General features: G+C 39.0%; 2 protein-coding genes across 2 annotated transcripts; one reads left to right on the forward strand and one right to left on the reverse strand.

Annotated features, from left to right (window-relative positions):
- Positions 1–10,773: 10,773 nt before the first annotated feature.
- RELL1 (RELT like 1) lies at positions 10,774–27,868 on the forward strand (the record flags this gene model as incomplete). The annotated part of the gene is made up of 6 exons (XM_081998913.1): positions 10,774–10,931; positions 20,863–21,105; positions 22,922–22,993; positions 24,237–24,294; positions 26,845–27,084; positions 27,724–27,868. The coding sequence occupies exons 1-6, from the start codon at positions 10,865–10,867 to the stop codon at positions 27,866–27,868; spliced, it is 825 nt and encodes a 274-aa protein (XP_081855039.1). The 5' UTR covers positions 10,774–10,864.
- A 13,899-nt stretch (positions 27,869–41,767) lies between these two features.
- Positions 41,768–43,976, reverse strand: PGCKA1 (PDCD10 and GCKIII kinases associated 1). The gene is made up of 2 exons (XM_081999501.1): positions 43,930–43,976; positions 41,768–42,801 (listed from the first exon to the last, which is right to left on the reverse strand). Exons 1-2 carry the CDS (start codon positions 43,959–43,961, stop codon positions 41,847–41,849), a joined length of 987 nt encoding a protein of 328 aa, XP_081855627.1. The 5' UTR covers positions 43,962–43,976; the 3' UTR covers positions 41,768–41,846.
- Positions 43,977–72,089: the final 28,113 nt, after the last annotated feature.

The raw sequence follows: 72,089 nt of genomic DNA on the forward strand, positions 1-72,089 counted from the left end.
ATCCTGTAAAAGACATTTATCTCAAATCCGGTGGCAAGGGTACGTGATACAGCAGAGTAGCCAGGACAAGTAACAAGACCATGTCCACTGCAGAAAACATGGGAGATGAGCAGCTCCTTTATCTACTACCGTTGGAGAACACAACCTACTTGTTTCTTTTAAACAAAAGCACGCTGCCTTCTGCTAACAAAATTACTGTTTAAGTGGAATTTGTAATGAAGTTAACCACTAGAGTTTTGGAAGTACGACACTAAAGATCGCTGAGCTCTACAATGGTCTTAATTTAAGCATGCCCAGGTTTGTGACATCCAGTGGAAGGCACCAGGATCTTTCTTAACGCCACAAGATCCTCTTCAAAAAACAGAGCACCAGAGTCCATTTTGCTTGCCGAGCCTTCTCCTTTTCCCCAGAGTGACTCAGCCCTCCTGCTGCCCTTTGGCAGGAGTTGTTTTCTGAGTTGTTGTGGTTTAACCCAGCAGGTAGCTAAAACAACCACACAGCCGTTCACTCACCCCCCACCCCCCGAAGGGATGGGGGAGAGAATTGGAAAAAAAACAAACGGTAGAACTCGTGGGTTGAGATAAAGACAGTTTAATAGGACAGGGGGAAAAAAACCCCACAAAACACCACCACCACCACCAACAATAACAACAACAATAATAACAATAAAAGACTGTACAAAACAAGTGATGAACAGCGCAATTCTCACCACCCACTGACTGATGCCCAGTTAGTTCCCGAGCTGTGGCACCTCCCCGGCCAACTCCCCCATCTATATACTGGGTGTGACGTCGTATGGTATGGAATATCTCTTTGGCCAGTCTGGGTCAGCTGTCCCGGCTGTGTCCCCTCCCAGCTCCCCGTGCACCCCCAGCCTGCTTGCTGGCAGGCCAGCACGAGCTGGACCGTCCTTGACGGCTTAGCAACAACTGAAAACATCAGCATGTTATCAACATTATTCTCATCCCAAATCCAAAACAAAGCACTATACCAGCTATTAGGAAAAAAATAACTCTATCCCAGCCAAAACTAGGACGTGATTATAGTTTTTTCTATCCCCAGTGAAAATTCTAATTAATTTAAAGCAAACAAAATAGAAGAATAGACTCTAGGTAATGCTATTTTTGGGGGAAAAAAATGGACTTCTCAGCATTACATATTTTACCTTTTTAAAGCTCTCACAAACACTGACTGTTCATGAGTTGTTAAGCCAAAAAATACTCTGATTGAATCATGGTTCAGACCTCAGCTTTGTCCTGATATGAAAGAGAAAAATCTGTCAAAACCTTGTAAGTCCTCACAGTCAGGGGCCATTACTTCCTGACCAGCTGCAGGAAGCTGCTCCTTCCATTGAGTTCTCCCTGGACTCTCTCTGCTTCTCCTACCCCCATGCATCCCTTGATTCCCGCTCAGTCTTCAAAACTGAATCAACTCCTGAATCAACTGTGCTTCAGATCCACGTTCCCAGGTAGTTGATCCAACAAGGTCTTCTCAGCACAATGAAAACTTTGTGCATCAGAGATGAGCTAGGATTTCACTAGCCCTTCCCGATTTGCTCCTTGACAATGCACTATTCTGCCTCCTCCAGAGAAAAAGTATTTCTTAGTTGCATAACTATGTCTTCCACTATATAAAAAGTACTTACAGAGGAGATGGAGGTACTCTCTTCACAAGGATGCATGGTGACACGACAAGAGGCAACAAGCACAAGTTACTTCAGGGAAAATCCATCTGGATATAAGGGGAAGATTCTTCACCCTGAAAACCATCGAACACTGGAAACAGGTTGTTCAGAGAAGTGATGGATTCAGCCTCACTGGAAAGAGTCACGCCTCAGCTTGACCAGCCCCAGATAGCCTCATCTCAGGCCTGGCTTTCAGCAGAAGGTTGGGCCATATGATCTCCAGAGGTCTCTTTCAACTCAGACTCTTCTGTGGTTCTGCGATACAGGCTGAGCATTACTTGCACACCTCCTTGTAAAAGAGCATCGGTCTCGTTCCTTTTCCTTAGGAACCGTGTTCTTTCATATTCTCCTACTGCACGTTCCTGACCTACCTTCAGAGACTTCCCCTTCAAGCTCCAATTACCAGCTATTTAAGTATCCGGTCAAAGACCTGTGCTTGCTTTTGACACTCCCCGTGGAGTGGCAGCAAAGCAGTATAGCAGTTACTGCAAGATGGTACCTTGGTCTGAAGATTACTGCACAGCTGAGCTTAGAGAAGGCAACATAAGGAGCTGCAGAAACCACCAATATGCCTATTATTTTAGGAAATCCCAAACGTTTTCTGCCAGAACAGAACCAAAACAATACTTAACACGTTACATTTAATAAGCATCCATACAACCACATCCACTATATAGCTTACTGTATTCCAGCTTTTATATTTTTCTAACCTTATTTGTGTACCTCCGCTTTTAAGTGTTCTCTGGCTCTAAATGACTGGTGACCTACCAGGGATTATACATATAAATAGAAATACTGTTGTGAATACAATGGACTGGAATTCAAATCAAATCTTTTCTCTCTCCCTACAGCTTTTCAGTCTGTGTGTGGCTTCTTATCTGAAGAGTTTCATATAAAAAGCAGTGGAAATAAACAGGTCTAACAAGATTTGAAGTTTGTCTTGCCAGATCTGTTCTTGACTGAGTTTTAAACAGAATTCCTTGCATGCAAACTTGCCAAGTCATATTTGCATAAAGCAGAGCGTACTTCTGAAATCTTGGAGGAAATAAAGGCTGTCCTCTACATGCTAAGACTTTAAGTTGTAATTTAGTGATTAGTTACTTGGCTCTGGGCTTTTACCCACATTATATATTCATGCTTAAGGAGATTAAATGTGGTAGCTAATAGCTTGGTCAACCAACATGAGAAGTCCAACCACATCAGGCTAACAGATCACTTTCCAGATTTTCATCCTATGAAAATGTATGAGGAGCTGCCACCCCAGTAGCGTGACCTACATTTTTCTTCAATAGTTCCAGCCTCAGTACTATTTTGAAGGAATGTGCTATTCCATCTACACAGACAGCATGCTCAAAGCAGGACTTTTTATGAGGAAGTGAGCCTCTAAACTAATAATTGAAGCACTTAAGACCTTTGCTAGAGGTTTCTTGGAGGTCTACATCCTTTTTCTTCCAGGAAATTAAATTCATAATTCCTAGAATTAGAGTTTAAATTTTCTGGCAAATATTGCTTATGAGTGACTATGAGCTGAGAAAGCAGCTGCTGAGCTGAGGATTGAGAAATCATCAAATGTGGCTCGGCAGCATAGAGCTAAGCATAAATGTTGCTGACAGGCCAGGACCGTAAATCTCGAGATGTGAATGCCAATCAGATATATTTATGCTGTATCTCCTCACTAGTTTACTGGCATTGTATTCTCATAGCCTGGTTTTTGTTATGAATACAATCTTCAGCAGGTTATTTTATTGTGTTCCACAATAAAGCTGAACGTGGCATAATCTGTACAAATTACTGCTGTTTGGCTACCCTTTTTACTCTTATGTCACATCAGTAGGGGAAAAAAAATCAAAACACAATTGGTTTCACATTAGCTTTTTATACATTTCACAAAGAGAAAACAAAATAAAACTTTCATGAAATCAAAAGAGAGCAAATGCATTACAAAGCTACTTTTTGAAGAGTCCATGGTAACATATTTGCCATTACTAATCTCTTCCTATAGGGATTTAACTACTCTCTCTCATATGGCTCTGGAGACAGGGGACTGCTTTAGTAAAATTTTACATTGGTCTGTAAAAAAGCCAGAAAATGGGAAGAGCCAAGCAGTCCATTTCTACTGAAGAGCAAATATCTTTGTCGCATTTGGGCAAAGTCACTCCTGAATTATCTATTATATGGAAACTTGATTAATATTTATACTTTACAAAATACTTTGTTACTCTCCTTTTCAAATAAATTTAGTACTATCATATTACAGGACAGGCAGTTTGTTATTGATTGAAAATTTATTGATCAAATCTCAGAAGCTAGGGAGACTTACCTCAAATCTTATCTGAAATTTTCAACATTAAAAATCATTTCACTTGAAAGAAATCCAGCTTTCAGTTATTTGTTTTCGTAATAGGAATAGGGATAGAAAAGATGAGGATAACAAATATCCTTGAGCTGGCTGGATAAAATAAATCAATGGAATTTGGTTAATTAGAAAATCCAGGCTTTTCAATTTGTACTGATTTTCTTACTAGCTCTGGGAATTGGAAATCATCTGTGATGCAACTCACACTGCAAGTCTGCCCTAGGCAGAAGAAGAGGAGGGACTGCGCTCAGAAGTACTTTCTACCCCCTCTACGCAGCCAGCCGAAGTCACTGCAGAACCGAGAAGTGATTCCAGGTTTCCAGGCACACGTATCCGTGCATCCTTCCTGCTTCCCCGCTTCCTGAAATGCAAAAGTGATCTTCCTCTGTCACTTTGCTACATTCATTTATGGATGCTGCCAAAATGATTAGAAACGAATCAAAATATTAATAGAACATTTATACTTCTAAATGTCCTTTGTATGTACATATGCAGCTTTGCCCATGCGGAGTTGTGAATGTGCTATTTGTAATAAGGCCACTAACGAAGCCGATTCTTTCATGCTTAGTGACTTCACACAATACTACTGGCCTTTCTTAGCTTTCCACCCACCAGTACTATCGCTGAATTGCCCAATGAGTACCTGCCCAGCTGTGACAAACTAAAACTCCATCAGATTAATTCATAATAATGTATGAATGGTGAATGGGAACCAGTGGATTGTGGTCTCATTACTGTAGACCTTTGCTTCACTTTAAATTTACTTAAAATAAGCATCGCAATATAAAACCTTAATACAGTATTTACATGCTGATCTTTACTTACTAATTATTGTGTGAAAAAGTCCTTAACAACCGTGCCAGCATAAAACCCAGGAACAAGCAGCCACCTGTAGGGACTTGGTCTACTTTGTGCTACTTCAGTTTCTGCCTCTACTGCACACCAAGCACACCACCCTATACATTGTATATTCATCATATGGTTCTCCACAACATTCAAAGCCGTTAGTCTTCTTTCACAACTCCTTTCAGCATAGGATGGACTTTGTTTTTTTCCTCTAGTCCTCTTGGTTTTTGGTACTTGCTCAAGATCCTCTCTTTTCCCTATGTTCCAAGAAGCTGATCTAATAACATGCAACTCCTTATATTCCACAGAAGCCTAAAGCTGTTGATCAACTTAGGAGGCACAGGAGCTTCTTAAGAGCCATAGCGTAGCCTTTAAAGTTTCCCAGGCATTAAAGGCACATCTGTTGTGATGCTAGGACATAGCTAATACCAAATCATGCCTAAACCCGATCAGAATCCAGAACATCAACATTCCTCTCCTTCTGTCCCCTGAGGAGAGCTCTATCTACTAGGCATTCTCAGGGAACACCTATGAGTATCAACAGGATCTGGCGTCTCAGGAAATGTAATGGCAACCACAACAGTTTTAAGAATTAAAGCTAATTGCACCACTTCCCTCTTTATTCCCTACCACGATTGCTCTAATGTTAAGGGCTGGCATCCTGGTGGGACGTGCTAGGCTCCGATTCTCGTTTTCAGTAGTTGTTTTTTCAATCCACATGCAGATGACTGTAAAGTATTGGCTCTGTCCTTGGGACAGCATCTATAACCTTACTCTCTTCTTCTCAGGCAAGTAGCACAACTGTGCGGTCCCAGATTCAAGTCCTTTTTTTTTTTTATTTTCTCTGGTCCAAAGAAACAGGCTTTATCCTCATCAGTGTGACCTGTCACAAACAAAGGGTCAGTCCTGACCAAACCAAAAATGTAGTGGTTAAGCTCTTTCCTTGAAAGGTGACAGCCACAACCCTGACCTTACATGGGTACAAATAAAACTGAAACTGAATTCCTGCTTACAGAGAAAGCCCTTTAACCTAACTGATTATTGCATTAGAGGGACAGTATCATGAAAGAGACAGGGAGAGAAAGAGAGGGAGAAGGAGAGAGAGATTGTATCTAGAAGAACACTACCCTTATAGCTTTGTTTCTTTACTGATATTTTCTCAACCTGACCGGCTGAAATATTGTAAAAATGGCAATTTTTCAGGTATAAAGTTTACAATTTTAGAGCAGAACTATTTTTTCTTTACAGCTCTGTTAGGCTTTAGAGATTTCTTTTTCCAAGTACAGCAATACCATTCAGAAATACATTTACTTTCGTCAGCAGAAACAGCTGCATACTAGGCAAAGAGGAAAGTAATAATTAGGAGTATAACTTTTAAAAAGGTTGCTGGGACTGTTCCTTACAACTTTTTCTTGACTAAGGGTTTGATTAATATGGCTGCTTTGAGTTAGAGGTTATTGTTTCCAAGTGCTGTGGTTTAACTCCAGCAGGCAGCTAAGCCCCCACAGCCAAAACCAGTACACCAGAGTAGGTTATACTGTCTGGGTCCATGTATTTTTTTTTTTTTTAATAATTTGCCATAATCAAATACACAAGAATTCCTAGCCTTCAGGTTGTAGATACACATACTAAGAAGTGATCTCAGTCCTACAGAGATTTGTAATAGCTGTTTTATGAGTGAGGAATTGAGCTTATGAATATATAGATATAAAAAGTCTGTCAGAAAACAAATAATTAAACTTGAGTTTTATAAGTACCTAATATCTTACTCATCAAGTTAATATTTTTTAACACTTCTCTATTGTTATTTTGCTCATTCTGATCTGTAAAGTAAACCACTATCAGGTGAGTTACTGCTGCCAAAGAGTGCTGCTTTGATGTATAGGAGTGTTTTAAATACTGCTGGTATTTGGACGCAGCTTTAAAATCTTTTGTAAGTATTCTTGCCTTGAATGTATAGATAAAACATACAAAGAACGCTTTTAGAAAGAACCCTTAGAAAACAGAGACAAAGAAGCTTGTGTCTTAACTGTGATTCCAGTTATAAATAAAACCGAGTGATTAAATGATAAGGGAATATGTGCCATTTGAATTTCAGAGGGAATTTCATGCGTTCAAGCTTTACTAGCACTAGTGAGTTAGAGGTCAGCTTTACACTGAGGTATTTGTGCATACATGTAATAGAGGTTTTTTTATATATATATATGTAAAAAATCGATTGTGGAATTAGTATCCTGCTCAATGATTTTCAAGTTCAGTATAAAGTACCTCATTAAATCATATAAAAGGGCTTGATGATGTGACATTTTCAGTGTCACTTACTTTGTTTTGAGGTTTAAGACCCTGTTGCTTAAGATATGAAAGCAATGGGTTCTCTCTCTTCTACTTACTGCTGCTGGTGTTTTTTCTTTCTGTAACTTACACAAATGAGGATGGCTAACTGTCTGGCCTGTTCAGACATTCCTACCAATAAAAATGAAAGTAAAAAAAATTTCTTCCAATACAGAAAGTCAACAATGAAAAAATAAAGGAAAAATTAGGTAAATTAATTAATAGGACATCCTGTGAATAATAGGTAAGTTAATGTGTGATTGAAATTAAAATAACAGAGAAATACCAAGCAAAACTGACTTGCCTCTTAGTTATAAAGGTCAAGAAAAGGCATATATATTCTCCAGTTTCCAGTAATAGTAGCGAGGACTTCCAAGGGAAATGCAGAAATATCTAATAATACACGTGAAAAGAGGCAAAACCTAAACTCTTCAAAGTGCATGCACAAACTAAGTGCAAAATAAGATAATTAAATCTGGATTTGAGATGAAGTGTCAAGAATAATTAGTGGGTAAAGCCAAAGATTACTTAAAGAATTCCTTCACTGGTTTGCATTAGAAAAACTGCTTACGTGTTTCCCGACTCATTGCGCTCTCTAGGAATAGGAACAAACTGAAGATACATTTTAGAAAACTTGAGGGAACAACTGACATAGATTGGGTGGTGAATTAAACCTTATCGCAACTTAGTTTTCAGTCTGTTAAGGAAATTTTATAGTTCATAGTGTTTTGAGTGAGGCTTGTTATTCCCCATAAAAGCTGGCAGGCAGTTTCACAAGTCTTCTAGTGCCAAAGCTGGTTTAAAAGTTCTGCTGTGCCCAGGGGTGGTCGTTCCAGTGGGTGAAGAAGGCAGGAAGTTACTGCCTCAGCAACTGCGTTGGTTCACTGCTTGTAGGCTGTGTTGTAGACGCAGACTAGTTCTCTAATCAGTTTAAAAAAAATAAAAATTACAATCTTTCTGAACTCAGAGGGAGACTCTGAGGTAAAGCCTACCTCTGGAGAGCTTGTTCCATGGAGTCAGATTGGGTTCAGAAATCCCGCTGAATTTTGCAGTTACCTGTGGGTTGGGAACCGCAACGCTACCCTTAACCAAAGAGGAAAGGAGGATTCCCCCTTCTCCCTGAGTCTGTCTCCTTTATGACACTGAGTGCAGTTGACACAGAAACCACACCCTCAAAAAAAGAATAAATCAAAATTTAAGAGGCAGAGCAGAGGCAGCTTGGGTGAGCAGCAGTACGTTCTGTAGGAAACCCAAGAGGAAGACTTGTTTTTATAAGTGCAAAGAACCCTGTCTCCTGCTGCTTGCCTTCCTCTTCCGTCGAAAAGGACAATTCTGCTCATTCCTTGTTAGTTTTCTTTGTTAATAAATATGTAAGTCTCCCACTAACTCTTCAAATAAGACGACATCTGAGATTTTATGTTCTTGGTTACCTAATTGACTGAGAAGAGACATTTCCAGTTATAAATATTATGTTCATTAAATTCATGAACTTCTTCAGGCCGAACATTTGATTTGATACACAAGTTAAACTTGCCCCCCTCCCCAATCAGCAATCCCTACTTATTCTGCTTATGTACTGTGTTCTACAGCTTTAGGGGGGTTTTAATTCGGCTTTAACATTTTATTTTTATTATCTATGTCATAACTGTTTCTGATGGCTTACATCAGCTAGTCTCAGGACTGCTGTAATTGCCTTTTCTATTTGGATGCTGCCACTGAGCAAATAGCAGTGAAACTCAGCTAAAGCGTTTCAGAATTTGCTTCTATCAATCAGGGCTCAACTTTGAACTGTGAAAGGAATTGTAAAATCACGGTACTAATAGATGCTAAAAATGGAACCGTAAACAACTACCTAAACAATCAATGCTGCTCTGTCACTAGACTCAGAAAAAGCTTATCCTCTAGAAAGGCCTTTTTCCCTTGTGCCCAAAAGGATAAAAGAGAACTTTTTAACTTTCTGCTTGTCAACATGTTTACCTCAGATACTAAATCATCCTGACCTTTTCCTACATGTATCTCTGAAAAAAAAAATATTTATAAAAATTAGTGGCTACACTTTGTACCATGAATAGAGCTGTCAGTCAAGCACAGAGGAAAAGGGTTAAAACTTCGGTTATTTCCAGAGCTGCAGTTTCCAGAACACTTTATCTTTTCCAAGTGCACAAATGGTACTGATGTACCATTTTTAAGAACATAATTTTCTACATATTTTCTTCACCAGGAAAGAAGGTGGGGGGAGAAGTCAGAGGAGCTGATTGTCCCAAACAAGAAGGTGGCCACCTGGTATACCGAATCTGGCTGCGGATAACTGTAATCAGTGGCTGATAAGGGTATTTCTGCATGCGCTGTTGGTACTAGATGAAAAAAATAATTGAAGAATGTATCAATCTGCCTTTATACCCATTGCAATATTGTTTCTTAAATGAATGGTGTTTTTTGCTTAAGTATTTAAAATGAGTAAAAGCAAGTAAATAAATTATTTAGATTGGAATAATTGAGAGTAATATATTTGGAACTACAGGGAAGCTGTGATTGCCTCTGCCTTGATACAAGAATATGACTTAGTTTTGTGCCACGGCAGTAGAAAAGTCCAGTTGCAGATGCTGAAATCCAGCGTGGGCTGAGATCTAAGCACGGGAGTTAATTTACCGGAGCGTAAATCTAAGCTGGAGTTTAGCTGTGAAGAATTAAGGAATAAAGCATAAATTTTGAGGCCTCATGGACAGGAAGAAGTAACAGGGTGAGTGGGAGCAACGTCCCCACACGCTAAGGGACAGCTAATGCAGTGTCATCGGGAGGTTTCTGAACAATTGTGGGTCCCAGTGTGACTGCTGCAGTGGTGGTGGCAACTTAGAATCATTAAGGTTGGAAAGGACCTTTGTGGTGAGGTGGGTGTTGGTCTCTTCTCCCAAGTAACCAGCGATAGGACGAGAGGAAATGGCCTCAAGTTGCGCTGGGGGAGGTTTAGATTGGGTATTAGCAAAAATTTCTTTACCAAAAGCATGGTCAAGCATCGGAACAGGCTGCCCAGGGAGGTGGCGGAATCACCATCACTGGAGGCGTTCAAAAAACATGCAGGCGTGGCACTTCAGGACATGGTTTAGTGGGCATGGTGGTGCCAGGTTGGTGGTTGGAACTGATGATCACAGAACCACACACAGAATCATTAAGGTTGGAAAAGACCTTTAAGATCATCAAGGCTCCACCACGTTCCTGGGCAGCCCGTTCCAATGCTTGGGCAAAGCGGTGGCGGTGCGAGGAGCCAGCTCGGCCTGCCCCAGGTCCTTCAGGACACGATGCGCCATCTCCATCCCGCCTCCCCGCGGCGCCTCAGCGGTGCGGGGGCCGGCTGGGCTCAGGGAACCGTGTCTGGGAGCTGCGGTATTAACCTGCTTCTGGAGGAGGGCAGCCCCGGAAACGCCCTCCCCCGTCTTCAAAGCCGGGCCGGCGCATGCCGCGCGTAGCTCTTTCTCCCGGCGCAGCCTCCGCGTGGCCCGGCGCGCAGCCGCCGCGGCCTCGCGGAGGGCGGGACGCCAGCGCAAGCATCGCCCGGGGCCGGCGGCCCCACGCAGGCGCCGTGCGGGCAGGGCGCGCCCCGCCGCCGGGAGGCCGGGCCGGGCGGCGGCAGCGCGGGTGAGGCGGCGAGTATGGCTCCGCCAGCGACGGGCGGGATCCCGCCGACGGCTGCCTGGCTGGGCAACCTCTCCGCTCTCGGTGGGTCGTCTGCGGCCGCGGTCCGTCGCTGCGGGTGGGAGCTCCGTCGGAGGGGAAGCTTCAAGCCGGGACCGCCTGGCTTCCCGCCGGCGGCCCCTGAGCCTCCCCGCGGGCTCCCGCCCCCGGCGGGGGGTGCGAGCCGCCGGGCCCCGCCGGCCTCTCCCGCCGCTCGGGTGCCTCGGCTGACTCCGCTGCTTCTCGCCCCTCCGAAGCGGGTAGCTCGGGGGTACCGAGGTTTGAGTCCCTGCGCCGCGGCCCGTGGGAGAGTATCAGGAGAGGGGCATGTCCCCCCTCCACCCTGTCCCCTGGGCAGCCCAGGCGAGCGGCGGAGCGCGCAGGGAGGCGGTCGAGGCCCCGGGGTCGCAGCGGCCGGAGTTTCTTCTGCCTGCCAGACCGGGCGGTGCGCGGCGGAGCGCGGCCGTCGGTGGCGGCGGCGCTGCGGGGGCGCTCGGGCGGGAGCGCGGGCTCCCGGGTCCCGCTCGGGCGGGCTGGGAGGAGCGGTGCTGTCTGCGTTCCTAGCCCTGCCAGCGCTCTCGGCTACAGAACAGTCCTTAATGTCGCGACAGCCCCCGCCCTGGACTGTTAATTTAATTATGTGTGGCCGTGAGTTGCGGGGAAAAAAGGAAGAAAAAACCCTAATGAACTCTGTAAGCTCGAGTCTGGTAACCAACTCCTTCGTAGTTGATTTGACTCTAAGCTGGAATCGGGTGGCTCCCAAGGTAGAAATGCATCAAAGAATTGCCTCCACCTCACTGTCTGTGGTGAGGCTAGACTTGGCTTAGCGTTTAGGTTTTGGACATTCAATTGACGGTTGTAATGCTTAAGATCTCTGGAGAACACTCACACACATACAAGTGCCAGAGGAAGTTAGTTTTAAGTGACATTTTCTTTGTTTATATCCAACCCCAAATGTTACGGTACTAATAATCTCAAAGTGAAAGAGATTTTGTGGCCTGTCTGCCTGAAGGGCTTTTCGTGTATTGTCCACACTTCTCAAACATTTGTGTTCGGGCTGATGCTCATTTTTACGTTGTGTGCGTTTCAACTTGACCAGTTTTATTACCTTTGGGTGGTGTGTAACTGGGAAGAGTTATCAGTTGTTAACTTTGTAACCAGCTTGTTTCAGAGTAAACTTATACTTAGTGGAAATGGTTAGCATGAACATATGTAGTATCATAAAATCAGGCACAAATTGTTTCTAATCTTTCTATACTTACTTTTGTACATCTGTAATTCTTACTTGGTGCAGGCCAACTTGATCAGAAAGGTTTGAGCTCTACACCTACTATTTGTTTTCTGAAAGCAAGAGGAATGGAAGTCTTGTCGTTCTGTCTATCCTTCTCTTCAGGAGAGCAGAATGAAATAAGTACCACTAGGCACAGCGGGGGACAGTAAAATGGTACTTAGGATACTAGCATTATCAGACTTTTTTTTTTTCTTTCCCCAGCTAATTGATTTCATGGAATGAGTTTAAGCATCTTGAATTTCAAATTTGTATTGACTGGTAGTTGATGTTCTCCAAGGCCCTAATTCTTATTCTTTCAGGGTTTGTATGCAGAGGTAAGAGAAGGACAGGAATTGTGGATTTTTCTTCTCTTCATGACAATGATAACTTTTTTTTCCTTTCTCATTTGCTTTAGTGTAAAATATTTTTTAGCAGATAAAAATTTAATTTGCTCTTTGCTTGTTACTTTTGCATATTACTACATGTTTCCACATGCCAAGATTACTATACAGTTTACCTGCTACTGGCATCTTGCAGGGAGTGTAAACAGATGTTTTAGTAAACCAAAGGATGTGTATGCACAGCCTTGTACTGCCTTTTTACAAATGTTCATATTCAGGATTGCCTCATATTGGGTGTGAAGGCAGTCATGCTGGAGGACTGTTAGTGTGCCATGTGCAGTGGTAGGATTTAACAACTTTAGCAGTAATTCAGTCTGGTATATCTAAATGAGTAGAACTCTAGTTATGAAAGCTGAAATTTAGCAAGTCTAGCAGGAAATGCAAAACCTGTGAAAGAATAGGACTCCTTTTTCTCCTTCCTCTGAGTTTGCCAAATGCTGCCAGTTTCTTTTGTATTGTCACACAGGAAAATATACTGGTTTTGGTTAAAAATGATTTTTGACTAATCTAAACTAGTGTGCATGTTAGTTTGCATAAATGTGTTGATATGATGTGTTTGGTAGGATTGATTTAATACTGCTTGCTAGGTGCTGCTTGTACTTGTAAAGTTACCCATGATATGGAATACTTTTAAGTAACTGGTGTGTTCAGGAGGGATTTTTTTATTATTTTATTTTAAACAGCCAAACTGCTGAAGTGTACTATATTAAATGCATGTGGTAGCTGCATGCAATGCATGTTTTATTTGAAAGCTGAAATTTGAGGAAAAAATTTTCCAGCAGAAATGCAAATGCAATGCATCAGTTCTGTGTATTTTTGCAACTAGTGACCAAAGCAATTACACTATAAGCACTGCAAATTTAACACTGGTAAACAGTGAAACATGAGCTTTTTGTCTCTAAGTTTCCACAGCATTATCAACTGCACGTTGTGTCACACAGGAAGGAATGGACAGAGTCTCTGTTACTGCCCTTTATATTGCCATCTTTCCCTTTCTCAACAGGACAAAACTGCTCTGGATATTCTTCTCTTCATTGTTTTTCTCATTGAATTCTTACTATTGTCACATGTCTTCAGGGTGTGATTGTTTGGACAGAAAAGATGATTTATTAGGTTTCATCTTCCTTTTTGGTTCCTAACAAACTCCATCTGGGAGTGTAGAAATTGCAATGGTTTAAAATTGTGAAGGGTTATATGCATTATACAGTAATGCTTTTTGCTATAGTTCATTTGCTGTTAATAGGGCCTGTCTTTCCATAGGAGGTATTTCTGCTCTGAATCCCCACCCCAAGGCTTTCAGGGAAGCCTGTCTGAAACTTACTGCAGACAACTTACTGAAAGTGTTGATAGGGCATGTAATTCAGAAATAAATAGGGATTATGAAAGAACTCATGAAGGTGGAGACTTCTCTCTCAGAGTAGAAAACTCTCTTTCCAGATCTACTGCAAAACTTGCCCATCAAAGTGAGCCCAAGACTCTGTAATTTAAGGTCTCATAGCAGGCTCCCGCTTGACGTACTATGAAAGACTCGCAGTTCTGTGGTTTTGAATATAACGTTGGGTCGTAAGGATGCTGTTAGGTGTTATGTTCAGGTAGGTCATCCCTGAGACTTGCTGCATGCGTCCTACTATTAGTGTTCTCAAAGCAGGTGCAGTTAGAATGAGCTTTAAAGAAACGTGGTTGATCCTTCTGCTCACTTCTTTGTCAAAAGCAGTACCTCAAATCTAATGAAGGTTTTGAGGTCTGTTCTTAGCAGACCTTAAATGACCTTGCTTAACCTCTAAGGCAATTGGCAGTACTGTTACTAGTTGTCAGTATGTTCCTTCATCATGTGGCTTCCTTTTTCTCATCAGACTTCCTGCTTATTTCACTTCTGGTTGTAGGTTCCGATTACTACAAGGAAGCTAAAAGTTAAGCGGAATTCAGGAACTTGTTGAATGTTCCTCTTCGATGATAGGTGTTTTTCCTTTGTTACTCAATTTATTTACATTCCCTAAAGTACAATTTTCTTGAACAATAGACAAGCAAATAGTAGGCAATAGGTTTCCTTCACTTAGGAGTTTTATCCTCTAGAAAATACACTTTTTTTTAACCTGTTCTTTGCAGCCTTTTCTAGTTTGCCTGGTCTCATCTGTACCTACCATTTTACTCCTAAGTTCCTAAATGTCTTTGTGTGTGTGTCTGTTTTGGGCTGTGATATATTTCAACTTGTGATTGAAACGGCTTGTTATGCATAGTTATGCAAAGGGAATTTGTCTGTAGTGTCCAGAATAGACAACTACTATTTAAATTGGATAACTCTTAAAAATATATAGTTCATTTGAATTCATGGCAAACTATTCTGATTACATTTACTGTCATTAAAGTAACTAAAAAACTGCATTAAATTCAGTGCATAACGACCATCGGAGTTCTAAATAAAGTTGCTGCTAAGCACTCGAATTAAGATCCAAAAAGTTAAACTAGATTTTGATAACAAACCTCTACTGCAGCTCTGGTGGAGCGCTGTATTTTATATCTGAATAAGTTGAATGTGCTGAAAGAAAGTAAATAGCTGATTTAAGCCTTGTTTCTTTTAAGAAAATATCCACCAGCTCTGAAATGCCGTGGGACAGAAGCTGGCCAGTTTTGCCATCTAATGAAGTCCACTAAAGCTCCACTACCTTAGTTAGATTTCTTGAATTCTTGAGAGTGATGTATTTAGGAAATTGAGCTAATAAACAAGATTTTTGGGGATTTTATGCCTGAATTTAAAAGTGTGTGTAATTAAAAAAAATCACTTCAAATTATGCTTAAAATTGAATGCTTTAAATCAAAGCTTACACCCATCCACCTTAGATGTCCAGCCTGGAGGTAGGAAATGTCCTTATAGCTTATGCAGTTCAAAGTATACTTCTCCTACAGCCAGGAGAGGATGAAGCATTAGGTGTGGTCACCAGTTGTCTCTTCCTTGCAGGGTGAACTGAGGTCACCGCTGCCTGACAGTTCCTCCTTACGGCATTGCCAGCTTTAGTGGTCCTTTGATCGTGCCCTGTAAACAGCGCGTAGGTCCACATGGTGAACTAAAGTGATCTGGGTATGAAGGAAGGAAGAAAACCCCACACAAACAAAAAGAACAAAAAACCCACACAAGTAACCCTTTTTCTGTCTAAATTATTTTGAACCTTAAGTGATTACTCTTTTTCCACAGATGGATGAATTTGCCACATTTATTGTGAAGAGAAGAGAGAAATGCATAAGCTGATCTTGCTACCGAGGCATGTTTTCTAGCTATGCTTAGCTGAGATGTTTGAGCAGATCATATCCAATATCTGAATATTTAATTTGTCTTGTACTTAAATAGGTTGTACATTGCTCATATTTAATTTATCTAAATATTAATTAACATTAAGGCCAACAATAATTTGTTTCTGTATACTGTGAGATAGCCACATTTAATTTTTGTGCCTGAAAGCAAGAAATACTATCACGTAACGCCTTGAACTTTATGGAGAAGAGGATAATATGTATGTACTCTATTTTTAGGTAGACTGCTAGAACAGTCAAATTCATAAAATGTAAATAAAGTTCTTTAACAGGCATGCCATAAGAAATAAATGGCATGGGCCTAATGTAAATACAGAGTAACCAAATAGGATTCTCTGTCAGTAGAGCAGAGAGAAGATTACATCATTGTTTATAGTCCACGCAATAACAACTGGGATGTTGTTGAAGTAATCAGATAGATGTAGATTATGCTTAAGTTTAGTATAGGAGATTCAGAAAAATAAATATAATGCTTTATTTTAATGATGAGTTTTATATTGCTTATATAACAACTAAACAGGTTTGACCTTTGTTACAAAAAGGATTTATTTTTCAAGAATCGTGAGTTGTTCATTAAGCAATATTAAATATTTCTAGATATTTCTTATGTGCTTTATGAAATGTTTGAGCATTGTCTGTTTAGATCGATACTAAAGGCAAAGCTTTGAGATAACTGGGACTTATATTGGGAAGGTCCTAGTGATCAAGTCAAACATGAATTCTTTTCAAGAACATGCAGCTAAAAAGCAAGGAGAGAGTAATTCTGTAACTCAGTGCAAGCAGAATCTGATACTGTGGTAACATACCAAAGGAGGGCTTGCTCTGACCCTCCATTTGCAGTGAGAAAGAAAATAGTAGGTGTGAAGGGCAAGCTATTACCTTTCCAGGATCTTTAGTTTGGCAGATAATTGTCTAGGTACAGTTAACACTGCTTTTTGACAGTGGGATGACCTCTCTAAGGTGCTCCTGTCTCTCTTTTCTGTGCATTTATAAAACCTTAAGGAGAAAGAAAGTTTGTTACAGAGCAATACGTTTGCTTATGTGGTCCGCTCCAGCTTCACTCTTATCACAACCTTCAAGATGTTGTAGTCCTGGAATATCTTTGTGGTCAAACATTGTTTTACTAATGTGGAGGGAATACAGTGTTTAACTAGAATGTTAACAGATATGTCTAGGCCACGTAAAAATTGCAATTTAATGAAGGATGAAATATTTTTTTCATTGAAGTTTTCATTAATTTTCTTGAGCCATTGCTGAGATGGAAGGACACTATCTTTGTGTCCGAGTAGTAATGATTAGAACCAGTGTAAAAGACTAGCCCTTGTCTGAGGCCGTGTCCTTCTATTTTACTTCTTGGGTAAGGATTAAGTAAGGGCAGACAATATTCAAGTTTAATACCTAACATAGTAATTTTTTAGCAAACAAGAGTACATGGAATCTGAATTAGTAGCATGAATGCAATCTGTGTTCTACAGCTTAAGCATAACTTTAAATGTGCTGAATATTGCTCTTAAATGTTTTCATTTAGATCACATCTTCAAGTAATTTTGATACGTAGACTGGAATATGATGACAGGTATATAAAAATGCCAGGACCACAAAATATCGAAGCAAATTAATTTCTATATGAATTGTCTTAAGTCAAGGAAGTTTTCTATGGCCCATATCCTTTGTATAATTGTTCTCTTCTATTGATTGTGTGTGGCTTTATGACTCAGCTTTGTACTTTAAATTGTATAAATGTTTTCAGTGTCTGTGTCAAGTTTATGGGGTTTCAAACTGATTTAAAAAAAAAATTATGTAGGACATTATACTTTTTCTTACATGTAATTAATCCTCCTGCTCTTGTTTTTGGAGCATAGTGAGACCATGGCTCCATGTTGTTACAATTACTTCAGGAAAGCTTGTTCTAGACGTATTCTTCCTTGCTCATGGTTGCTTGTTCCCTCACTTCTGCTTACTTGGTGTCTTGATAGAACAGTTTGCCAAACCACAGGTTATACCAATTCAGTAAAATGGCTGCTTAAAAGCTGAAGACTTTTTGAGGCATTTTTTTCTTAAGCCCTGCTGATATCAGTAATCCAGTTTAAAGCTGTTCTCAGGGCTGTGGTCTGTCAGGAGCACAGCCAGTGGGCTAGCAGAGGACTTAGGGGAAGGGACCTTTCAAAGCCATTCTGCATTTGGAAAAACTAATGAACCACAGCTTTGAGAGTCAGAAGCATTGGGCCTTTAGCCATGCGATAATGCCCATTTGCTCTCTAGGTTTGAAGTGGGGATCACCTACCATGGTTATAGAGAAATGTGAAGAGAAGTTATTTGTTTGGGCCACGCTTGCCACAGAGAGAGGTAGAAAACCTAAAAAATCTAGTTGGAGATTCATTTTGTGGTACTCCTGATTTGTCCATCTACCTGTTGACTTGTAAGAACTGCTGGTGTCTTACAAATAGTGTAGTAGGTCTTTCCCGTTCATTCTTAAAATGGATAATGTGCAGCAAAATCCAAAGCATCTGCCTCTCTTTGTTTTATGTTTGAAAATGAAGGATGCTTATTTATTAGTACCTTTCTGAGCTTGTGATATATACTATTTAAGTTGGATTTCTTAGATTCTGAGATGCTATAGTTATCAAAATAATAATTCTCTGGTGTGATGGCTTTTCTACTGCCTGGGAAGGAAATTAACCTATTTTGTGTGATAAATTGGGGGACCTTGTAGTTGTTGCTACATGTTGTTGTTTTTTGACTAAACTATCAACAAAAACAAACAAACAAAAAAACCCCAAAACATCTTATTTTGTTACATTAAAATGTGAATTATAAATTCTTAGAAAGCGAATAAACTGTATGTAAGATCAGCCTTCTCAGTTATATGATTGTGTCTGTTAATGTTTCCTGTCTTTTGTTTCCCTGCAGTGTAAAACAATTGCAGTCTTAAAGTGTTAAATTGTATATATTGTTCAACTGTCCTATTCAGGCATAAGTCAGAGCTTCTACGTGTTACTTATCTAGTAAAATCTGCATACAGTTGTCTGTAGGATTGCTGGCCTTCCTTAAAAGTGAATAGCTTTCTCTTTTGGTTTTGGGAGCAAGCTAGACCATCCGGCTTTGTCCAAAGCAAATATCCTGAGATTTTATTTTACCATTTCAGCCTGTGATCTATTCAGTAGTTTGTCTGCATTTCTTTCTGTTTTTCTGCATTTCTTCTGTTGTTTAGAAAACTAGAGAAATGCTTAACGCTTCTTTTTTCTTTTTGCTAATGGGGGTTTTATCAATTGTTATTTCAAAGAAGTGCCAGTATTTTTTCACTTTGAGCAAGTTTTGTGTATTACTGCTGAACTGGTAACTCAAGACTGTCTTGAAAAATTCAGAAATACTTTAAAAAGTTTCATGGTTTGGTATAAAGAGAACTAAGATAAATTTCTTCTAACTGCAGTTTTACAAATCTTTTCTTACCAATCTGTCACCTAACTGGTATTTTTCAAATGTAACTTAGTTTCACAGCCAGTGTGGTAGAGGTGTTTGTAGAATAACGGTCTTTTGGCAATTTTCTGGAGACTTGCATTAATTTTTTTAAAAGAGAGGGATTTGACTCTTGCAAATGTTTCTGTTGTGGAAGTGTCACTGTCATGTAAATGGTTTTCTGATAAGTCTTCATTCCTTCAACAAGTTTAATAGAAAGATTGCAAATTTCCTTGTCCATTTTAATACAAGTAGGTGAAAAATATTTTGAAATAGTGTTAGGTTTTTTTTCATTGGGCTTTTTTGTTGTCATCCTTTCCTTCTCCAAAAAAATGTTTTCAACTGAAGTGGAGGAGAAGAGTAGAGGGTAGAAATGCGGTAATATTCTTGCATGTTGGAAAAGTAATATTTAAGTCTTTGTTATAGGAGGGGGGGTGGTGTGTATAAGCTCTAGAGGCTTAGAAGGAATTTTGAGTATGCAAATGTGTATTTTTTGATTTAGCTGAATAGTTTAACTTGTATACATCTATACTTGGTCTATGAGAAGCTACTGAGATGTTAATTAGTCTGTATATATTGGCCATAAACGTGGTCAGATATTGTAAGATGTTGCCCAGAAGTGTGGAATGTCCATCCTTCAGATGGAGCTTGGTTAAAGGGGTAACTGAGCAACCTGATCTAATCAGAGCTGCTTTTAGCAGTGTTTGGCCTAATGAACTTCAGAGGTGTCTTCTAATGTAAATATTCTACGCTTTTGGTAGTTCAAAAGGCTGATCTATAACATGGAGTATACACCTGTTAAATTCAGAGCTTAATGGAAACAAAAATGCTTAATTGTGGGTAGAGTTAGTGTTTGCCTATGCTGCAATGTAAATTGTTTGTAAACAGCAACAGAAAAGCCCCTCTCCCATCCTATTTCAAGTTTAAATACAAAAAGTCTTACGAACCTTAAACAAGAATGAACGCACCTTATGCTGATAAGTACAGGGTGAATGTTCATTCTTTTGCCTATGAAGTGCCACTGTTAAGAAAAAAAATCAAGGCTATTTCTCTCAAACCTGTTGCTTTTTTTTCTTTGCAAGGATCACTACTAAATTGTATACTTACTCTCCTATTAGGGAAGGATCCACTTTTTTAAAATCAATTTTGCATGAAGTTAGGACTGGAGTAATGGTATGTTATTTTCCTCACCGATGGGAAGAAGGACTAATGGTGGTGGTATTCTTCAGGGAAATAAGCAATCCCTCTTGCTGAGATTACAGGCCTATCAGGCTAGGAATGTCATTTGTTCTTCGCTGTTTTATTGAAGGAATATCATGTGGGTTTTTTGTATGTTAGATGTTTTGTAACTGTTTTTTGAAGAGGGAATATCTACTGTTAGAAGTGTGAGCTCTCAGCCACAGCAACATGTGTTGCCTGTTGAAGTCATCACAGAAAGTAGATCGCATTGACCAAATCCCCATAGTGTCATGCTTGTAATTTTCTAAATGCTCTCAAGTGATTTATAGTGTATAGTAATAACTGTGTTTATTCATTTACGTAGGTAATGGAGAGTTTCTCCAGGTTTTGCCAAGCTATGGCTTACAGACAACTACTTTGACAACTAAAACTGATGGCAGTGATGGCAAGGCTGAGCACCTAGAGTATATTGCTTTTGCATTGGTTCCTGTTTTCTTCATCATGGGTCTCTTGGGGATCCTCATCTGTCATATCCTTAAGAAAAAAGGATATCGTTGTACAACAGAGGCTGAAGAAGTAGAAGAAGAAAAAATTGATGAAAAAATAGGTAATCAACAAGTCTAAAACAACTCTTACTTAATATGTTACTATGGAATAATGTATTGTGACTTTTCTGTAATTTTTCTATATTAGACATCAAAACAATATTAAGAAAAATATTTTTATTACCATTATATGTCTGTTTTTGTTTTGACTAACCAAGAGTCTTCCAATATCCCATGCAAGTCCTCTAACATTAAGAGCTTACAGAAGTATCAAAGTATCCCTAATATTTGCTTGCAACTATGTACTGCAATTGGAGTCACCAGATTGTTTTTCTGTATTCTACTTGCTGTTAGCAACGAAGTATTATTATACAGAATTCTACTTGAGGAGTGTCAAAAAGCTGCTGTTTAAAGCCTAAAATCTTAGTTTTATGGTTAGCAATGCTAATTTGTTCCTGTTGTGCTGTCATTCTCATCTCCCCTCTCATCATAAAACTGAACTTTGCGTAGACTTTGTGTCTACATTCAGTTTTATGTAACGTATGCTTCTTATACATTTTTTTCTTAAAGATACTTTTTGTTTTTGTTCTAATGTTTGTTCGTTTGCGCTCTTGTTTTTATGGTTCCTTATTCCCATCTTCTCTTACTTTTAAAAAAAGAACATAACAAAAAAAACCCAAACAGACAAGAAAAGAGCGTTATAATTTGGGAAGGGCCACAGTAACCCAGTGTAGCATTTGGTTTGGTAAATTTGAGGGCCAAGTCACTTGTAAATACTTTGGGCCTCTTGCTTTCTCCCAATTAATTGCTGTTAGTAGGTTGATAATAAGTGCAGATTACAGTGGTTCTGTGGTAAGGGTAGAGCCATGTGGTACAGTAATGGTGTGTCAGTGTGTTCCTCAGCAGTGACTGCCCGGGGCATGGCCGTGGTGAGTGGGACTATCTGAGCTGTTAGTTCACCTGGGCGGTAACAGCAAGGTGAGCGGTGATGAAAGGGGGACAACTTTTAGGTCTCAGTTTCAGGAAGTAGCTGTGTCTAAGCTGCCTTGCGGAGTTGCAGGGATGAGTACAAAGATGAAGGATGGGTAAAGAGATAGGGAAGTGCCTGATTGACTACTTAGAGACAAATTTTGGGCCTCGCCTATCAAATGTGCCTCAATCCTGTGATTTTATGTATTTATTTTTAAACCTAGTCATAATAACTATTAGGGAATGGCAGAGCTGTGCCTTTTAATTGTTCCGTTTCTCTCCCCAATCTTTCTCTGCCTTCTGAGGTTTTTCTGGGGGAGCTTCCAGTGTTGTTAATGGGTGTAATTGATTCCAAAAGTATAGTCATGAGGTTTCTTTCTCAAATACCTTGCTCCTGTAGTCACATGAGAATTGTTTTTTATTTAAAAAAAAATCAAATTTTGTTCTTGTGGTGAAAAGCTTACATTGAATCCCTCTTATATGAGAAACCGATAATACCTATTTTAAAGTAGTGATTTGAGACAGTTTAATGATTTTTTTGGTCTTGTTTTTCCTCCTTATGGTTAGGATTGGAAATACTGCTCTCTTGTCTCCTTACGAGCTAGAGAAGGAACTTTGATGTATGCTTGAGTTTATTCAAGTCTTACATGAATATGTTAGAGCACATGTGTAGATTCCATAAACTTGAGTCCTTATGCAGTAAAAAACATAAACACAAAAGTCTCATCTAAGCTTTGTCTCCAAAGTAACAATTGATCCTGTCTTTTTTTTTAATTTGACTTTTTCTTGTTTGTGTTTGCTTTTTGTTTTGGCTTGGTGTTTTTTTGTTGTTTTTACTTTGTTTTAAAATAAATTAATTCTTGATTTGGAAGGCCAAGATACTGACAAAATATTTATTTCCTTGCACAGAAATGAATGAAACTATACATGAGAATAGCGACACTGTTGGACAAATTGTTAACTACATTATGAAAAATGAAGGTATAGTATTGTGATACTGAAGTTATGAGCCTTTGTGGTGGTGTTCTATGATACCATACTTCAGAATATCTGAAAAAACATTTATGTTCTTGTGTTTTCATTTAATAACCATTTTGTACTGCTTAACTCTGAGATTTGCCTTCAGGAGGCAGTAACTTCAAACAAGATAGGAAAGTGTTTAGTTTACCTGAAAATTAGTTTGTATGGTAAGTTGGGTTCATGCAGTTCTTGATATTTTAACTATTTTGTTGGTTGATTTTTTTTTTGGTTCATCTTTTTGTTTGTTTGTGAAGTAAAAGCTGAAGATTGTTTTCTTAATGTCATTCACAAAGCATGTGAAATTTTTACGTTTTCACCAGATGAAACTTTTTGTCTTACCCATTCTTGGAGCTGTTGTCTGATGAAAGGTTTGTGCATAACTGAGCCAATAGGGTAGTGCTAATGTTGAATTTTGGACATGGTATCTTCATGTGCTGTATGCAAAGTAAAGGATAAAGAAGATATGACTGAAAAAATAAAATCACACTTAAGCAGCCCATGGAATGCTTGGTTGGTTCAGAACATATTCACCCAGTAGAAGAAACATTTAGGAGACTGTATGTCTTTATAGTACAAAAACCCTTAGCCTTTTAAGTTTATATTTTTATGAATCGAAGTTCTCCTAAGCATTGAACTTACTTTGAGTTACTTCTGAATGAAGACTGGTCCTCTGGAAAAGCTGTATTTTTGGGTTGGGTTTGTTAGTTTTCTGTGTGTGTTTTTCTTTAATAACTGTTAGGGCTTTGAGCTTGAGTATTCTTCCTTGAAGTTGGGATTAGGTACCCCATGTGTTTTTTAGCATATGTGAGCAACTGGTAGTTCCTGCCTGATAATTAATTTGCATTTTGTAAGACTCACTTAGACTGATGTTTTTGATCTTAGGTTGCTCAAACGGATGTTTTAAAATTTTTGGATATCTTCTTTGGGACTGTTGTGCAGATGGCTACATTATATGACTTGTATTGGGGCAAAGCTTTGAGGGCAACATGAACTGAAAGTTTAGTATCTCATGTTAAGAAAATCACATAGAACTATACTGACATTTTTTTTCCATAGTATTCTCACATGCCTTTTTGGAGATCTACGTAATGCAGTCATCTTTCTTTAAGATGAAATTTCTTTGAGGACCTTTAATTTTGCTGTTTGCTTTTTTCTAAAGTTAGAGCTGTACAGTTTTGAAGAATTCTATTTATTCTCATTGCAGCAAATGCTGATGTGTTACAGGCCATGGTAGCAGACAGCAGTGTCTTTGAACCTGAAAGGTAATTACTCATCTTTTTAATGCATATTTCCTGAGGCAACTAAAAAGGTACCCTTTCAAAGGGTTTTATTTCCTGAGATATCAGCTAAGAGGATAATACTTTGATTTCCTTGTGATGTCTCTGTCACTAAATTTTAATGTATGCCCTGGGTTAGTAACTGGCTCTTTTAGTTATGTGTTCTAGGTGTGTAACGCAGATTTACTGCTTTTTTGGCTAAGGATTTACAGAGGCTGCAAGGACTTGTTTACTTTAGGGTGAAGTTACTTACAAGTTGGCTTACTCCAAAGCTACTCTGACTTGAAAGAACAGAAGCAGCACTTGTTTCATTTGTGTGGATGCTAACTTAAAATAGACATCTCTTTGTCTCCTTCTGGTTTACCTTTTTCTTTATAATTGTGGTAATAATATACATTGGCTGACCTACTTTTTTTTACTACACACCTATTTAGAGAATTATGTAGAGAAAGTAATTCAGCCCTTGAGCTGCAGATGCATCTTTTGTGTAAAAGTACTTATATCTGTACATAAGTACATTTAAACTATATCTTTACTCCTCTAAATACTCTTCATATGTAATCCTGTGTTCATATTCAAGGCAGAGAAGATGAAGGTTCAAGTAGTATTGTGTCACTAATAGAAGAAGTGGGAATGTATAGTTTTAGCAAAACAAATAGTTGAATATGCAACAGCTTATCTCCTGTTTTAATGGTGAGAGGCTTGGTTATTGAACTCCTTTTGTAAGTTCAGTTTTTCTTAAGTAGAGGAATTATTTTTAAACTTTTATGATGCAGCAGAAATATTTGTTTGAATTTTAACTCAAGCTTTTTGTGTAGGGATGTGTGATGTTATTTTGGGAGTTTTTGACTATTGTTTCAGTGGTGAATTAAAATACAAAAAGGGGAAGAGAGAAATGATGTTTGCTCTTACATAATTTCTGACAGATACTCCTAAAGCTTTAACTGAAGTGCAAGTCCACTGTATTTCTTTGTAAGTTCAGTGCACTATGAAATGCTTCCTAGTGATAGGAATAGTAAGGCTAAGTAAAATCTACACTTCTGCCACTTAAAGCTATCATCAGTTCCTGTCTTTGTTTCAGCTGTTGAACAGATTTTATTTCCCTTCTAGCATTCTTTTCTTTATTTGAAAAAGAATATCCTGTCAATATTTTTGTTTTGAAGAGAAGCATCCAAGTAACTCCAGTCTTCTATGGCATGTTTTATTTCTTTAATTTGTTCTTTCTGTTCTCCTTTGGAGTCTCTTCAGTTTGTTAGTATTTTTCTTGAAATAACATTTCTAAACCTGGATGGAATGTTCAGCTGAGACATGATTAATGCTGAGTAATGTAACTTTAGGTTCACAGGTTATACTCCTGTTATTTCCATTGTGAAATTTGTCCTTTTTAAGCAACAACATGGTGATACTCATGTTCAATTTGTGATCTTCACCTTCTTTTTCTGAAGAATGATCATCTGGCTCCTTGCATTTTAATCTGGGTTTGTAAAGCTTTTCTGCTAAAGCACTGAAATTTGTGTTGTCCTTACTGCAATACATCCAGTATTTTTAATTGCATTTTTATATGTGTGAATGTCTTTCACACATGTGCTCTTCTCTGATCATCCTGGTTTTTCATCTTGTCATCTACAGTTACTATGGGTCACCCAAAGTTTATGGGTACTTTAGTTTTTCTTCTATTCCATTACCCAAGGAACTATTTAAAACACTTAATATTCTCAGGATCAGAATAACGACATTTAGTATGTCTTTCCTGTTTCACAGTAAGCTACTGATACATAACTTTCTGGTATGTCTTTTTTTCTAACAAGGTGTGCTACCTCATACTATGGTAATTGCACCTTTAATGCACAGCGCTCTAGCTTGCTTTAGGAGAATGTGTTGTAATACAGTGTCAAAATTGATGCTGAAGTACAAAAAAGTCTATCTTCTGCTTTCTATCTATGATGTCTGCTTTTTGTTTTAGAATAAAATTAGATTGATTGGTTTAGATATTCTCAGTAAATGCCTTTTGGTGGTGGTACGGCTTTTTCTTTCTTTCTAGGTACTTCAAAAAAGCTCTTTTCTGAACCTTAAGCTTAATGATCTGTTGATTCCTTTCTTATTTATGGTAGACAGTTTTTCCTCTTTGCATTATTGTGGGACTATGCCCTTCTGTGAGTTCTTAAAGATGCTGTAACTGTCTGAAACACTTTCTGTAGTTCTCCAAGTGTGAATTTAATCAGCTAATTAGATGTCTTCATCAGTATAAGTCCATGTGACCTCTCCTAATTTAGGATTTTTTTTTCATTTCCTTGCCCTTTGTGTTGGTTACCTTAACCACAATACTGCAGCTGAATTAATTTATGGAAGTGATTTTAACTGCAAAAATACTATATTGGAGGCAACCTTAAACCAGACATCCTCACAATTAAATGGTCCCTGAAGAAACTAGCTGTTCACTAGGCATAACTGAAGGTTATATGTTATCCTTTTTTCCTTTTTAAGAAACAGGATTTTATAATAAATATTAAATTTCCTTTATACTTTTTCCTACAGCCCTTTATCCCCTACCTCTCCTGGCAGTCCAACGAGTCCAGGGTCTCCGTTGTCACCTGGTGCTGTTCCATTTAAACACAGCTGCAAAGGCCATCACTTCCATACTGTTGGAGGAGTAGTAGAAAAGGATGTTTGTACTCGTTGTAGCCACAAGCGATGGCACCTTATAAAGCCAGCTCACAAATCTAAAGAGCACAGAAGAAGTCGTCTTGGAGAAGTTACAGTCCTTTCTGTGGGAAGGTAAGACTTAGGTAATTTTATTGTATACTTTTCTTAGGGATGCTCCAGTGGCCCATGTTGGATCAGATATCCATTGATTCTACTCTGTTTATAGCATCAGTGATTGTTTTTTGTAACCCTGTTACTATTAAAAGTTATTTCTGGAAGAAGTAAATGTCTTTTTTTAATAACTATGTAAATAAATGGGGATTTACTGTGTGTACAAAGCCAAAGCTATTGCTCTATTGATACTGGCTAGAAAGAATCAAGGATTGCATACTAACAAATTCCTCTGTTTTTGATATTTCTCAAGTAAGTGTTAGCTATAGAAACGACTTTATTTTGTTATTTTTAATTCCTAGCTTACGTTGTGGTTGTCTTAGAAAATTACTGTTCTAAGAAGTAGTACGCAATCTGTGGATTCTGCTTTAAAACACAATTCCCTGGGAAAGTGTGATTCAGCAGTAGTGAGTGTTAAAAGTACATGTAGGTAATAGGAGGGAAGACTGTTCTGAAGTGAAGCTGTGTCCGTGTGGGTGTCTGCTCTGATGTCTAGGTCTTGGGACCTGAAAATGTGTTCCTGTCCATACACTGTGTACTGAGAATGATCTAACTAATCTCTGGGGAAACAGAACTGAATCTTTCTTTTGCTTACCTCAGATTTAGAGTCACAAAAGTGGAGCACAAATCAAATTCCAAAGAACGGAAAAGCTTGATGTCTGTTACTGGCGTGGAGAGTGTCAATGGTGACATGCCTGCCACGCCTGTGAAACCAGAGATGCAAGAGAGGAGAAGCTCAGAGTGAACTGCAGGTATCAAACATTGGGAACTAATATTGAAAGTGGTATGTTGTGAAATAAGTGAAGGTTATGCATGAAAATTCATCTTTCAATTTCAAAAGTTTCTACAGAAGTCTGCAAAAATTAATGCAGTTAATGACAAATTGGTAAAGGCTAAATTACCTACCAAATTCTTAGCTAATTGTTTATTTAGACTTTGTAATTAGAATAGATGTTGAAATAAGCTACTTTGTGGAGGTGGTGTCACTGATCCAAGAAATAAAACATCTGCATATTAATTTTTGGCAATAGATGTTGGTCCAGATTTAGTGGCAATGTGCTTATTACCCAAAAGAAACAAACGCTGCTGACAGCTGCATCCCTGGAGTAACTACAGTGCTTCTTCCTTACGCTTGCTGCCCTGTACTGTGTGCTTGTATAAGGTGACTGCTTACTAGATACTTCTTCTGATAGATCAGTGGAGCTTTGGCTAATAAGAATGGAGACACATGAAAATGCTCGTATCGCAGGGATCTATGGTAGGTTACTAAGCCAGGAGGTTGGGGTTTTCCTGTGAGTCAAACTTCAATGAGTTGCTTGAGGTACCCCATTAAGCATGTCAAAGAAGTGTTTGGCATGGTTTTGGAATGCACCCCTGATGACTGTGTTTTTTTTTAACTGTTAAGAATGTCAGGGGAAAAAAAACCTGTAAGTTAATGTGGTTTGCTTCTAAGTGATGACATGCTGGTTGATAATCTGAAGGGTAAAGGTGACTTTACACAAATGTGATTCAATATACGAAGCTTGGCCCTTGGGGAAGAAAGGGGTTCTGGTGTGACAAAATAAAGGCACTGCATTTGAAGAAAGTAAATGAAGTGCACAGTGCCAAACTCTGAATGCTGAGAAAGAGGATAAGGTCATGTTGTGTCAGGTCAGTCCAGTTTCAAACTCTCAGTAACTTCAAATATAAGAGGGAAATGCACAAGTGGAAATGGGGAATGTTTAAAAATGTAAGACTCAAAACCATTCGAGTGTCTTGAGGTTAAATTCTGAAAAGGTGAAGGTGCAAGATGTGGCCTTTTCTTTATATCTGTTTTTATTCATTAAGAAAACATTCTATAATTTTATCAATTTAGAGAAGAAGACAAAGTAGAGAGCTGGTATGCAATGGGATACTTCCAGCCTTTACTGTCAGCACAGGTATGACTGTTGAACTAAGCAGAGTGTATTTGTCTGGACTACTGTGCCTCATCATTAAGTTATACTCAATTTTTTTGGAACCATTGCCATAGGGGAAAAAAGGCTTGGATATGTGGTATAGTTCCAAATGTTTAAAAAGCTGTGGAGGGGTAATGAAGTAAATTGTTCTCTTAGCTCAGTGGCTAAGGAGGTAAATAGGCTAATTTTTAAGGAGGTGGAGTTCAGGTTTCAAAAACTAAGAAGTTGGAAGAAGCTGTCATAGCTATATTGCTGGACATTTGTAAGACCAAACTGGACAAATGCTTGTCAAAGCCAGTGTAAGTACAGCTGGCTCTGCCTTGGAGTTGGGTGATAAACTGTAAGAGTGGTTGGGTTTTTTGTTTTGCTTTTTGTTCTGTGTCAAATTTTGGCAAATAATAGCTGTCTAGTGGCTGCTGTCTCATTGCTGCTCTGTAATCCGTGAAGGATCTACAGATGCCAGTGAAAGACAAACTTTACTCTTACTTTCTAATTCAAAATTATGGCCTAGTGCTCAGCATGGGTTTTTTGGATTTTTTTGTGTGGGTTTTTTTGTTGGTGTGGTTTCTTTTTCCTTCTTTCCCTTTTTAAAAATCAATATTAGCTAAATGCAATAGGAGATAACTTATTCCTTCACTGGCTGCACTGGCATTTTCTTGCCCAGCTAATTGTTTTGTTACTTCTGTGGCTATTTTTTTTCTATGTCTCTGTCTCAGACTGTTTGTAATATGATTTTTGACCTAAAGACAGATTAGTTATCTTCTCTTTAAACATTAGAAATAGAAAGAAAACGGCATATATGAAAATAAAGTTAATTCCAGTGCACTTTGGTTTAAAAAAAAAAAAAAATCTTTTAAAATCACTCTAAAAATGTTTTGTAGTCCAGTTTTCTAATTTGTTTGCTCTTCTTCTAAATAAGAAAGCTGTTCCCTGTAATTACCAAAAAGTTGTTCTCTAAATTTAAACCGTTACTACTTTAACCTAAAAATAAGCGGTTCTCTAGAGAGATATAATAGTATAGCTACAACAAATTTAAATGTCCATCTATGGCAGCTTTTTATTGTAGAACCTCCCTTAGGATTAAAGTCTTGCCCTTTCTGAAAACAAATGTTCCAATAGCAGAGAAATGGCTCTGTGGAATCTCTTGTAAAGGTCTCTCCAGTCCAACAGAACTGTTTTGTAAATCATTTGGGAAACTATCCAGGCCTCTTTGTGCACTACAAAAAAAATAAACAGATCTTGCTTGAAAGACTGTGATACTGTTCCCTAGCATGGTTCTAGATCAGTTTTTGTCCATTGCTATGAAAAACAGGTAGTAGTTAGAACTTCAGATACTTATTTCAGACTTCTAGTAGATTATTATAGTTTAATTTACTGAAGTTGAACAGATAAGTAGCATTTAAGACTTCTGTGCCTCTGGCCAATAAATTTATGATAAAAAGCATATAGTAATGGAGAATTTGGCTCAGACCTTCACATGCAGAGGAAGAAGGCAGACACAAACTTGTGCTTAAGTGCTGCCAGAAAAGGTTTGTTCTGCGTTTGGAGGCAGTAGACTTGTGCTTTGTGGCCTGACTTCAGCCATTGTTACTGAGAGTTCCTATATGAGATGGAATTCCTGAGTTGGGCAGTACCTGAATGACACAATCTTGCTGGTTGCTTGTGTTTGTTGCTATGCTTGAGTTCAGGGTTTTCTTCCCCTAAACTGACATGCTCTTAGTATTTTCTTGAAGTGACGTCTACAGTGTTTCAGCTTACCCTAGTGTCTTGCTGGCTACATCATTTGAAGTTGTAGCATGTCTTCTCTGTGTCTCCAAGGGCCATGTTCTCAGCAGACACCATTTCATCAGTTAAGTTTATTTAAAATATGCGTAGTGGCACATAAGTAGTAGATATACAGCTGATAGTTGAAGTCAAAATTTTGAGTTGAGCTCTTGCACATCCATTGTAAGCTACCGGGTAAACAAAAATCTTAAGGTACTGGTGCACTGAAGCTACGTAACATTCTCCATTCCTAGTATCCTTTTCAGAGTTGTGTATGCTTTGTGCTGTGATGTGATTTGTCAGTTTGTCTGTGTGTTTGTCCATCTTTTTTGTGAGTCCCAGCTGAATTTTTAGTTCCTCTTGCTTAGGATTTCGCATGCTAAACTTGCAATGCATGTCAACCACTTCATGCGATTGTGGCATATTTTCCATTTCAGAACATCTGCTAACTTTTTAATTGGCATGTTTATTCTAAAACTAATTTTGCTATTTAGGCTTATTTTTAGAATTTTTTTCTTCTGTTGCAGGTGGATCTTTTAGAAGAACATTGTCTGCTAGCACTTTGGAGAAAACTGAAAACTCCTAAGAGATGCATATTATTTAAGGAAATGTATTTATGGCACCATAGCATTTTACAAGTTCTGTGGTGGCATCCGTGCAAGGTTAAACACTTAATGGTCTTTCACAAGTTAAATCAGTAAGATTTAGACACTTAAATACTGTTGAGCTGTGTTGACTTCATACCAAATGTTGGGAATCATCTTGAAGAAAAAAATACCTTTCCTGTTCAAAAAACTTATATGTAAAAGCCTTATCGAATAACCTTATCTTTTTTGTACTTAAAGAAGCATTTCTAATATGCTCAATATTATGAGTAATATGATTACCCTTACAGATAAACTGTATTCACCCAGCTGGTCCATCTGGATTTTTCTCCTCTGTTCTTCCCCTCCAGAATTGACAAGTGTTTGCTGAAGATAAAAGCCGGCCTTTGGAAGATAAAAATACTCTTTTAATCTAACTGCTAGTAGCCAAGCAAAACATACAAGGAAATAGTTATGTCAGCCAAAATCTGCATGTGTGCTTGTAGCACATAAGCCCTTGGACTCTGTGAAGGGCATTTCACAGTACAGAGTGGTTCCACTATATGCAGATATTAAATTATTGTCTTCCCCCCCGCTTACCTTCCCCTGACTACTTCACATGTCTGAAGAGCATCTCTTTCTATGCAGTTGGGTGAGCTGTTGGGAAGGTTACTTTCCTCAAGGCCACTTGTTCTCTCGTTTTCTTATAACTACTCACTCATATTTGAATAATACCTAATAGTTTTGCCTTTCTCTTTCGTTTTTACCCACAGGATCCTTATTAAGCTAAGGCAACATATTTCAACCATTAGATAAGGATATGGAATATTTGGCACTAAAAATTTATGGAGTATATACTAAAGTACTTCAGAGTGGCTTTATTGGACTGAGGGTAGCTGTTTTCATTGGCACCAAAATCTTAAGACAGTGTCACTCCATTCATATTTTAAGCGTGATGTACTGCTAAAAATACCAGTGATGGTTTTGTGATGTTAATTCTTTGTGTCTACTTATGATGATCTCTGCTTTGTCCTGTTACTTGTTTTTGGGAGAGGAATCTTTCCAATACTTCAGCAAACTTTGCTGTGTAATAGAAACTGAAAAATAACATTTGTTCTGAGTGCCTAAAAATATAAGGGCTAGTGTAATGCATTTTAGTAGAGATTGCACTATATTCTGAGAACTATAAAGTAACTTAATCTGCTTTATGAACTCAGTGAAAATTAGTGTTTGTTTTGGAATTGATTTGCTTTAAATTAATACTTTCAATCCTTTTAGTCCAAGTGCTCTAAACTATGTTTCTCCTACAGATCTGAGAATTGGGTTTCTTCATCAGTTTATGCAGTGTTAACACTCAGTGTGTACAAAGATAAAAATTAATCTTCTTGCTTATGTGTTAGATACTCCCATGCCTTGTCCGGAAACATCAAGTTTATTTCACTCTTGCTGAAAGTACATGCTGCTGATGGTCCTCCTTCTGCTTTTATCCACAAGATACTGACTGGACCTACCAATATATATGATGCTATAGTTGCCAAAAAAAACCCTGCACCACCCACCAAAGCTCTGAAAAGAATAAATGGTTTATTGTTCCTTTTAAAATGGATATTTTTAGAGATTATTGTCTGTCCTTGAGAACCCAAAATAGCTGTTTGGCCAGGACTGGAACCTTGAATGTTTAGCATCCCTGCTCCCATTAATTTAAACCTGGCTTATGAAAGCTCTTCAATATTTAAGTATAACATAAACACCAAGCTCACCTTACAGGCACACATTTAATATTATTGAATTTTTTTTCTTCAAGCTTCCCTTGATTATTTGTATCAAAAGCTGATGTTTCTGGAAGAATTTAATTAGTATTGGTTATGGTAGTTAGCACTCAGTTTCCAAGAGATTAAGAGCTAGGAGTATAAAATTTTACTCTATAGAGGGAGTATTGGGCAAAACCAAGCAGTTCCAAATAATTTTCAGAAGGGAGATAAACAGTTATAGACTGTCCCAAAAGCTTTAAAAAAAAAAAAGGTGCTGGGGAGTGTATGTTGATAATACTGTGTTTTGATATATGATGGGTTAGTACTGCAACTAATTTGCCAAAAGGATGGAAGAATGTTTAAACAGAAATATGTATTTTTTTACTTAATTTAAAAGTAGTTTGTATTTTGATTCCATTGGAAACATGTAAAATAAAAGAAATGAAAATGTGTTGGATATGTAAAACATTGTTTACCTGTATAAAAATACTTGCGTAAGGTATTATAAGACCTGATATGTGCAAGAATTTAATTTGTGCATTGCTACTTCAATAAGAGGATTTAGAAACTGCCTGTTTCATTTAGCACTACACTCTGCTATTTTGTAGGGGTATGGATATTGCCATATTAGTCAGCCTTTCTTAAATTTGCATATCAGATGTATTTTTAACAAAATAGTTTATATACAACTTTTGTACTACCAAGCAGTAAATAAAAAATAATTATTCTTAAGCTTGCTTGTGACTTCCTTAAGCCTCCATCCGTTGCGTGAAATTTAAACTTTGCACAGTCTTACTGTATAATGCAATCTCTTTGCATCTTAATTTTTTGTTCATGGAGGCAGTGAGAAGGCTAGGTTATTGTCTGATGTACTTCAGAGCAGTTTTATTTTCTTGAGAAAGGACAACTGCAAATATTATTTTAGTTCCTTGTTTTATATGTGAAAGAAGAAAATTCATGCTTTCATCCAGGCTGGTATCTGATTAGATTAAAGACCTTTTACCTTTAAAGTATCAAGACTTTTAACTTTTTGTTGTATTTGACATTGGGCTTTTAAAAAATACATGACATTATCTTTATTCCCAATTGTTTTCATAAGGTATGGAATGAAAAGTTACGAATGACAGGAAGCTCTTTGCAGTTGTTTCCTCTCAGCCTGTCCCTCTGTAATACTTAATTTGTTACATTACCTTCTCACAGATGACTATGATCTGTAAATGGCATTAAAAATGAGTATTGCTGTATGAATAGTGTGAAAAAGGCTGAAAGCAAGTTGTTGTGGCTAGCTGAGATGTAATTATCAGTGTAACATCCTGTTTGCAGTTTTTAGTTCTTTATTTCAATGTTCCTAGCTGCATCACACAAGGTCGGTTTTGAGGTCTGTATTTGAATTTTAGTGGTTTATATTCAGAATTAAAAAAACCCCAGTCTGTTCTGGTTTGGGCATGCTGAAAGTGCCTGCTGGGTTGGAACATGAGACTGTTTCTCTTAAGGAATTAAGTTTCCTGGATGTTTAAGTGTATGTTGAGCATTCCCACCCATGCCCTGGATGTAGTTTGCAGTGCAAATCAATTTGTATCTATTAAATGAGGGTTTTCTGTGCACTTCAGGCCTGTTCTTTCCTATTTTCCTGCGAAGTGTGTAATACTACTGCTAACGAACAAACAAGAAAGAGTGGTTAAGACTTGGTTAGCTAATATTAACAAACAACATGTAAGACTTGGCCAGATAAAGATGGATTTAGATTTAATTTTTTTTCTCTGTGTATAGTGAAGTCCTGTATTTGGGGAATTTTGTTTGAGGGAAGTTCGCAGTTAGACTTGAAAGTACTGGCAGGTGCTGGATGCAATTTCCATTTCTCTCTTGTTTTTTGTATCCTTGTTGATTTTTTTTTTTTAATTTTTCCTCTCCAGCTGTAGGGGTGTGCAGTAAGGCGCTGCTGGTCTGTTTACTCCTGCCATAATTTGGTTGAATCTGTTGCTCTGGATGTGCCATTTCCTCCCCCCTCTGTGCCACCTGTGGCAGGGCTGCCTGATTTTTGAACTACCAGAGCCGCAAGGCACCCGGTCAGCCCCGGAGCTGCGTTCCTAGCGGGTTAAGACCATCTGGTCAGGCAAAACTAGTAAAAAGTTCTGTAAGGCTGGATGAGGATGAGGAAAAGGAAGCAGAGCTGTTTGAGGCAGGAGCGTCTGTTCCTCCAGCTTTCAGAAAAGAAGGTTGGAGAGACGCCAGGCCTCTGGCATGGAAGTGTGAAGATGGCGGAAGCCTGTGAAGAGACAGACCGGCAAGGTCTGAAAGCTGTCTGTGCTGTTAAAGTAAGTGACCTCTGAATTATCTGTGACTGGGGGCGGCGCGGATGAGTGGGTTGGTGGTATATTTTGCTAGTAAGTTTAGATAAGAAGAGATACCACATCACCTGTGGCATGGATGGGCCTTAGTCCAGATCCTGTTGCGTGGGCTTGGCTTGGCCATCTGTTTCTGGACGTGCAGTCGGGCTTGCTTTGTCTTGGTCTGTGTAAAGTCTCTGCAGAGGCCTGTTACATCTTAACTGAAATGGCCCCTCTTAAATTTTACCTGTGCAGCCCCTTAGTGTTGTAGAGATGCCGTGGCAGCAAGTTTAGCTCTAGCATGCGTGTCTTCCACAAAATCTTGGCAAGTGTATTTTTCTGTCAATATAACTGCTCACTTTTTTATATCTATAAAAACCCTTCAATTATTTTTTTGTTTTTCCCCTGCTCCTCTTGTTAGCTGTTGTTTCCAAGCCTTTTTTCAGCTAGTCATCCCAATCTTGTTTCCTCTGGGCTGCGGAGTTGTTAAAGTGTGCAGGGCTGGAGGGACTCGTGCTGGTACCGCGCGGCTGTGTTGATGGTCCCGAAATGGTGGTCATGGGGAGTAGAGCATTTGCTTCGGTAAACTTGTTGCAGCTGTAAGCATACAGCAAAACAGCCATTTTTCTGTTGCAAAACAGCCATAGCAAAACAACAGACAAACCTAGCAGATGCCTGCTAGCACTGATGGCAGAGAGGCAGGAGGCAGCAAGGGGAGTAGGGAAGACTTGGGAAGGTGGGAGGCAGACGGAAAAATAGTGATAGTAAGGGCAGCAGCAGTTTGAGAGAAACTCTTGTCTCTTACTGGCCTAAAAAATTAGCCACTGCTCCATGGGTGTCACTATATATCCAGCTAGTTACCTAGGTAGTATGGTGTGATTTTTGCATTGAATAAGACAGCTTTTTGAAATTATCATATGAAAATAGTGATTATTTAACTACTGGCCTTCAGTATTTTGATTTACAGTCAAAATAATTATCCTTTAAAAGCAGCAGTCTTAGGAGAGTGTTAAATTAACATACCCATAGTATTTCCCAAACTTTATTTTTCAAGGATTCTACATACCTCTGTGTGTGCATACACACACATGTATATGCCGTGGGAGACGGGAATGTGATGGTTTGTCAGCTGTGAGGAGGTTTTGTATAGAGCAGTTGAAATATATATTCGTTGGCAGCAGAGGGAGCTGTTGAAGCTTTTACCTGATGATTCAAAAAACTTCTGGAGTGTGTCAGTGTTTTTAAAAAAAAAAAAAAAAAAAAAATCTAAAAAGCCCGGCTAATTTAGCTGGAGACCTGAGGTGCCTCACTGTTGCTCTGCAATGGTATTTTGCTGCCCTGGGGGTGAGTGTCCTGGTCCCTTGTGCCCCAGGGAAATAGGGCAGGGCTGTGGCCTGCAGGCCCTAGCCCGGTGGCCTGGGAGGAGCTGCTGGCAGCTATTGAAAGGGACAACGTAAAATTTGGCATCTCCCTAAGCCAGATTTTTAATCAAAGCAATGAGGAAGAACAGGATCTGTGTGGCGTATGTCAAAACAATAGTGGTGTGCGTCGGCTGCTAATTAACGCTCATGTGTGACTCTGGAAAAGTAATTACCAGTCAGGGTGGACTATGTGTATTATTTTGTAGGGCTTTTGATAATCTGTCTTGATTTTGATGAATGTTGGATCTTTAGTACAGTTCTTTTTTGCAGATGCTAACTGGATGAGTTTCGTATGCAAGCCTGCATAAACAGGAGATTGATCATTAAAAATTAAGAGTAACTGAAATCAGGCAGTGACATTGTTCTGGCAAAGTATGCTGTATACTTGTTAGATTAACCCCATGTTGCTTTTATCTACCAAACTGAAATTTGTGGGGTTAAAAATCGATAATATTTCCTCTAGTTCTGGAGGTGGATTGTGGAGAAACTCGTACCACTTTTGGCCACAGCAAAGTCTCTTCATATAACACATCTTGTACTGGAAATAGGGAAATTTGCATGGATCCACTTTTTTTATGAAGATTGTGTGAAAAAAAACTAATCTGAGGAATATCCCTAAGTTCATTTGATATCATCTTGCTTCTGGAGGAGGTTCTCAAATGAGAACTAAAGGAAAATAAAGCTTTATTTAGGTATCAGCCTTTAGACATGAGATGGAAACAACCTAGGTTATTCATTCTTGGCCAGATGCCTACAGTTTGTCCTCAAATACTTAAACAGTATTTCAGTCTTGTTCGTACATTCATTTTGCTCTGTAGTCATTTTGCCTTTGCCACTTACCTTCCTCTCCTTTTGGACAAGTCTAGGTAAGTTACTTGCTATCACTTGGTACAGCTCCAAGTATTAGGAGGAAGGGATAGCATGTGTGATCACAGGAAATTGAAAATCTGGCCATGCTTGAGGTTCAGGTGAGTATCTGAGGGTGTTACCTTGCTCCTTTATGCTTTTGCACCCTCATAAAAATCAAGCTACTCTCTGCCTCAGAGTAAATAGAAGGTAGCTCAATGAGCAAACAAATTAAACTGCAGTCTTCATGTGACATGGTTTTATTGTGGGATTGGTTCAGTACTTAAGTCATCTGCAACCTGACATAATACTGGGATGCTGCATTTCCTGAAAGACTGGTTTTTTCTGTTTCACTACAGAATAAAATGTTTTTCAGTTGGTAATATACAGTAATTGAATTATGAAGTACAGCAAAAACCTGTTAAGTCCTGTTTAATCTATAATAATTTCCATCAAGATTCAGAGTGGGGAATGGTGCAACCTCCATAGTTTTGTTCATGATGGTTGTGAAATGACTGCTTGGGATCTGTACCTCAACAATTGGATTAAAACCAAAATCAAGACAGCTATTGTCTTTCCTGCTCCACTGAGAGAATCCTGAATTAAGCTGTACAAGGGAATATTGCTTTTCTCTGACTAAGGGAGGAAGAAGTAGGGAGTAGGGGAGTAAGCCTGTTTAATAAATTTCTGTTGTGAAGTTGGATTAAACCATATTAACAAAACTAAAACTGTATTTAACAATAAAAATTTTAAAAAGTTGTGACTGCTTATGTTAAGGCATAAAATTGCTGTAATCTATTTCAATTTCTTATAGAAGCCAGGATGCATATTTAGCTGCTTCCAAAATTTCAACAGCTCATTGTTTGAAATGGAAAAAGTCCCAAAGCAGGTGGGACAGCGTTTGTGAAGTGGTCAGTCAGTAGCAGTATCATTTGTAGGTGCAGGCAGTGTTTCCTGTCTTCTGTTTATGCAACTAGTTCAATTCAAGCATTGCCTGATCTGAAGTTTAGAAATTGATTGTAAAGATTCAAAGTGAAGGAAAGATTAAAAACAAACCTCCCTGAGATGCCAAGTGAAATTGTTAATGGAGAAAGGAGTCCTGAGACTGAGGTCTCTAGCTGAGTATGTGAATGCATGAAATTCAGAAAGCCTGGCCAGGGAAGGAACTGGGTTCGTTTTGGTTTCATGATTATAAGAAAAAATGTCTTTGCCAAGGGCAGCTTCTGTTGGAAAGACCAATGAAAAAGTCTTAATCTGCTTCTAACAATTACTTCTAACAATGTAAACATTGTATGATAGAGGTGTTCTAAAACAGAGAAGGATACAGTGTCTGAAACAATGCTGTTGATCAAAAACTATTTTTAAAGGAAGTTTTATGTCGAATGACTTTCATAAATTTACTTTCTCATGTATTCAGCAAGTTAAAGAAGTTCTAATACATTTAATTTTGAAGTGGTGCTCTTGCACAGTGTAGATGGATTCCAATTTCCATCTACATGCAAGGAGAGATACCACAATTCAAGATAAATCATCTATTAAGCTTCATCGTTTCAATGTAATTAATGTGCAATATAGACATTTGAACAAATGTATGAAATACCATATACACAGGCCTTAAGTGTTAAGATATTCTGTTCTCATTTAACAAAATGTGATACATCAGCAAGAATTAATCTTTTGGAAAATTAAATCACATTTAGGAAATTGAAACTACAAATACAATGTAAGGCCAAGATTAATTTTTTTATTTTTAAGTCAGTGTTTCTTGTTTCATGATGATAAACGGTATTTTTAGATTACTTGAAAGCAATCAAATCTGAAGTCTCTTTTAGAAAATAGACTTTCTATTTCTGGATTTTAATTTTTAATGGGAATTCTCCATAGCAACACTTGCCCAGCTGATTGCTTTTGTTCTTTAAAAGAAAAAAAAAATCTGTATGGAATTTATCTATTTCCAGATTCCCGCTTTCTTGTTAGGGTTTTGTTTGCTGAACTGAAGAATTCTGCAGTATCAAATTTCAGGTTCTTCTGTTGCTCTGTAAACAAACATCTGCCATAATGTTTTCTCTAGGAAATAATTAACTTCCTTGAGTAGACTGGGCTGTCTTCCAGTCCCGTTGTCATATCTGGAGTCTCTGCAGTACCCTGACAGTTTTTTCATAATCTAGTGGCGACCCACTGCTAAATGAGAAGGTGCTAACCTTACTCATACTCAAAGTCTCTTCACTTTTGTATGGAAAGATTACAATTTCCCTTTAAGCTGTGTTACTAGCTTTGGAGAATGAGTAAAACATGAGCTCTGAGATGCAAAATCTTTCATAGAAACACCAGCTCTGATAATAGTCGTATGCACTTATGAAAATGCTTAGATGGGCTTATTAAAGTAGGAAAGTGGTACAGAAATTAACAGGGCTACAATATTTAAAAACATATAAAGCCTTTTTATTTTACAGATACAATATGGTGACCTTGATCTGTATCTGAATATAGTTCTCTTGAAGGTGAGACTTTAGGGTTCTTTTTAATTGCGCTGAGGGATATCATTTATGTTTTGAGAAATTGAAGTCTTGATTTGGGCTTGCGATACATGGAGAAAAGAGGGAATCTGCATTTAAGCAGAAATAATTTAAATATCTACACATTACTTAAAACCCACCTCCCAATATTCTGATCCTTATGTGTGTTAATGGTTAGACTAAGATTCAGCACATAGTGTTGGCAAATACATAGTTGATGGTTTTCATGTGTCTAACGAAGGCTGTGTCTTATTGTACTTCTTTTATGCAACTGTTATATAATCAGAAAATGCATAAAGCACAAAAGCCACCAGATTTTTCATGATTAAAAAAATTTATTAAGAGTTTATAACAGACTCGGAAACCACAAAATTTCAGTATAAAATGTCAAGCACTTTCTATTTCAACCATTAAGATCCCACTTTTGATGAAATGGCAGCACCAAGTTGGTCTCTGTCTCCTTTGCTTCCCACAAGAAAGGTTAACATACTAATCTGAAGGTGAGAGAAAGGGTAAACACTCCAGGAATGCAGTTCTGATATTTTCAGATCTTACACTTAATTCGACTTGGATGCTCAATCCCTTTCCTGCTGTAATTTTAAGGACTGTAATAGAACCAGGGGTGGGTCCACACTGGCTCTTGCTGTTTGTATATAAGCAAAACACATCTTGCTGGGGAAGTTTGACACAACCTGTTTGCAAACTGTATTGTTAGGGCAAGTGATGTGTGCCTGGAAAATTTCGCTGAGTTGAGAGGTCTCAGACTGTAGTTTCACAACAGTTTTAATCTATCTTAAACTGGTAGGACTGAGTTTTGATCCTTCTCCAGCACCTCTGATAGTGTGTGTGCAATTCTTACACAAGCTACTTCAGCTCCTTAGACCAAGAGAAAGCTACCCACTCTCTCGCATTTGGCTAGGCTTCAGCTGTTTTAATGAACTGAAGCAGGCCTCTTGGGGTATCAAAGTCCAAGGGAGTGTAAGGGAAGAGGTGAGGTTATCATCCTAATGCCAGCTGCACATGCACAGATTTAGGCTTAAGCTGGAATGGAACCATTAACTGCAGTGAAGTGCAAGCCAAGCTACCTTCTCTATTTCATTCTTCGCTAGATTGTAGGATTTGGGTCACCTTTTTTTTTTTTTGTGCTAACTGTATGAAAATCTGTGGTTTCTAACTCCATGGCTTCTATAGTTCTGTTTTAAATAATGGAAGTTTTCTGAACCTGGAACATGCAATGTGTGCTGACCCTCTTGACGGTCAAAACCAAAGGAAATGTTTGCATGAGTCCAGGTGAAGTGGGTATACAGCAGAATATCCTGTGTGGAAGAAATAATGTTTTGCCTTCCTGGTTGGCCCCATAGAGAAGTGTCAGCATTACCGTTAGCCAAGGGAGCACTTTTGTACCTCAGGCAGTAGAAATTAAAAGGCTGTATAAAACAGCTGAAGGGACATAGGTTTAGTCCCAGCTCTTTTATATATGCTGTTCATAACAACTGTCCACATGTTCTGTACATGTGCTCATAGAGATCCAGAAATAAATCTGGATCTTACCCAGTGTATTAGAAAGAAACCTTGATCTAGTACTCATCATCATCTTCCAGGTCTTCCCCTGCAGTTGCAGCTTCCAGTGCAGCCAGAGCTGCTGCTACTTCTGGATCTTCCTCCTCAATTTCTCCATTGATGTCTTTGTGGTTGAGGTGTGTGGGTGCCTGTACTACTTTGGTAACAGCCGTGGCAGTGATACCACCAGGAATGCCCATGCTCAAACTTGCAGAGTCAGTTTTAAAAAGTTCAATACTGCTCTCCTTCATAGGTGAAGGTGGAGTTACACAGAGGTCCTTGTCCTGTATTGTTGAATGCCCAGGGTTTTGGTCTGAATGTGCACAGTTGACTGAAAAGCTATCTTTTTCAACATAGTTCCTGGTTTGATTGCCATTTTGTGGATAATCAATACCCAGCACTTGTATGGCATTGTTTTGTGTCTCCAGTATTGTACTTCCTTTGAGAAAGATGCTATCATCTGCAGACCAGGAGTTCCCATCTTGAATACTGTTTGGCTCATTGCAGGCTGCCTTCCTTTGACTGCCTACCTCTAGGTCAAGTTCTTGGCCAGACCTATTTAATTTTGTGTAAAAGTCTCTATTGCTGGCTGAAGGAGACTCTCGTGACTGGCCGGAGGGTCCCAGTTCACTGGCTTCTTTTCCTGGGTTTGTGTTGGGATTGAGCATGGGGTGCAGTGCAGTGCAGGAGTTGCCACCGTTGACTGCAACATCAAGATTTCCAACACCCTTTATAAGGCCGTCCTCTTGAAAATCATTGCCCCTGTGGTTCCCGAGAGTTTCTTTTGTGCTATTTCCCCGGGTTTTATTTTCTGTTCTCTTTAGCTCATCCTTCTGGAGTTCATTTTTGTGTTCTTGAATTTCACTGTTCTCTTTAAATTTGGATTTTTTGCTGCTTTGCTCATTGTATTTGTAGCTGTTTATTTCATGAATGCATCCAGGTGATTGTACTTCTTCTGGATCAAAAATATAGCTGGAGTAAGAAAAATTTGTAGAGGAAATGTTAATTATGCTGTTAATAAATGTAATTATAAAAAAAGATTAAACTTAATTTTTAAGCTGGTGATCTTGAGGAACTGGTGTCACTAAGCTTTACGTGGGGTCCTGAGAATGAGCTAAACTGACTGGAAATGCTGAACTGTGCTGTAGGTTGCTGTCTCCTGGGACTGATCTTAACTAAACCCTGTAGCGAGATTCACTAGGAATGGTGAATTCACCATGAGAAGGATGTCAGAGAACCTTGTGCCGGTTGTTGCACGTTTCCAGCTTTATTTTTTATTTTCTCTGGGGGGTAGATTAGCCAATAAGTAGTCATCACATAGATTGTTAATTAATATGTCCTCATGCAGTTGCTAAAATATCTCCCTTTTTTTTTTTTTCCCCCTGGTGTTCTTCCTTTTGAGTCTTATCTTTTTGTCCCTTTATTTGTCCCCTCCTTTTTTCCTTTCTTACTTTCTTATCTCACTCCTAACTTTTCCCTCACTTATTTCTTTCAGAAGCTCTCTCTTTTCTTTATCTCCCCTCTTTCTTTCATAGTATCAGTTTTCTTTCCCACTTCCTTACCTGTTCTAGAGATGTGGCCAAGGGAAGGAGTAACCATCAATTGGGGATGAAGTGGTGTCTTTCTAAAACCTAGTTAACCTAACCTAAAACCTCCTCTCCAGGGAGACTTCTAGTGTGGGGAATTGTTCCCACAACTAACTACATTTAAAAGTTATGATGGAGGCAATGTTTTGTGGTTCATTTTCATTGCTTAGGAGAGAGGGAGGATCTGACAAACTCTGTGCTCCTTGTTCTACTGAACTGAAGGAAGGTCATGCTACCTAAATGAGAAAAAGCTTTGCTAAGGATGAGTTTTCAATGCCACACCATTTTTATGTGGGATAGGAATCTCAGAAATGGACCTCAATTACAGTAAATCACAAGGACATTCACAGGAAATCAGTATGCCTACAGTATCTTTAAAAGTCATGATAGTGCATAAACTTCGGGAAAACTCCTTGTAAATAGGCTTAATTTAAGCAACAGGTGTAGGGGACCACAGACACATGTTTTAATGCATTTCTTTTATTCAGTGTAAGCGACTTTTGTTCTGTTATACCTTTGTATCATTTTGCAGCACCTGCACCCCATCTGGATTTTCTTTAATCTGAAAAGAGAGAGAGGGGAGGCAAGGGAGAGAGGAAGTGAGTGAAGCATTATGAAATTAATGTATGGGCACTTGCATTGAAAATTATGTTCATGGTTAGAAGGAGTTTATTAGCTACAAAGAAAGATGCCTGCACAAGAATGGATGCAGTACAGCTCAAGTTCTTTCTAGGTTGCTATCTTACATTGACAGTGGCCTTTAGTTGGGGAAAAACCTAGCGAAGAATTTAATGGGTCTTAAATAGATAGTGATGTTCTCCCTATTTTCCTAAGCAGTTTTAAGATTTGGAGACTCCTAAATCAGAGTAGTGTTTTTTTGGTTTTGTATTTGCATGTTTTTGTTTTTATTTATTTGGCAGCCATTGATGGACTTCTCTTCCATGAATTTGTCCAGTTGATTTCTGAATTCCAGTAAACTGTTAACAATCTACAGCATTCTTTACTCAGCAGTTTCACCACCCAGCCTTGCCTCTGAAGCAGCACCTGCTTTTGTTTGATTTGAACCTGGTTCTTACCAGCAGTATTTGATACCTTCTAGTTCTTGTATTAGAACAGCCGGTGAGCATCATGTCCTGTTGTCACTATAGTACAGGTCCTATATGGCCCCTTCAGTTCTGATATACAGTCTGAAGAATCCTCAAAAATTTAAACGTTACCCATGCTGACATTGTTTCATGTCTATAGATTGTCCTTGTGGTGGTTCACTGCACCTTTTGCATTTCAACATCCTTCTTAGATGACGTGTGGGAACCACAAATGCAGAGTTCTCAAGGTGTGGGGAACCACAGATTTATTCTTTCCTAATAACTCTTATCCCCACTCAGTTGGCTCTCTGACAGCTACTGAGCACTGAAGTGACTTTTTGTGTGGAACTATCTCTTAGTTAGATCCAGACATATTGCTGGGGTGGCACTTTATTATATGCAGTGTGTTGCACCTGCTTTTTACTATGGTAAATTCTTCAGAGTTTGACTAGAGCTAGCAGAGTGTTTGCATTTTGCTACATCTCTGTATATTGCAAACTTTGTGTATGTCTGCAGTGCCTGACCCACTGAGATGCTAAGAACTATCTGTTACATGATTCATATGCCAAAGTCTCTTATTATGGGAAGAAATAGTTTGCTAATTTGCACCCTTGAAAACTTTTACGTTCTGAACCTAAAGTGAAGAGACAGATCTGAACATCCCAAAATGCTAGAAAAAACATTATTCGTTATGGGTTGGGGCTATCTTATTTCAAGTTAATCAAGTCAGGACAGGTTGTTGAGTTTTGTCCATTGTTATTCAGGTTCTTTTCTTTCTCCCTTGATGTTCTACAACCTTGCACACTTTTGTCATTGCCTAAGGACAGCACTTCCTATAGAACAGAAATTGATGATGCAAGGTCAGGGTATTTTATAGAGTGATTTATTCACAAAACACCAAAGAAAAGTAGTATTGATTTATTCTTACCAGGCATGGCCTGAACTGCACACCAGTGATTATGCTAGCAGAAATTACAATCAAAACTCTGTTGTATGGGCTTATTGTCTCACTTTTTTTCCCTCTAAAATCTAACATCCTGTGGTGGTAGCATTGAACAAAATGCCTGATGTCAAGCCCCTCATTCACGAAGCCTCTAAGGGCCTACAACCATTCAGCAGCTGGCTTTAGGGTGTAGCTCCTGCCTATGCTTTTTGTCTTTGCATGTGAACTGTTTTGGAGCAGAAACTTCTATCAGGAGTAGCCAACTTGTAGCTCGTGCCTGTTGGGACGGCTTGTAAGCCATCGCTTTGCTTCCTCTGTCTTGGTGCTGCTTCTCTTTCTTCCTTAAATACATTCTTCCTTCCACATTTCTGCTGATCTTGTGCTATGTGTCCTTGTCCACCACCCCTCAGCAATGTCATAGCAGGAAATCTGATAGAGGGTTTTTCATCTAAGAGGGGTGCCATAACTGGTGAGGTGGTCATATGTACAGACCCTACTCGTGCAGTGGCTGTACAGTAAAAAGTACTTTAGACAGGTTTGACTAGATATGGGGCTTATTTGAGCTGGCTGGCATAACCATCTTTTCCAGCCAAAGAGGAATTCTTAATACAATTTGCTTTGATCATGTTAAAAGCTGATTTAGCTATAACGATTCTTTAGGTTAAGACTGATTTGAAGCTAATTCAATTTTGCTAAGCCCTATGTGGACAATTTTTTTGGTTTGACTGACATATTTAGTTTTAGCTTAAATGGAAAGAATAAAAACTGCATGAAGTTCACCAGCTCTTGATAAACTGAACCTTCAAGTCTCAGTGGTTGGCACATTACCATGTCTTAGATAAGTCACCATGTGATGTCTCTTCATGGGAAAGGCAATGTAACTTGGCTTATGTTAAGCCTCTTTCTATGCAGACTCTTACCATCCTTCATACTTGCCATGGGCTGAGAGTATGCAAATATTATTTCAGCTCTGCTAAATCATGATAACTTCAATTGCTGTCAGTTGCCATGTGAGCCTACTGAAATGCCCACATAGCCTTTGACTTGGCTTTAAAGTTTATAGGTTTGGTGAAATGAGTCCTGGTTTGTGTGCAGACCAGTCCTGAGAAGAGATACTGCTTTTAGCTTGGGTGTGGGCACTTCAGGTTAGGCTGCTTCTGTTTAAACTTTTATCTGACAAATTTCCTACTCAGTGCTTTTATTTATGACACTGATTTTTTTTTTTTTTAAATCACAAAATCTTGTTCATAGGTTTTAACCACTGAGAAGTGCTAATTGCTGTCCTTTACAACAGACTAAAGATACTTGTGATTGTCATAGAAGGCAATTATAAATGGAAATTACTGTTGTTGTTTTCATAGGAAGCACTTTCCTGGTTGTTTTTTTTAATATACTACTGTTTGAATTATCTCTGCAGCTACTGTGTCAAGCCTTTCCACTGATTAGTTACAACTGGATCTGTCCTCTGGCATGAATAAACTACTTTATGTTGTATTATCTTATAAATTATTTCTCATCCCTGAAATAGGAATACAGTTTTACAATGTCACTGTCTGAACACTTGGTTTTTTCCTTGCCCTTTTGTTCCATGTGTATAATAATGTTTCAAGTTGGCAAATAAATCTGGGGAACAAATTGCTTTTATAGCATGAAAAGGCACGTTTTAATCCTACTTATCTTGTTTTAGGTACCTTGCTCTAAAGACTTGTGTATTATGTGATGTTCATAGTTCCATTAACGGATAAATCGTTTTAATAAGCTCTTGTCTGGAGCAGTTTGAATCAAGCACATGCTACAGACTTGCAACAAAAAAGGCTTAGAGGGTTCAAGCAATGGATAATGGTATTATCTGATACTGAGTTTAGAAACATTGCATCCTTTTATGTTTAAACTTTTTTACCTTTTTATAAGAAGTTTATTCTGTTAGACATTCTGTGCTGTTAAATTGATGACTCCAGATGAACATGACGTGATGTGGATTGCTACCTTGCAGAACACTTTCGGGGCTAGTTCCCCCGCCAAAAATGCTGCCTGTCTAAAGCAGCAGTAAAATGCTTGGCCTTAACATTTAGATCCTCAGAATTCAGACCAAATTGCCATTAATCCTAGACATCATTCTTTCTCAGTCATGAAATTCCTGAAGGCCTGTAAATTTCTGTCACCGGATATTATGCAGTCACTTAATCCTGAACACTGACACATCATCTGGCATTAAAGCTCTACTAAAATGTTAAGTACAGGGTTTTTTTTTTCTGACATGTGCTGGAAATCTTGAGCATTTACAGGAAAGAGATAGAACTGTTCATGTGAGAGGAATGAGTGAGGTCTAGAGTTAAATTTTTTTTACTCTGCTTGATTTTGAACTTTCACTTTCCATCTTTGAGTAGCTGTGGAATAGTGTGGCCAGCAGGAGTAGGGAAGTGATCATCTCCCTGTACTCAGCACTGGTGAGGCTGCATCTTGAATCCTGTGTTCAGTTTTGGGTCCCTCACTACAAGAAGGATGTTGAGGTGCTGGAGCATGTCCAGAGAAGGGCAACGAAGTTGGTGAGGGGTCTGGAGAACAAGTCTTATGAGGAGCGGCTGAAGGAACTGGCATTGTTTAGCCTGGAGAAGAGGAGGCTGAGGGGAGACCTTGTTGCTCCCTACAACTACCTGAAAGGAGGTTGTAGCCATGTGGGTGTTCATCTCTTCTTCCAAGTAACTAGTGATAGGACGAGAGGAAATGGCCTCAAGTTGCGCCAGGAGAGGTTTACATTGGATATTAGGAAAAATTTCTTCCCTGAAAGGGTTGTCAGGCACTGGAACAGGCTGCCCAGGGAAGTGGTGGAGTCACCATCCCTGGAGGTATTTAAAAGACATGTAGATGTGGTGCTTAGGGCCATGGTTTAGTGGTGGACTTGGCAGTGTTAGGTTGACAGTTGGAATCAATGATCTGAAGGGTCTTTTCCAGCCTAAATGATTCTAAGATTCTATTCTATGAATATTCTAAAGTGTGTCTCTGCGCTTGTAGCAGTCTCTACAAAACAATCAGATTCTTGCAGCATGAAAGTAGGATAGCCTTATGCTTTGCGTATTCAGTGTCAGTGCTTGCTTCAGTTAAAGTTCTGATACTTTTCTTTGGTGAAAGAGATGGAGGAAGCCCACCTTGGTGTTTTCCCCTAACCACCCCAGCAGACCTTTAGTTGACGATGCAAAAGACAGTCTAAATATAATATTCTTGCGATGCATTAAAATGTTCACAGAGAGACCAGGTAGACCTGATGTCATGAAAGAGTGACTTCCTTCCTTTAAAAGAAAATGGTACAGAAGAGCAACTATTTTAAAATCAGTTGGAAAAAAATCCTACTATGGTTATCAAGGAGGTAGTAATTAGACTTAATATGAGGAGAGCAAAACACCAATCCCATCAGTAAAGCAAATACTGAAAAAGGGGAGGCTGTTAAACATTTTTATGATGGCACCTGCTAAGGGACTTTTCTTAAATTGTGAGACCTTGCTGAGGATAACAAGAATAGTGTCTGACTCCAAAAACATAACCTTGCATTACGAGCCACAATGTGCTTTAAGAGAAGTCTGCTTTGCTTTATCACATTTGAGAAACACAAGGTATCTGATTTTAAATTATCTAATAACATAACTTCTATTGTCTATTTAAACTGTAGCTCTGTTATGAATAAACAAAAGGCAAACGAAAGATAATGTCATGAAGAGGGAAGGGCAAACATTTTGAAGAAATAAAAACCATTTGACAACCTTTCTTGATATTCTTGGAAGTTTACATGGAAACAGAAAAAGGCCAATCTTATTTTTGTTCATGGTGTGTTTTTTCTTGTCTTTTTTTTTTTTAAAACCCCTTCAGGTGCAGAGGCAGAAAGGTGAGGGGAGAGCATATTAAAATAGCTTTTCTAGTAGGTCTCAAATTGATAAACTCTTGCTTGGTGACTTTTGATCTGGGTCATTCTTTTTATAAGCCAGTTGGGGGTTTTTTGTTTGTGTTTTTCCTCCCCCACACCCTGCTGCTTTATGAGCTTTTGCTGTTTCTTTTGCTTTTCTCTCTCTTCCACCCTTTCCCACTCTAGATTATGAAGTAAGGAGTGTTTTTCCTATGTGTTTATTGTCTGGGCTGCTGAGCCTGAATGATGCGTCTCCCAGGGGCCTGGGGCACCTCTTTCTGCTCACTTTTTCCCATAGAGACACCTTTCAGACTAGACCCTACCAGTGTCTTCACCATCTTCCCTGCTGTGCTTTGCATTCCACAGTGAAACCTGCCAATTCTCAAGGTACTGGCCTGAGCTACCAGTCTTTTTGCAAAGGACACAAACCCTCATTCATCAAAATTAAGCCTGGCTGCCTCACTGCTAACACAAACATGATTTACTTACTGGGTTTTTTTGCTAGTGAGGTCTCATATAGATGCCAAATGATAACCAGCTAGGAAACACATTCACAGAAGCAAATGGGGGAAGAGAAAGTGTCTGCAGAGAAATATGTACAGCGGGGATATAAAGTATTTGGGGTGGGAATAACCTTAGAGAGCTCTAGCACTTGGCAAGCTTCTCCTAGTGGGAGGTGCAGTTTGCCTTCTGTGCTGAGAAGACATTCATACCTCTCGGAATATTTCAGAGGCTGTCCTCAGTACGTGCCAAGGTCTGAGAAAGGGTCAGGTGTGTCTAGGTTGGAGGAGGAAAGTGCAATGTGTTGCTGAGGGGTGGAGGCAGAAGAACAATTGATCTGGATGACAGTATAAAAGAAGGATGGAAAGACTGTGGGACAGATGGTAGAGCCGAGAACTATATTTAGAAAACTAGTAAACATACAGTAGAAAAAAAAACCCATTAGCCTGTGGTGGAGAGAGAAGGAAATGGGGAAAAGGTGGTAGAGGAAGAAAGGGCAGGAACATAACTTCATTAGCCACACACTGTGCAGGCTGATCCCTACTTTTGGGTGAGTATCATCTGTAAGAACGGTCTCACTTCACTTAAAATACACAGAACTCTTCAAATCCTGTGAGATTTTTTCCTGACCTTAGTCACTATTCTGAGGCCAGAGGGCCTCCGAAGAGAAAGAGAGGGGGGGCAGAAAAAAAACCCAAACCATCTGTTCTGGGCCCAGAGTCCTTTCCTGCTCATGCTCTGTGGAGACTAACACCACTGATGAAACCTTTGGAGCTGCCAGATAAATGTCTTCTGAAAACAAGTTACTTTCCCACAAAACTCCAGATCAGCTCTACTCTTGTACCTGAAAGTTACTGCTTAATTTGGCTGGAACAGTCACATTTAGCATATAGATGACAGACAAAAAAACCCGTGAAAAACAAAACCATGTAGAATGTCTGATCTTTTTCAGCAAGTGTCTAGAGCCTTTGGCAACTCTTGTCATAGCATAGTTGTTACAGAGGTGACAGTTTGATTAGTAGTCTTTGCTGAACTCTGCATTAAGACCAATACTTAAATCTGAACTGAAATCTGTCTACATTCCTTTTTTCTAAGTGATTCTTAGTCTGGAAATTTGTTTTAAAAGTGCTTCAGGGAACAACTGGGTTGTCATCTATAATCTAAAGTAAATGAACTAACCTGAAGAAATACTGTAATATGTTCCCTTATCGGAAGTGGGTCCTACCTCATGAATTCTTTGTCTGTTTTTCTGTAGCTGAATTGACTTCAGTCTCTGTTCACACTTAAAGTGCAGCACTGAAGTGTCGTTGCCATGCTTCAGCCATTGTGCAGTCCAGCCCTAGTGAGAATACCCGGCTGTGTCGTCCTGCTGACTATTACCTGCGGATTGACAGAGTCATCCTGAAGTGCCTGCTGTCTGCATTGCTCTGCAAGAAAAGGGAACTGTGCATGTGTGTCTTCCTGGTGCAGTTTGGTTTACCCTCCTGTTTTGAGAGAGGCAGGCTTTATATCTGGGAACAAGGAGTGTCAGAGTGTCAGAAAGAGCCTTATGCTATCCCGCCAGCACAAGGCTATTGCCAAGGTTATCATTGCCTGTCCTTCCCCTCGTTACTCCTTTCCCTTAAATGTGCTCTTTTCATTTACTTTACAAACAAAGCTGGGGAGCTGCACAGGTCTACCAGCCACTTTTAGTCTCCACTGAGGCCTTATTTGCCCACTGAGCGGTTTGCATGCGTCTGTAGTACAGCTAACTGTGCAGATAAGAGAAGTTGACACAGAGGGACCCAACAAAGACTCATGTAAAACCTCTTGGGCCCCAGTGTAACTACAGTGGTGACTTACAGCAGTCAGTGTTAGCTGTTTGACTCCCATTGACACTCTCTGCTTGTTCCCTTTCAAATCAGATCCCCTGTTTTTCACAGGTAAATGTCATCATTGCATGAATGCAAATAACCCTTATGCTATCTTCAGCTGTTGAGAAGACGATTTCTATTTTTTTTTTAAGGATGTTTCTTCCCCCTTTCCTTTTCTCCCTGGCCAGGCTGAATTGAGCCCATGGATCACATATTGTTTGAGGCAATGGCCTGATTCTTTACATGCTTCTGTGACTGAAGTGTCAAACTTTTGTGTGGTATTACACACTGGCACTGTGTATAGACAATGGCTGCTTGTTTCAGTGAGGGAAGAATTTGATGTACCCTGTGTGCTATTCAAGACATGAAGTTTGGGTCTGGTTTTGTGTGTAGGGACTTAGGGATGTAATTTATTCTTCTTCCTGATGAAACCATGAAACCGATTTACACTCATTGTACTTTTTTTTTTTTCAAGGGACAAAAGTGGCTTTAACCAGGGCAGGTAGCAAAACCTGGAGATTCTCATGCCTCAGAAGCCCGTGTTGCTTGTTATCTGGGATTTTATAGGACTTGCTTAGTTATGGCTTCATAAACTTTGCTGCTTTGTATTCTGACATTGGGTAGTTCTTCTGTTACCGAGGTAGTAGCTCAGATACCACAATGTGGTTTTGCTTCAGCAAGGTAATACATGACAGGTTAACAGAATCCTTAAATGACAAAGTTATGCGAGCAGTCATAGCAAGGGGAAAAGCAAACCAAGTGACACTTAAACAGAGTTGTTTCTAATTAGCTTAATCCCACACTTTTTAGGAGATTACAGAGCAAATTGTTTTATATCAAACACTCAAATAACAAACATTATGCTTGCCTGATGAACCATCAATACAGCATCAGCTAATCACCAGACTATGGCCTACTCACCAAATAACCAGTGGGAGCAATGCTATCATGATTATAACCTCTATCTGCATGGTATTATCTGAAAATTTATGCATATATTAAGTGTTTATCCAGGAAATTTGCAATAATAATAATTGACAAAAGTTTGCACTTACTATGCTCTTTGTCCCAGGATCACAACATTGGCAGTCAACACTAATTACTATGTACATGAAATAGTACAAACTGCATATTATATCTTGGGATTATTCCTAACAGCATCCAAGGGAGAGTGCAGTCTCCTAGCAGGAGTCAATTATGTCCTCTAATTGTGGGTGTGTGCTGTGGCATTTCTCAAGACTGGGGAAGAGCATCCTGCCAGTGTGATGTCCGGCTACAATCTGACGAGAAGTGACTCTGGCGGTCTGGATGCTCAGAGTAACAGAAATACCTGCTTACATTCATATTCTTACTCAAAGAGCTGAGAAAGAGTTAGCCTGATTCTGCTGATATTGAAAAGTACATGCTAATTATCTTACATATGTGTAGTTGTAATACCAAGAAACTACACTGATATAGTTACCAATGGCAATACCTGCTAGTTGTTACATGCCACTGTAAATACTCTACCTGGAATGTAAAAAACATAGATCCCCACTTGGGCCTAGCTATCTGAGTTGATGCAAATGCAACATCAGAAACTATTACCCTTCTTTACAGCTGCTCTCTCCCCATACCCCCCGGCATCTATCTATGTTTTTATCAGATCCTGACAGTATTTCCGCTCCCACCTTGCCCCTTCACTTTCCTGCTTTTTCATGCAGTTGTTTTGCACCAACCTAAGATGCAGTGGCGGGCAGGTCTCAAGGCAGGGAAGCTTGAGTGTTGCCAGTTCAGCCTGGGCACACCTGCACTTGTTGGTTGCAGGTGTGCTGGCGGAAGGGGAAAGTAATGAAAAGTAGATGCTATCAGTTTTACAAAAGGTGTTTTGTTTTGAGTTGTATGTGTTGGTTATTGCCTAAGATGATCTTCCAAAAAACATAATAGTATGCACAGCTATGTTAAGTCCTACCAGCTCCTCCTCAAAATGTCCTTCTTTCCAAACTAACAAGGTCAGCCAGGTCTTCCACTTACACCTAGTGGCTTCCTGACAGTATTAGTCAGTATATGAAGTCCCATGTTTTATTCTCATCATAGATTCCTGTTTCCACTCTGCCAACATCTTTTTATTTTAAAGCCATTCGTGTATTATTTCATTCACTGACTAATCTCTCTGGTAGCTGTAGGCTTTTTTGTAAACACCTCTGAGAAAGTAAGGCCAGCTCACAGGGAAGGTGGACTTTTTTTGTGAGGCTCTTATTACTGCAGTAGAGTGCTCTAGGGGGCACATGGGCTACAACTCAGAGGTGATCTGACGGTGTCTTTATTTTTCTGTTATGCTCTTTGCAATTGATTTTAAATATTTATAAGATACTTAAGAGGAAATGCATTCTCTCTGACTAGTTCCTCATCGCTCACAACACTAGGTCACAGAACATTTCCCTACCCGCATTATTTACCATACAAAATGTTTGTTTTATTTTTGATGATTAAAAGGAAGATTGAGGCAAAGGGTAAGACTCTCACAATCATTATCCAGTTTGCACAAAGGAAAAACAAATATAGCTTGTAGCATAAAAACACTCATTTCCTCTTCAGCCAAGCTTATTGTCTACATCTGGTCTTCCCAAACTTGCATCACTGTCTGGTGTTTAAGTTACTGAAGTTTATATTTCCTGTCTTTTAAAATTTTTAATCCCATAAAATATAATAATTTGTACTCTAGTGGGGCCTAAAACCCCAAATCATGTTAGGTCCGTATTTTGCAGAGGCAAACATAGAAATGCGCTCCTTCCCAAGGGATGCATGGTCTAAATGTGTGACAAGGCAAAAAATGGGTCTGATAAGCAGATGGTCATGTACGTGTGAAAGAAGCAATCAGCTGAGAAACTATATTTGATTCAGTAATTGTGTTAGCTAGGCCCAAGTGGGGATCTGTGTTTGGGAACACAGCTGGAGCCTCAAAATAGCTGTAGCCAATTTTTATGTAACAAAGAAGGACTGTATCTGAAATCTCATCTCTCTCGGGAGGTTAAAGTGTCTCTTTGCAACCTTGTGTGACTTTGTACTTTTGAGAATGGATTCTTGGGTTCCAACCCTTGGTCTGAAAAAGCTTGGCTGTATCCAATGTCTTTTTAAAACACTGAAATAGAAAGAGCCCTAGAGTCAGGGGCTGAGATAGTGCTACCACAGGGCTACAGTTCACAGGATCCTTTGCTTACCCTTTGCCTGGAACAGCTCCCTTCCCAGTGGCAGGCTTCAGCAGCCTTCTTCACAGCATGCTATCAAGGATGTGACTTTGACAGTGCTGAGACATGGCTTTGAGGCTGAGGGTCAAACTGAACTGGGGCTCCTAGTTTACGAGGGAATTCTCTAACCCATTGAATACTATGTGAAATAGTTACCTCCTCCCCTGTGGTTTTGACAGGGAGTTGCTGTGGCTGCTGTGTTTTAGGTTGAACATTGTGCTCTAAGTCTGTGTGAGAATGCAGCTGCCAGGCTGTGGAGCCTCAGGAATACCATGTGGTTTCAAGCCACAGGAAACCCGGTGTGGTCACACCCTAGGGCAAGGGGTTCAGACACTCTCAGCAGACCTGGCTGGGTATCCAGCTGAAGTGCCTTGTCCCTCCTAGCTTTGATTATAAATCTCTGTTCTTAACTTGGACTCCCTGTTCTATCACATGTTTGGCTGGACAGCCTTTCCCGATTCCCAATACAAAGAGTCTGCTTATTTTACAATTCCCAGATAAGCTTGGCAGGAGATATTTTGCGGAGATCTGTCAAGATGGTTGGAGGTCTGGTATGTCAATCAAAACAGCTTTAGTCAACTAGACACCTGGGTGGAAATGCAATGTCTGTGGACTTCCACAGAGTGCTGTGCATTTCAGTTTTAGGCTTGGGTGTTTAAAATTCACCAAAGTGTTACCAGGATGCTGAAAGTTTAGAGTCAACACACTTAATAATGGCGTTGCAGTAAGAAATCCTTTAAAATGCCCTATTTTTCTGACTTTACTTAAAAGGCTTTATCCTGACTGGGTAATATACATCCATGTGATATACAATGGATTGGCCTGGCTTAGTGAAATGGAAGTTTGAATAGAGTCTAAGGACAGGTTGTATGTATGGATAACTTTTTTTTCTGTTAGCTAGGCATTGCACTGCAGAGAATCTGGGTCCCACTGGCATAGCAGTGGTACAAGTAGAACTGAGCATTGGCAGCTCATTTGTGACTTTCCCCCCTGCGGACAGTGGAGACCTCATGTGCATCATATATGATGCAGTGAATATTTTCAAGAGGAAAAACGTGACTTATTTGTCTCATTTGTCCAGTCTTGCAGGACAGCTCATATTCAGCTAGAGGAAGTGTCATGTCATTTTTATGCCATAATCTTTGTGATAAAGAAATGACATGGCAGGTTAGCTTGTAAGGTTGTTTTTCTATATATATGTACCTCTCCTTAGGTGTCATACACATATATGTATAGATAAATAAAAAGGTCTTAAACAGGGAATAGGTCCACAGTAGTCCAGGCAGTTTTCTCTTGATAAAATTGTCTCATTATTTACTCCCCAGCTTTGGAAACACAACTACTGAAATCCTGGTTATGGATTTCAAGTGGCCATTGCTGTTATGGCTCAGGGACTTCTCAAGGGAACAGTAGGAAGACATCATACAGAGAACTTGTTTGACTTGATTGCATGAGGTTGCTGAAAGAAAATGCATGGCGATTGATATATGCCATAAATGTCCAAGTTTCTTTTTTTATGTTAATTTTAGAATATGAGGTAGCTTATAAAGGTGTTGCAGTAAAAATAAAAGTTACAATTTGGAAATTCTGTTCCATGTTCACATCATTTTAGTGTAGCTGTTAAAAACTGTTATTTGCTCCTAATAATTTCTGAAATATTTGAATATTCCAAAATACTCCTCTATTCCCTGTCTTCTCATATATTCCTATTCTGTACTTTCACAAGAGGCTGCTTCCTGATTCTTGCTAGAAATAATCTGTACTTTAAGGTGCCTATCCTAGGTGTTTCCCCTGGTCATTTTATCTGGAGGATCAAACCTAAATTTGAACTGCTCTATCCTGCTTCAGTGATATTCTGTAATTTCAGTGCTGTTCAGTGGCCTGGTCTGAGCACCCTGAAGACCATGAGCCTTTTACACTGGGTGCATCCATACTCTGTGTGCCTACCTGAGAAACAATCATACACTGAAATCATTGGAGACATTTTGGTTTACTTAAAAAAAATAATCTTGATGAGTCCTTCCATTGACTAATTTCTGACTAGTTGTCTATTTCACCAGAAACACTGAGGTTTTTATATGCATGCTATTGTTCTTTACACTTTCTTTTTTCCTAATGGTTGAACCATTTCTCCTGGCATAAAAACGACCTACAATTCCAAATCTGATGATTTTTTTTTTTGTTTCCCCCACTAGGTCTCTCAGACCTATCTTTAAAATATTAAGGAAATGAGAAAAACTAAAGGTCTTGTGATAGTTTTCTTACAGATGCTTCTAGTTCTGTCTACAGGGCTAGATGAAGAAGTGAGATTTTAACCTTTTGATGAAAGATGAAGTAACAAAGAAGGGCTTAATAACTTTACAGAACTCAGTAAATTTAGGTTCTGAAGATTAGAGAGAGAGGATAGAAGCATGCTGCTTGATCCATCAATACTTTAAAGGCTTTGTTGAGGACTGAGAAAATGCAACAGTTGCTGAGAGGTCAAAGACATCTTTTAAAGATAGCAATAGTTGAAAGATGTTGCTGTCCCTGGTGAAAGATGAGATTGAAATTTTAGCTGAATTTGAGGAAGGGCAGATGTTGAGGTCAGAAAGGTACATTTGAAGAAAACAACAATATGTCACGGTCTGCAGTTGCATCCAGCCCTTGACAGATTTACTTTTGGCTATGTCCCATTTTGGCAGTGTGTGAGATGCTGCTGGGCAAACCGATGAATTTGAGTGCCTAATGAGGTGTAGCTGGGGAATCTCAATACCTTTGTGGGACTTAAACACAAAGTAGCACTGAACTCGGGTACTGAGCTGAAAATTGGTGTATTGCTGGTCACTCAGATCACTGGTTTGAACTGGTATGGCTGTCCCTAAGCTCCTGTAGCAATGCAAGATCCATGTGGCAATGTGAATACAAAGCAGATTCTCTCCTGGCCATCATGTGGCCTTAGTTGTCTGCACCCTCACCAGAGGAGACTGGGAGAATGCAAATAAGGACAGAATCTGCCTTTCAGAAAATTTATTACTCTGTGGCTGGACAAGCCATAAACTGCGCAATTTGATTGTCTTTGCAGTACTGACAGGAAAACAAACAAATCTTTTGACTTGAATTTTGTATGTCAGCATGAGAGTCTATGGAGCTGCTTATTTTCTGTCTTCTGGCTCAGAAGTCACTTTTTCTGAGACTTCCATTTGCAAAAGCAGATGAAGACTATGAGCTTGCTTAAACTCAGAGGTATTTTCTAGATCTCTAGATTTCTGTGGATTGTTTCTCAACTGAATATATATTTGTATAATATGAATTTATATAAAAACTATCTCTGTAGCCTGCTGGAATAACTTAATTTTTATTGTATCAGTTTTATGGATGTCGATATGAATGATAAATTCCACTTAGTTTCCATTTTCCTAATGTCCTATCAGAGAGTGAGCATGAAGGTTACAGCCTACTGCCACAGGATGAAGTCTGTGAGGAAAAACTTGGCAAGCCAGACTGGTTCCCAGCTATGTTACGTGATTATGCCATGTACACTGTCACATAGCTGCCACTAGCTTGCAGCATAGCAGCACAATGTACACTGCTATGAAATCAAGCTCTTCATTCATCTTTTGTCTGCTGGAAGCTGTTGCCTCTTGTAATTGCCTGGGAGTTCTGCACAGCAGTGGAAACCCAGAAACAATTTATTGGCCTTCTGCAGGAAGGAGGGCTGCAGATAGCAGAATTTGGGGGCTATAGATAGCAGAACCTTTAAAAAATGCTGTTGAAAGGCTTTGAATCTTTAGGTGATCTGGGAAACACTTTGTGAACAGGAAAACGGGTAAGGAGAGAAAGTGGAGGCCTCATATGTTGTAGATGTAAAATTCTTGCAAGTTAAAATAAGAAAACCTATGAAAACAACAATTAAGTGTAAGTGCACTAAATGGCACAAATTAACTCTGGTATTCTAGCTTATTGAAAACTGCTTTGTTTGCACCTCAGTTTTGTGGATAGGTTCAGTGCTGCTTTGTTTCCCCCCAACGTTGAGTTTTTGGAAGTGGGCATGAGAAGACACTGCTAGAGTTTAGCATGCCTTTATCCTCTAAGTATGCCTTACATTTTTACTTAAGTGAGCAATATTCTGTAAGTAGGCTCGGATATCTACGAAGATTGTTTCAAATAGGTATTGGAGTTTTTTATGTTTGCCTTTAGGCAGGGTTGAGGCCAGGTAGGATATGGGATCTCAGCTGTGGTATTCAATTGTAGCTTTGTGTCCTCAAAAATCATCTTGCCCTGAATATTTCAAATGCTTCCTATTTGTTTATTTCATCCAAAATATTGCTAGTGGCAGGTATTGTGGTGGTGTTGTACTGCTCAAAACATCAGCCTCACTTAATACAAAGAAAATTGGATAAAGCTGTAAGCAGTTAGTATGAGTCAGTGATTTACTGCTGTAAAAAAACCCAACCAAACAATAAATGGATCAAGGAGCTTTCTTAAAATTGTCAGGATATTGCATTTGACCATTTAATGGAATAACCTGCAGCTCTCTGTAAAGGAAATGTTAGAAGTCAGTGTGCTCTCCCTCTCTGGCCAAATCAATCCTTATGTTTCCCAAGTTGTTCTCCTTCCCCAAATCCTCCTCTTTCTTTCCCCCCTTAAGTTAGCTTGTTATTCCTGTATCATTTGCCTGCATTTCCACATTTTCTCCTTCCATTTTTCACCTGTGTTAACTGACTCAGAATGAGCCAATTTTGTACCCCTGTATTTCTTCTTTACAGTCTCATTTTCTAAACTTCAAAGTGGAAACTTGCAAGCTTTTATTTGTTAGAACAGAAATATTAGGGGTTGGAAAGAAACACAGCTCAGAATCTGTTCTGTCACCAGTGCTTGTAGCAGCAAAGCATCATCATTAGAAAATATGGTGGAGTACCGCAAGGAGAAAAATAATCCTGTTATGTTCTCTGTTGTGGAGTGTTGAAGTTGCAACAGTGAATGGCCAGTAAATTTTAAACCTACAAAAGGAAAATTTAAAAAACCAAAAAGCCTACCTTTCAGATTGTACTCCATCGACTGCTTGAAGGGTTTGGTTTAAATGTCTTGATCCTGCAATAATAAAGCAACACTTTGCGAGTGGTTTCTTCATGTGCCTACACAAGAAAGAGGGATACTCCGAGGTGCAGGCTGTCTACTGCAAACAATGTGGAAATGTAACAACCTTCTTTTCGTGCCATTGTGAATTTGTAATTTAGACAATGATCAAACAAATCACTTGAGTATTATGCTCATCCCCTTGAGCTGAACTGGAATGCTAACCTGCTTAAAGTGAGCATGAGCTTGCCTGCTACAGTGGATTAGGACTCATGTGAAGTATTTATACTTTAAACAACAATAAAATTAGAAAATTTTCAAATATGCGGTATTATGAGATTTCTTTTTTTCTTTGCTGGGAGCCAGGAAATTTATAGTATCAACTAAAACTTGACCTTTACTGTATGCTTGTCAGAACTTTCTTCTTCAGATTTTCACAAACTTTGAAACCTAAGAAATGCCTCTGGCATTGCAGTAATATTCTGGGTATTGTTAAAGCTATTGTTCTTTCAGAGATGTGTGCTCTAGGCTAAATGGAAAATTCAGCAAAAGTTTGAAAGTACCCTTGGCTGTATAGGTAGTTTCATGGTTGCTGTTGGCCTACAAAGTCAAGAAGACAAAAATGCATAGTGTCTGACCCATAGGTGATATTCAGAAGATTTTCTATTAAAAGCCTGCAATATGACTGAAAACTAAATGCAAATTGAGGTGGCCCACATATCTGATGTGACTCATGGCTAAGGAGAGCCTGGAAGCCCTTGATTCATTGTGTTGCTCTGTTGCCCTACAGCAAGTCACTTAACTTGTCTTGTATGCTACCATTTCATATCCTTCTCAGAGCTTAATGTTTGTGCGGCACTTTGGAGATTTATAGCCCTATTCAATCTTACACTGTTGCAAAGGGTTGAGAATGTTTCTGTGCATCTGTTAATGGTGCTATCAGTACTTTAGGTGGAGTAAATAATAAAGCTTATGAAGAATGAGTCATTGTGTGTTCCTATTTTTATGCAACCTTTTACTGGGGTCATCTTGTGTCTCTTTTTGCCTTAATTCTATTCTTATTTGATATAGCTGTCATTATTAATTACCAAGTAGATTCTTCCATTTAATTTTTGTTCCAATTTCTAATTAATCTTACTTACAGCGTAATTCTGTCTTGATGTCCTTATTTGTTTTGTGTAAGCCAGGGCCTAAACATTTATGCGTTCAACATGTCCTCTTGCCACATGTTGAAGGATGCAGATTTTCTTTAACAAATGCAAAAGATGTAGCCTCCTTAACTAAACCTTACAGTGCATTCTTATCTCCTGTGAATTGTTTTTGTCTGTTTAACAAATTTTGTAGTAGGTTAGCCATAAGGTTTTCTTTTAATTTATAATTAGGTTTTATTTATTTATTTTAAAACTTCTAGGAAATACGTTTCTATAATTTCCCAGAAATTTGAAATGAAAATGCCAAAAAGGAGAGTTGGTGGGAGTCATAGGTATTGGTAAGATGTAAGCTTACCTATTATAGCATGTCAAATGATAACTGTTCCCTGTGAACTTCTGTCTGATGCATGTGACTGGCTTTTGACCTAAAAGTAGGGTGTATTTTTTCTTTAAGGAAACAGAAAAGCAATGAATTAGTGAAACTATTTGCCTATAATGTTAGAATGAGTGCCGAAAACTCAGTCTCAAATGCTGGATATTTAACAGAAGAATGTGTGCAGAAGCTGGCTTTCAGTTGAACCGATAGTTCATTTGCTGTCAGACAGGGTCAGGCATAAACCATTCTATATTTGTACTTAAATTTGAGTTAAAAATACCTCCTTTTCATTGTATTTGGAGCTTTTTCCTCTTCTGCTTGGTGATAGTTTGGAACATGGCTGTTAGTCCTGCAAATTACACTCAGACATCTTAATTAAATACTCTTTTTACCATCATCTTTGCTTAGCAACATCCCTTTTGAGATATTCTGGGAACCTTAATACTTGTCTGGTGTGTAAAACAGTGTTCATAAATCAACGAATGTTGCCACATCCTGCTTGCTTATGTCATTTAATACTTTTATATTACTCTTTTTGAGACAGAAGCATAAAGCCTTACACAGCCCATCACTCCAACTTACTGCACGGCAAAACTACAAGTGACCTGAGACCCGATCTTTGGAATATGGCTTACCATGTTGGTGTAGATCGTTAAAGTGAGTGTATAGTATCTACATGGTTGTCATGGATCCAAGCAGCAAGTAGTTTTCACATTCCAAAATAACCTGGAATTTAAACAAAATCATTAGGCTCTCAGAAGCTCCTATTTGCATTTTCTATTTCATTTAGCTGCTGGAAAACATGGTATCTCAAAGTCAAATAGTCAAAATCTAAATGCAATATCCTAAGCTGCTTTGGCATGGACCCTGGGTATGCTTCAGACCCTGGGTATGTTTTGTGCTGGACAAAATTAACCTTTTGTACACTGAGCAGTTATTTCCATATTTACCTTCCAATGCTGCTGTTGAATCCCTTTCTAAGTTTTTGTTTTCTAAAGTTGTATGTATCCTCTGCTCGAGGTGTGTGTGGGGTGATGATTTCTCTGCGCAGGCTGGACAGTTGTCGTTCTGATCCACCTATTGTCCCTCTCCATTAGGAGCTCCCACCCTGAAGTTTTCAAGCACCATACAGTTTCTCTTTTGTATAAAGTTGTGTGAAGTCGACCAGAACTTTTCATAAGAAAAGATCCTCCCTCACCCTAAGGATCAAAGAGAACTAACATATGTTTTACTCAAACAATACAGGGTTTAACTCTTTCTTTCCAGAATTCATAACTTGGTCTTCCAAGCTGATCTGAAGATCAGGTGGTTGTAGTCATTACTTGTTTTCCTTTGTTGGTCAAATGTTTTAGAACTCCATGCTGTGCCTGACAGTTTCAGAAAATGTTCAGCTATCAACAGTGGTTTTAATTTGTGTCTTGAGGTTTGCATTCCCCTCACAGTTTCCTTCCCTTCTCTAATAGCCTTGGCCCTGCCGCATGTGTGCTTTTGTGGTCTTGTTCAAATACTTTCTCTGATGCAAATTCTGCAGTCCAATAGTTTTTTTTAGGGTCTTTTTGATCTGTTCATCTCTTCATCTCAATTCAAATTTCAGTGGAACATTATTTACATGCATTCTTTGTATTTCTGCCCATGTGTTTCACTGTAATTGTTTACATGTGGTTGTATTAATGTACTCTTTGCACAAGGCAAGATGATATGTGTTTTGTATGCATAAAAACTAGGCCCACTGCATGTTGATGGTAAATTGTGGTTTACCTTGCTAGAAGTGGAACCAAAGCCTTTAAGATCTTGTTGCAAGATCATGAAAGGGAGTTGTTTTGTGAAATCAAAGCTGAATTTGAAAATCCTATTGTTTCTATGAATGCTTGGAGTGAAGAAATAATCTTTCAGCTCTATTCTCTTTGTAAATATCAAAGTTGTCACTAACATGAAAAACATAAGCAGGTAACTGAGATACCACGCACCAGTTAACACTTGAATGAACACTGTTCAACAATTCTTCAAGATCTGACCAATCTCCCTGATTTGTGGAGAGCCTGATCAGTAACTGAAAAACCACAGGTTGTTTCCTGAGTGGTAAAAACAAGCTGACAAAATGAGAGATCTTGATCCACAGCTGAAAATGGGTAGTAATCATCTGGAAGAACTCTGAAGTCTTCCCAGTTCCTGATGCATGGGCTGAACTTCCAGTTGCCACCTGTGTGAGTTGAGTTTTCCTTATTTTGCCGTAAATTGAAAATGTCATAAACTGCTGTTGTGTTGGACTGTAAGAAGTGGTATATTCAAATATGTACAAGAGATTTCTGGAGAATTACCACCTTCCTGTTAGCTAAGACAGCTTAGGATAGTGTTGTCTGTTTCGTTGATCTTGCAGTCCATTATCATGGGCCCATTTGTGTCTAGATAGAGGTTCTTAGCTATAGGTGTCTTTTAGTGAGGCCCCTTTGGGTCACTGGCAGAAAGAGATATTTTTATGTTCTGTTTGTTCCACCACTTTTGTAGCCCGTGCTGGCTACTATTTCTTCCTGACAACTAGTGATCATGAGCTGTTTAGATGGTAGTATCCTTGTTCCTAAGCAGCCTTTCTGCTACCTGGATCATGAATCACAACAAAATAAACTTGTTTCATGTTTTATGAAGTGTTGTACAGAATCATAAAATAATCAATTGAAAGGGACCTCCAGAGTTCATCTGGCCCAACCTTCCACTCTGTAGAGGTCAATATACACCATGGTATGAAACACATAAGGCCCAGGTATAGCTCATTAATGCATGGGAAGCTTTGATCTTTATTGTCAGTGTCTGCAACAGCAGCATATATGGAGTCAATATACTCTGTCTATGTTTGCATAGTTTTTATTAGTAAAAGTCTCCCAGAAGACAAGGGTCAAAGTTCAGCATCCAAAATTTTCCACTTCTGTAACAGTTTCCTGTTCTTAGCTTGGGTGTTAAATGTGTTCTGATTGCTTACCTCCAGATTTCAGCCCCAAATGCTAGCAATCTGTCTCCTGCTTAAAGAACTTAGAAGAAGAAAAGAACATACCAATATCGCTGTATATTGCTCTTTGCATATATCGCTACGTGCTGTGGCAATCTTCGCTCTAGAAGGTGGTATTTCTGGCAATTTCCCTGGGGCTGTTGTTAAAAAGAGAATTTTTTGTTGCACTAGATTACATTGTTCCTCAGGTACTGTTTTCTCATTTTAAAGTTTTTGTTGTGAGGAGAAGCAAAATAATGATGAGATAAGAAATGTCTTATGAGTGGGACATTTTATAGCTTCTTCCTGCAAGCTGCTTGGGCACAGGTATGTTCAGGTACCCAATTCCTGTAGACACTATTCAGCCAGCACTGAGAAACCATGGCAATCTGACAGACAGTGCTCTGCATGGAGCAGCTTCCTTTTCTTTCTTTGTAGAAGATGAAGACATGCAGCCTTTCGTATGATCAGAATCTGAGAAATCAACCTACCCAGATGCTTAAAAATTAATTAAGGGGAGGGAGTGAGAAAAACCTGTGCTCCTGGTTCCTGCAACTGTCAGTGCCTATAAATCAGCTCTGTTTGTCCTTTTCAAGCAGGACAAGAGCATGAATTTAATTAATGGGTTTGACTTGCTCTGGAAACACACAGTAGAGAAATCGCCCTACACACACCTTTTGCAGATGCTGTAAACATACAAATGTTACTGTGTATTTACTCATGAATGCTTCCCGGCATCATTGTGCTAGATACAGTTGAATGCCTCAGGCAGGTGGCAAGCCAATGACTGCAACAAACCCTTGTGCTTTGGACACCCAGCTCAGAGCCACAAAGGAGCAGCAGGTTAGCTCCTGGTTTCTTGCTTCCACCCGAGTTCTGCTCAACAAAGGCATTAATAATGGCTGCTACAGAAAACTCTAGGGGAAAACAAAAATAGTGGTTTTTGTCCGTTCTCCATGATTGGGAATTTAATTATAATATAATAAAAAAAAAATTATCTTGCCACATTATTTAAAAAAAGGAATAAAGCTTGTTCTTTAAAAACTGTCCCTTCAATGGATCATCAGGAATATCTCTGCATTGTTTGATTTTTCTTGGTTTTTAAATTTTACCTTAATATGTGTAGAGAGACACAGAAACTGTCAGGCTGGATCAGACCCCAGTTCAGTGTTGTAGTCAGCGTCAGGTACATCAGAAGAAGTTGCACAAACACCCCTCAGGGAGCTGTTATTATGCAACCCTTACATCACCTCAAACGTGGCTTAGGTCTCTGAGTTTGAAGACTTAGATTCTCCCAAAAATGTTAACTTTTAAAAACTTATATTTGACTTTGTCATGTTCACTGTTGTGATGCTGGATAGTGTTTGTTCTTTTCTACGGAAACCTCATTACACTCTTTCCCTCGGTAACAAATTTATAGATAGCAATTGCCCAGACTAGTATTACTGGAGGAAGAATTTTGTTTGCTCCATTCTGAACTAGTCCCTTTTTTGATCTGATTGAATATTCTCCAGTATTTATATTATATAACACAGTGGTTGCACCTTTCCCTTTAGTCTACAGTGCAGTGTACAACTGTGCTGTCTAGACAGCTAGAGGACTTTGAAAAAGATATACTGAGAAATGCAGCTTTTTTTTTAGAAGAAAGTGTTATTGAGAGCTTTATTTGAGCTATTCTATATGGGTGGGTCTTTTCGGTTAGCGCGGATGTCTCTGAGATGTGGGGTTAACCTTTAAGTAAAGAAAATTGGAAAACAGTGGTGCTTTATTCAAATACTGAAAAATAAGCTGGAAAACACTGAAAAAATGGTTCAATGTTGCTTTATATTCCCTGTGTTGTCTACAGGTGTGAAAGCATCCTGGAAACTTTAGGTGCAGAATGGCCTCTGCTCTCCTATGATTGCTTGAACCCTGTGATATTGTTGTCCTGGTTTCAGTTACAACCACGACAGTTGTACTAACAGTGTCAGTTCTAGTTTTCTGGGAGTTTTTTTGGTGCTTTTTGTGTGGTGTTTGTTGTTTTTTGGTTGATTGGGTTTTTTTTGTTAATGTTTGTTGCTTAAGTTCTGCCCAAAACCTCTCTCTGGGGAGAACCAGGCCTCTCAATTTCAGAACATTACCAGACCTGTGGTCAGTGCATTTACGAATATTCATCTGGAGATTAAGCTTCAGACTGAGCGTTAAGAGTGCAAGCTGGTGCACATTTTAATCAGGCAAAATCCTCAGCCCTCTCTTTCTTTCCCCATCATGCTCATATCCTGATAAAAACCAGGATCCTTGGTTTTTAAACACTCATACCAAAACAGGAACACCCATAACAAATTTCAGTCAAAAAATGCTGCTTCTTTTCTAAGTTTAAATATTTAAACACACTTATAACTGTACTGGCCAGACACTGACATCAGTAATTCTGGGAAATGTTTGCAAAGAATGCCAGACACTGGGTGAGTGGTGCGCTAGGTCTTTGTGTTTGTAATAAGAGAGCATTTTTTCATTTAACTGTAGAATAAATATTTTAGTTCTCTCATCTATATGTAACAGCTTTAATCAAAAGACTTTAATAATTTCTTAAATTATTATTAAAGCCATACCTGGCAGCATTTTATCATGTAAAAAAATCTTTATCAGCCCGATTTCATCAGCACAACTTCCTGTAAAGGCTGTGTTGCATGCTCTGGGGTCTTACATAGGTTTTACTTATCTCCCCGTCTCTGACTATTTTCAGGCAGTGATGACAAAGAAACATCAAATTTAGCTACAAAAAATTATGAAGGTTTCTGAAGAGTGTAACACAGTGTCATAACTCTCCTGCTGGCAAAGAGCCGTGGGAAGCCTCCAGTAGAAGTGGGATTTCCCTCCATTCACGTTTTTAAAGGTGTGGAAATGGATGACATTAGATCATGGGCTATAATTTAGACAGTGAGAAGATTGCAGACTGATTCTCTAAGTAGAAAAATCCTTTGAGGAAACACATTATACCTATAATCCTGTCAGTCAGAAGATTAGAGATTCAGTCAAAACTAACTTCTTATAAATGGCTTAATAGTAAAGATTGTGCTAATAGAGGTAAAAAAAGTATTTTGCTGAAAGCTACAAAAAGTGGGGAAATTTGAGGAATGGTATTTCGTTTCTTTTTGGGTAGACATAGTAGCAAAATGTACTGAGCTATAAACTAGTCGACCATGACTCTTCTATTGAAACATTTTAAATAACTGTCATTATGTAGATTTGTGGTTGAAAGAATCCTGATGTGCTTAGCATTCACTTATATGTTTAGATAACATATGCAGCCTTTAAGTCCCCAGCTTCAGAGTGGGACTTGTTCATTATAGTCCTTAATTGTGTGAATATTATGTTGACACAATTAAAGGATGCACTGATGTGGAATAGAGGTGCTTCAGATGACATTTTGAATATTCAGTGCTAGAAAACACAGGCTTGGGAGCAGGTTTTCCCCATCACTTCTGTTATGTGCATGTGTATATACATTCCTGCTTGCTGTGGTTAGTGTGTAGAAAGCCCTACACTATCAAATTAGTTTTTAATAATGTATATTCCTCTAGTTAGGAAGATAAGTGAGTCACAGTGGATGCTGCTGCTTCTTTCTCCTGCTTTTTTTGTGGAGAGGGAGAAGCCAGGTTTCTTCTTGCTTAGGAAGTATGATATTGAGTGGAACAAATGGATGGACCCTTATTTTATAGTTGGTATACATTTATGTAACTCATATCAGTAATCGATGTAACCAATATATGCTCAAAATGACACAAATACTTCTTTCGCCATTTGTTGATAAATACTGGCACCCACAGCATGAACACCCCTGCCACCATCTAGGGGCTGGGGGCTGCAGTCCAGGGGAGTTTGGCTGACAGCTTGCAGTCATCTGCATCTCTCCTGGAGCACGTAGTGCCGGAGAGCCGCAGCTGGAGTTGGCATCCGTGAGGTGAACTGTTAGCACGAGGCTTACTGCTTTTCCTGAAGTTGCTCAGCTTGTGTGAGGGAGGCATAAAGCTGTCCCCGAAGACCGGAAAGCCCCATTGCCAAAGTAGTCAACAGCTCTACCCTTTCTCCTCTGCTTTCTGTGCAGGCAGCATGCTGCATAAAACAGACCAAGACCAGACTGCAGTAGGGTAGATCCTCTATGGGAGAAACATAGGCATTTTTGATAAACCTTAATGTTCACGTAAGGGCCTAAAAGGCACGTAAAATCCTGCTGAAGCTAGCTTCTCCTGGCCCATTTGAAAGTTCTAGCTTTAACGCTAGCAATATTTTCATCTTCCAGCCTAATAAAAGCTCAGGAGGATGTATCAGCCGTGAGTCCTCTGAGAAAAGCAGGTGGTAGCAAAGATGAAGATTTTGAAAGTCCTCTGAGCAAAACAGGCAGTAATGAAGAAGATGATTTTGAAAATGAAAACATTTTCCTAATGTGGTCTCTAATGCCCTTTCAGAGTGGGTAGCAAAGGTATTTTTCAGACAAGTTACTGCAGTTCAATTAGACTGACCTAATTTTTATTTCTTCTGTGTCTATTACAGATTTCCACACTGATACAATTTAACTTTCTTAAGATCATGTTATGGCCTGGATGGGACTTGGGTTGCAGCACTGTTAACTGACAGAGTTTAAATATAGAAAATGTTCCCTGAATGGTTGTCTTGTGTGTATGCTCATCTGAGCAAAGAGAACTGAAAAAGGACTTTTTTAATTTGGGCAGATGCAACTTTTTAGAACGTAAACATTGTTGCAGCCCAGAGAAAATGCTACTGGCTATGACTTATTTATATACTAATTTATATACTTTTTTAATTGGAAGAAGTGGAGGCTATAGGCCCACTCTTCTGTATTTATTTAATTATCTTTGTGCTGACTGCTCACAGTGACATATTAAATGGCACAAAACTCTCACTAAACACCTATAAACTCAGTCGTGTGCATCACATCTCACAGCAGAATTGGTTATGCATTTAAAGCAGTTTTGTATAGAAATAGAAATTCTTACTGGGCATTTCTTTAGCAGCATCTGTTTTCTTTATTTAACTTAATTAAAAGCTGCTTTAAAATGCATTGACGACATCAACATTTGGATAAGATTATGGAGTGATTGTTCTAGGTTCCAAGCCTTTGAAATAAATAAAAGTTCTTTTTGAAGCATGAAATTACTTTTTCTTGTAACCTATTTCTTAATTTAAAATTGCTAATCCTATGAGACTGACAGTCCAAACATCTACTTAAGACTGAAGCCTTGTTTGCCCACAGAAATGGCGCTGTTGTGAAGCAAGAGTAAACCAATCAAGATAAACCAATTTTAAATCAGCACATTGTTCTTATGCACAAAATTGCTCTGGTTTAACCATGCCAGTGCAACACCACACTTTTTTTAGAGCTGTGTGTGTAGTACACATTGGTTTTCCCATGGGCTGCTCTGAGCAGTGGTTTTGCAGCTGAAGCAGTGCCAGTGTGGCATTTAATACAGTTGGGATTCTCTCATCTCCTGTGCCAAGAGACTCCTGCAGTGCCCTGGTGCGAGACTGGCTTCCTTGGGGTTTGCCAGGTGTTGGTATTTACTTGCAATCTACATATGAAGAATTGAAACCAAAGGGAGCATTTTAAATAGCGAGAGACATCCTCTCTGCAGTCTTTGATCACTTCATCTGTAAGGAAGGTCTCAAATTCAAGTATTTATTTTTATTGTAGGTTTAACTTAGCTAACTGGTGTGATTTGTATGCATTCCTGGCATTTTAAGCAGGCAATGCAAAGGTGGTTGTTAATCTGTATTCCTTTTGTTTTTACATTAACAAATACTGTGTATCACATCTTGAATGAGCTTTACTTAAATTTTGGAGTTGCTGAGGATGGTTAAACCTTTAGCAAAGATTTCGTTTTTCTGCAGTGTAATCTGATAGGACTGATATCAGTCCTTCAGTCATGTGATTTGATTCTCACAATGGATGGTTCCCCAGCTTTGACAAAACATAGTTTTTTAATGTTAAAACCAGTTAAAATTAAGATCCTGGATCTCCATTATGCATCCCAAAGCCAATATTGATGGAGTGCTTTTCTTTTACAAATCACATTTAATTGAAGTGATCTATGGGAACTAAAAATTAATATTGTCCTGAATAATAAGGCCTTTCCGCCCCCCCCCCCGCCCCCCTCCCAGCTGTTTAAGCTGTTTCTCAGGTCCTAGTAGCAAGGATGTCTGTGTGGACTGGGGACACACAGTAAGGGTCTGTGCTGTCCCTTGCACTATAGTGTTCTAGGTCTTTTTATTGTGGAAGAGAAAAACCATACACGCTTCCCAACATTTTGACATCTAGAGACATTTGCATTTATTGTATACTTTTTTTTCAAATGGCATGTGGTATATAAGGATGAGTGGGAATGGTAAGTCTGGTTTACAAAAGCCACAAAAAATCTAGCTTTGTTCCTACTGAGAAAACACATATTTTTGTTTGTGGTTTCTTTTTAAAATTTTCTGTAAAAAGATCATTTCTCCCTTAAATTTGTAGGATGATATTTGTGGTGGTCTTTCCATATTTGAGAGAATTTTGAGGTTCTTGTATGCCTGGAAAAAACATCAGGTCTTCATTTTTGTGCTCCTTGTCAGACTGCCAGTTTGATTGCCAAAGAACCGAGCTTCTTTCCTGGTTTGGATCACAGTGCCAGTAAGATGAGATCGTGAAGCGACGACAAAGTGGTTGAGTTGCTGATGGAGACCTAGATAGCTGCTAGATTCTACCAAGTCCTGCCTTATTCATATCAAAAAGACACCAGAATTCATTTCAGCTAAAATGGACTGGCGAATCTGCATAAAAATGTAGTTGGTGCTTTCCTAACCCTTCTGCTACCTGATCAAGTTTCAGTCTACATGGCTCATTGTGATGAGGTGAGGAAGGGGTCTGAAGGAATAAGATATTTTTTGTCCTTTACAGAAAAGAAGGCTTTTTCACACTGTGCTATCTTGCATATTACTTCTTGAAATCCTTTAAATGTATCAAGCTTATATTTTTATTTTTTCTGTAGCAAAACTTTCTTCCAGCAAAAGTGACATATGAGTGACTTGTGATGTAGTTTTCTCTCACAACTAAATTTCTGTGATGCTGATCTGCTGCCAAGAGACGTCCCTTTTCTCACCTATTCCTTGTGCTCTATGTATTCAAAAGACAAAAAGTGAATTTGAAGATTCACAATGAACAGAGGTCCTGAAAAAAACCCCCTGTCTCCTATGGCTAGAGCTTAAACTGAGCCCACAAGGTGAAAGCCTGTGAACCAGAGACTTTGACACCCACGGAAACCATTGCATTGTCCTAAGACAGCTGGACTTGAGTGTGTCTCGAAGGTGTCCCCTTGGGCACTGGCTCCAAGCACAGCATCTAGTGGCCCCCAGCAATGGGGGAAGACGTGTTCCCCAGAGGTGAGAGGACACAGAGGCAGCTTTCAGCTGATTTCCCCCTTTCTTTCTCTAACAAAGAGAGTCTCCTTATTCAGGTGGCATTTAGTAGTCAGAAACCAACAGGGGAGTTTGCAAAACAAGACTGCTGTTCAATTTGCAATGTGTGTGCTGTTGGGACATTGTCTTAAAACCCTGCTGCAGCTTGTGCGGGGA

Source organism: Phaethon aethereus (genome assembly GCF_964289735.1).
Source record: "Phaethon aethereus genome assembly, chromosome: 4".
NCBI classification, from domain to species: domain Eukaryota; kingdom Metazoa; phylum Chordata; class Aves; order Phaethontiformes; family Phaethontidae; genus Phaethon; species Phaethon aethereus.

Bases quoted from the DNA above. Each gene is read 5' to 3' on its own strand.
- PGCKA1 (XM_081999501.1), bottom strand. From the start codon at position 43,961: ATGGGGTGCAGGTGCTGCAAAATGATACAAAG. The intron at 42,802-43,929 runs GTATAACAGAAC...TTCTTACTCCAG, and splicing joins TGCTGCAAAATGATACAAAG to CTATATTTTTGATCCAGAAG.